This window comes from Ovis canadensis, chromosome 5, assembly GCF_042477335.2.
Source record: "Ovis canadensis isolate MfBH-ARS-UI-01 breed Bighorn chromosome 5, ARS-UI_OviCan_v2, whole genome shotgun sequence".
Taxonomy (NCBI): domain Eukaryota; kingdom Metazoa; phylum Chordata; class Mammalia; order Artiodactyla; family Bovidae; genus Ovis; species Ovis canadensis.
This window is the reverse complement of record NC_091249.1, coordinates 949,006-1,018,577: the sequence shown is the minus strand read 5'-3', so window position 1 is coordinate 1,018,577 and position 69,572 is coordinate 949,006. Positions and strand designations below refer to the sequence as shown.

Genomic DNA, 69,572 nt, shown 5'->3' with positions numbered 1-69,572 from the left:
GCACTCGGCTCCAGCCAAGTAGGGCTTGAGCCAAACGAGGCTGGGCTGCCTCTTCTTCCCTCGAGGAGGCTCGGCTCCCCGCCAGCTGTTCACTCGGCTTCCAGGTGGGGGCGCTCTGCGCCTCCTGCAGGTCTTGGCTCAGGGGCTGCTTGCCCTGAGCTGGGGCTGTGGGCGGGAGCCCAGGCACGCAGGGGCAGGCCCCAACCAGCTGCACACGTTTCTGCTGGGGAGGAGAGCGCTAGGGAAGCTACGTGTGTGAGGCAGCTGCTGGACTCCCAGGGAATCAGCCTCCGGGTGTGCGGGGCTGCAGACCCCAGCCAGGGGCCCTGGGAGCCTGGTGCACTCCGTGCGGCGTTGAGTCTGGGCGGCCAAGCAACCGCTGGAGGAGCCCTGCTCTAGCCCTTCCTTTCCCTGGCACAGAGCTCTTCCTGCTGGAGCCCTTGGCAGTGTGCAAGCCACCGGCCCCTAAGCCTTCCCCAAGGAAGCCTGGGGCCTAGGTGCAAAGGCAAGGCAGGAGCGGAGCTGAGGCCAGGAAGGAGCCAGTGCCGTCTCCCAGCCTCGCTCAGCAGGCTCCTTCCTGGGCAGGAAGCCTAGCAGCGAGGCAAGTCTGGGCAAGGCTTGCCCAGGGTAGAGCAGCCTCGCGCCAGCAACTCTGCCAGATCGGTGCTCTCACCAGAGCTCGAGCTTTGCCGTCCTGGAGGCGCACTCGGCTCCAGCCAAGTAGGGCTTGAGACAAACGACGCTGGGCTGCCTCTTCTTCCCTCGAGGGCGCTCGCCTCCCCGCCAGCTGTTCACTCGGCTTCCAGGTGGGGGCGCTCAGCGACTCGTGCAAGTCTTGGCTCAGGGGCTGCTTGCCCTGAACTGGGGCTGTGGGCGGGAGCCCAGCCACGCAGGGGCAGGCCCCAACCAGCTGCACACGTCTCTGCTGGGGAGGAGAGCGCTAGGGAAGCTACGTGTGTGAGTCAGCTGCTGGGTGCCCACGGAGTCAGCCTCCGGGTGTGCGGGGCTGCAGACCCCTGCCAGGGACCTTGGGAGCCTTTTGCACTCCGTGCGGCGAAGAGTCTGGGCAGCCCAGCAACCGCTGGATGAGCCCTGCACTAGCCCTTCCCTTCCCTCGCACAGAGCTCTTCCTACTGGAGCCCTTGGCGGTGTGCAAGCCACCGGCCCCTAAGCGCTCCCAAAGGACGCCTGGGGCCTAGGAGGCCAGGAAGGCGCCAGTGGCGTCTCCCAGCCTCGAGCAGCCGGCTCCTTCCTGGGCAGGAAGCCTAGCAGCGAGGCAAGTCTGGGCAAGGCTCGCCCAGGGCAGAGCAGCCTCGCGCCAGCAACTCTGCCAGATCGGGCCTCTGAGCAGAGCTGGAGCTCTGCCGTCCTGGAGGCGCACTCGGCTCCAGCCAAGTAGGGCTTGAGCCAAAAGAGGCTGGGCTGCCTCTTCTTCCTTCGAGGGGGCTCGCCTCCCCGCCAGCTGTTCACTCGGCTTCCAGGTGGGGGCGCTCTGCGCCTCCTGCAGGTCTTGGCTCAGGGGCTGCTTGCCCTGAGCTGGGGCTGTGGGCGGGAGCCCAGGCACGCAGGGGCAGGCCCCAACCAGCTGCACACGTTTCTGCTGGGGAGGAGAGCGCTAGGGAAGCTACGTGTGTGAGGCAGCTGCTGGACTCCCAGGGAGTCAGCCTCCGGGTGTGCGGGGCTGCAGACCCCAGCCAGGGGCCCTGGGAGGCTGCTGCACTCCGTTCGGCGCTGAGTCTGGGCGGCCAAGCAACCGCTGGAGGTGCCCTGCACTTGCCTTTCCTTCCCTCTCACAGAGCTCTCCCTGCTGGAACCCTTGGCAGTGTGCAAGCCACCGGCTCCTAAGCCCTCCCTAAGGACGCCTGGGGCCTAGGTGCAAAGGCAAGGTAGGAGCGGAAATGAGGCCAGGAAGGCGCCAGTGGCGCCTCCCAGCCTCGCGCAGCCTGCTTCTTCTGGGCAGGAAGCCTTGCAGCGAGGCAAATCTGGGCAAGGCTCGCCCAGGGCAGTGCAGCCTCGCGCCAGCAACTCTGCCAGATCGGGGCTCTGAGCAGAGCTGGAGCTCTGCCGTTCTGGAGGCGCACTCGGCTCCAGCCAAGTAGGGCTTGAGCCAAACGAGGCTGGGCTGCCTCTTCTTCCCTCAAGGAGGCTCACCTACCCGCCAGCTGTTCACTCGGCTTCCAGGTGGGGGCGCTCTGCGCCTCCTGCAGTTCTTGGCTCAGGGGCTGCTTGCCCTGAGCTGGGGCTGTGGGCGGGAACCCAGCCACGCAGGGGCAGGCCCCAACCAGCTGCACACGTCTCTGCTGGGGAGGAGAGCGCTAGGGAAGCTACGTGTGAGAGGCAGCTGCTGGGCGCCCAGGGAGTCAGCCTCCGGGTGTGCGGGGCTGCAGACCCCAGCCAGGGGCCCTGGGAGCCTGGTGCACTCCGTGCAGCGCTGAGTCTGGGAGGCCAAGCAACCGCTGGAGGAGCCCTGCACTAACCCTTCCCTTCCTTCGCACAGAGCTCTTCCTGCTGGAGCCCTAGCCACGGGCCCCTAAGCTCTCCCCAAGGACGCCTGGGGCCTAGGTGCAAAGGCGAGGCAGGAGCGGAGCTGAGGCGAGGAAGGAGCCGGTGGCGTCTCCCAGCCTCGCGCAGCCGGCTCCTTCCTGGGCAGGAAGCCTAGCAGCGAGGCAAGTCTGGGCAAGGCTCGCCCAGGGCAGAGCAGCCTCGCGCCATCAACTCTGCCAGATCGGGGCTCTGAGCAGACCTGGAGATCTGCCGTCCTGGAGGCGCACTCGGCTCCAGCCAAGTAGGGCTTGAGCCAAAGGAGGCTGGGCTGCCTCTTCTTCCCTCGAGGGGGCTCGCCTCCCCGCCAGCTGTTCACACGGCTTCCAGGTGGGGGCGCTCAGCGACTCGTGCAGGTCTTGGCTCAGGGGCTACTTGCCCTGAGCTGGGGCTGTGGGCGGGATCCCAGGCACGCAGGGGCAGGCCCCAACCAGCTGCACACGTCTCTGCTGGGGAGGAGAACGCTAGGGAATCTACGTGTGAGAGGCAGCTGCTGGGCGCCCAGGGAGTCAGCCTCAGGGTGTGCGGGGCTGCAGACCCCAGCCAGGGACCCTGGGAGCCTTTTGCACTCCGTGCGGCGATGAGTCTGGGCAGCCCAGCAACCGCTGGATGAGCCGTGCACTAGCCCTTCCCTTCCCTCGCACAGAGCTCTTCCTACTGGAGCCCTTGGCAGTGTGCAAGCCACCGGCCCCTAAGCCCTCCCAAAGGACGCCTGGGGCCTAGGAGGCCAGGAAGGCGCCAGTGGCGTCTCCCAGCCTCGCGCAGCCGGCTCCTTCCTGGGCAGGAAGCCTAGCAGCGAGGCAAGTCTGGGCAAGGCTCGCCCAGGGCAGAGCAGTCTCGCGCCAGCAACTCTGCCAGATCGGGCCTCTGAGCAGAGCTGGAGCTCTGCCGTCCTGGAGGCGCACTCGGCTCCAGCCAAGTAGGGCTTGAGCCAAACGAGGCTGGGCTGCCTCTTCTTCCCTCGAGGAGGCTCGGCTCCCCTCCAGCTGTTCACTCGGCTTCCAGGTGGGGGCGCTCTTCCCCCCCTGCAGGTCTTGGCTCAGGGGCTGCTTGCCCTGAGCTGGGGCTGTGGGCGGGAGCCCAGGCACGCAGGGGCAGGCCCCAACCAGCTGCACACGTCTCTGCTGGGGAGGAGAGCGCTAGGGAAGCTACGTGTGTGAGTCAGCTGCTGGGCGCCCAGGGAGTCAGCCTCCATGTGGGCGGGGATGCAGACCCCAGCCAGGGGCCCTGGCAGCCTGGTGCACTCCGTGCGGCGCTGAGTCTGGGCGGCCAAGCAACCGCTGGAGGAGCCCTGCACTAGCCCTTCTCTTCCCTCGCACAGAGCTCTTCTGGCTTGAGCGCTTGGCAGTGTGCAAGCCACTGGCCCCTAAGCCCTCCCAATGGACGCCTGGGGCCTAGGTGCAAGGGCAAGGCAGGAGCGGAGCTGAGGCCAGGAAGGCGCCAGTGGCGTCTCCCAGCCTCGCGCAGCCGGCTCCTTCCTGGGCAGGAAGCCTAGCAGCGAGGCAAGTCTGGGCAATGTTCGGCCAGGGCACAGCAGCCTCGCGCCAGCAACTCTGCCAGATCGGGCCTCTGAGCAGAGCTGGAGCTCTGCCGTCCTGGAGGCGCACTCGGCTCCAGCTAAGTAGGGCTTGAGCCAAAAGAGGCTGTGCTGCCTCTTCTTCCTTCGAGGGGGCTCGCCTCCCCGCCAGCTGTTCACTCGGCTTCCAGGTGGGGGCGTTCTGCGCCTCCTGCAGGTCTTGGCTCAGGGGCTGCTTGTCCTGAGCTGGGGCTGTGGGCGGGAGCCCAGGCACGCAGGGGCAGGCCCCAACCAGCTGCACACGTTTCTGCTGGGGAGGAGAGCGCTAGGGAAGCTACGTGTGTGAGGCAGCTGCTGGGCTCCCAGGGAGTCAGCCTCCGGGTGTGCGGGGCTGCAGACCCCAGCCAGGGGCCCTGCGAGCCTGGTGCACTCCGTGCGGCGCTGAGTCTGGGCGGCCAAGTAACCGCTGGAGGAGCCCGGCACTAGCCCTTCCTTTCCTTCGCACAGAGTTCTTCCTGCTGGAGCCCTTGGCAGTGTGCAAGCCACCGGGCCCTAAGCCCTCCCAAAGGACGCCTGGGGCCTAGGTGCAAAGGCAAGGCAGGAGCGGAGCTGAGGCCAGGAAGGCGCCAGTGGCGTCTCCCAGCCTCGCGCAGCCGGCTCCTTCCTGGGCAGGAAGCCTAGCAGCGAGGCAAGTCTGGGCAAGGCTCGCCTTGGGAAGAGCAGCCTCGCGCCAGCAACTCTGCCAGATCGGGCCTCTGAGCAGAGCTGGAGCTCTGCCGTCCTGGAGGCGCACTCGGCTCCAGCCAAGCAGGGCTTGAGCCAAACGAGGCTGGGCTGCCTCTTCTTCCCTCAAGGAGGCTCACCTCCCCGCCAGCTGTTCACTCGGCTTCCAGGTGGGGGCGCTCTGCGCGTCCTGCAGGTCTTGGCTCAGGGGCTACTTTCCCTGAGCTGGGGCTGTCGGCGTGAGCCCAGGGACGCAGGGGCAGGCCCCAACCAGCTGCACACGTCTCTGCTGGGGAGGAGAGCGCTAGGGAAGCTACGTGTGTGAGGCAGCTGCTGGGCGCCCAGGGAGTCAGCCTCCGGGTGTGCGGGGCTGCAGACAAAAGCCACGGGCCCTGGGAGGCTGGTACACTCCGTTCGGCGCTGAGTCTGTGCGGCCAAGCAACCGCTGGAGGTGCCCTACACTTGCCTTTCTTTCCCTCTCACAGAGCTCTCCCTGCTGGAACCCTTGGCAGTGTGCAAGCCACCGGTCCCTAAGCCCTCCCTAAGGACGCCTGGGGCCTAGGTGCAAAGGCAAGGCAGGACCAGAGCTGAGGCCAGGAAGGGGCAAATGGCGTCTCCCAGCCTCGCGCAGCCTGCTTCTTCCGGGCAGGAAGCCTAGCAGCCGGGCAAGTCTGGGCAAGGCTCGCCGAGGGCAGAGCAGCCTCGCGCGAGCAACTCTGCCAGATTGGGCCTCTGAGCGGAGCTGGAGCTCTGCCGTCCTGGAGGCACACTCGGCTCCAGCCAAGTAGGGCTTGAGCCAAACGAGGCTGGGCTGCCTCTTCTTCCCTCGAGGGGGCTCGCCTCCCCGCCAGCTGTTCACTAGGCTTCCAGGTGGGGGGGCTCAGGGACTCGTGCAGGTCTTCGCTCAGGGGCTGCTTGCCCTGAGCTGGGGCTGTGGGCGGGAGCCCAGGCACGCAGGGGCAGGCCCCAACCAGCTGCACACGTCTCTGCTGGGGAGCAGAGCGCTAGGGAATCTTCGTGTGTGAGGCAGCTGCTGGGCGCCCAGGGAGTCAGCCTCCGGGTGTGCGGGGCTGAAGACCCCAGCCAGCGGCCCAGGGAGCCTGGTGCACTCCGTGCGGCACTGAGTCTGGGCGGCCAAGCAACCGCTGGAGGAGCCCAGCACTAACCCTTCCCTTCCCTCGCACAGAGCTCTTCCTGCTGGAGCCCTTGGCATGTGCAAGCCACCGGCCCCTAAGCCCTCCCAAAGGACGCCTGGGGCCTAGGTCCAAAGGTGAGGCAGGAGCGGAGCTGAGGCCAGGAAGGCGCCAGTGGCGTCTCCCAGCCTCGCGCAGCCTGCTCCTTCCTGGGCAGGAAGCCTAGCAGCCAGGCAAGTCTGGGCAAGGCTCGCCCAGGGCAGAGCAGCCTCGCGCCAGCATCTCTGCCAGATCGGGCCTCTGAGCAGAGCTGGAGCTCTGCCGTTCTGGAGGCGCACTCGGCTCCAGCCAAGTAGGGCTTGAGCCAAACGAGGCTGGGCTGCCTCTTCTTCCCTCGAGGAGGCTCGCCTCCCCGCCAGCTCTTCACTCGGCTTCCAGGTGGGGGCGCTCTTCGCCTCTTGCAGGTCTTGGCTCAGTGGCTGCTTGCCCTGAGCTGGGGCTGTGGGCCGGAGCCCAGGCACGCAGGGGCATTCCCCCAACCAGCTGCACACGTCTCTGCTGGGGAGGAGAGCGCTAGGGAAGCCAAGTGTGTAAGGCAGCTGCTAGGCGCCCAGGGAATCAGCCTCCAGGTGTGCGGGGCTGCAGACCCCAGCCAGGGGCCCTGGGAGCCTGGTGCACTCCGTGCGGCGCTGAGTCTGGGCGGCCAAGCAACTGCTGGAGGAGCCCTGCACTTGCCCTTCCCTTCCCTCTCACAGAGCTCTCCCTGCTGGAGCCCTTGACAGTGTGCAAGCCACCGGCCCTTAAGCCCTTCCCAAGGACGCCTGGGGCCTAGGTGCAAAGGCAAGGCAGGAGTGGAGCTAAGGCCAGAAAGGCGCCAGTAGCGTCTCCCAGCTTCTCGCAGCCTGCTTTTACTGCTGGAGCCCTTGCCTCTGCGGCACTCAGTAGCCCCTAATCGCGACTCCAATCCCGGAACTCCACCCTGACCTCAAAACCCTATATCCCAAACCTGTAAACTGAATGCCTAGCTCGAATCCCCAAACAATGAACCTGAAACCTGATACCTTAACCCTAACCCGACCTCAAACCAAAACACCTACCCCTTAATCCCAAACCCAAACTCCAATCTCCAAACCGCAACCCCAAACCGCAAACCTCTAACCCCGAAGCCGAACCCCAAACCCCAAGCCCCTAATCAGAACAAGAACCCCCAAACTCCGAACCCCAAACCCCTAACTCGAACACCATACCATGAACCCCAACCCATTTCCCGAATCCAAATCTCTAACCCCAAGCACCGAACTCCCAACCTGAACCCGAATCCCCTAACCCAATCCCCTACCTGAACCCTTTACCATAACCCGAAAACGAAACACCAAACCCCTAACCCATAACCTGAACTGCGACCCCCTACCCTAAAACAGAAGCCCCTGTCACTAACCCCTAACCAGAACAGCGAACCCCTTAACCGAACCTCAAAGGCCGAACCCCAAACCCCTAACCCGATCCGTGAACCCCTAACTCGTACCCGAACCCCTAACCCGAGCCCCAAACCCAAACCCCGACCCCCAAACCCCATACCACAAACCCCGAACCATGTAGCCCAAACCCCGAATCCATAACTCAAACCCCGAACCCCAAATCTGGAACCCGAACCCCCAACCCCAAACCGCTAACACGAACCCCACACCCAGACCGCACACCCCTAATGCCTTACCGGAAACGCAAACCCATAAAGTGAACCCCAAACCCTGAACCCAAACCCCTAACCCGTACCCCACACCCCACACCCCCAACCCAAACCCCAAACCCCTAACCCAAACTGCGAACACCTAACCCGAATTCTAAACCCCGAAACCCAAACCCCAAAACCCAACCCTCAAACCCAAACTCCAAACCCCTGATCCGAACCCCAAACCCCAAACCCCTAGCCGGAACCCCAAACCTCAAACCCCAAACCGCACACCCCAAACCCCTAAGCCGAACCCCGAACTCCCAACCCCTAACTCCTAACCTGAACAGCAAAACTCGAAACTGCACCTCACACCCCCATCCCCAAACCCTGAACCCAAACCCCCGAAGCCCAAACCCCAAACCTCAAATCTTGACCCCCGATCCACAAATCTCACTTACTGAACCTCTAATCGGAACCCCCAACCCCAATCCTCGAATCCCAATTCCCGAACCCCAAACCCAAACCCCAAACCCCTAATCCGTAACCCAAACTGCAAACCCAAAAACCGAACCCCAAACCCCCAACCCACAACCCTGAACCCAAACCCATAACTGGAACCCCAAACCACGAACCCCTGACCCAAATCCCAGACTCCAAACCCCAAATCCCTAACCCCTAACCAAATCCGCGAACCCCTATCCCAAACCGCGAACCCCAAACCCCAACCCTCAACCCCTAACCTGAAACGCGAACCCCAAACCTCGAACTCCAAACCCCAAACCCGAACCCCGAACCCCTAACCAGAACCCCAAACCCAAACCCAAACCGCGAACCCCAAAACCCAAACCCATAACCCGAATCCCAAACCCAAAACCCCTAACCCGAATCCCAAACCTCCAACCCAAACCGCGAACCCCAAACCCCAAACCCTTCACCCTAACCTCAAACCCAAACCCGAACTGTGAACCCCTAACCCAATCCGAGAGCCCCTAACCTGATCCCCAAACCCCAAACCCAAACCTCAAACCACAAACCCAAACCGCGAACCCCAAACCCTTTACCTGAACCTCAAACCCCAAACCCGAACTGCGAACCCCGAACCTGAACTGAGAACCCATAACCTGATCCCCAAATCTGAAACGCGAACCCCTAACCCGAACCCCAAACCCCAAACCCAAACCGCGAACCCCTAACCCGAACCCCAAACCCCAAACCCCTAAGCTGAACCTTGAACCCCTAATCGGAACCCCAAACTTCAAACTAGAACCGCGAACCCCTAACCCCAAACGCTGAACCCCAAACCACAAACACGAACCCTGAACCCGAACCCTAAGTAGAGAGGGGATTCCCCGCACCCGAACTCTGAACCTGAACCCTAACAAGTTGGGGGGATGCCAGAACCCTAAACCTAACCCTAACAATAAAACTCTAACATAAACATAAACTTTTCTGGCCTAAGCCCCGCCCCTTGCTGTCCCTCACCCCCTAAAAGCAAACGAGGCAAAACTGGGACTTGAATGCCTGACCTACAGAGCCAAGTTGGATGTTTAACTGGTTGTCAGCCTAACCGCTTCGCTAGAGAGGATTACTGGGTTTTGTTTTGCTCCCAGGCGCTCTTCAAGCCTCACCCCGCCACTGCAGGCTAATAAAGAACTATGGACCCTATTAGCGCTCACTTTAGCTGTAACCCTAGAGTTAATGCCAACCCTAACCGTAACCCGAACCCTGACCCTGACATGAACCCTAACCCAAACCCGAACTCTAAGAAGAGGGGGGTCCCCGAATTCTAACCTGAACCCGAACCCTAACAAGTGGGGGGGGGTTGCCCGAACCCTAACCCTAAGCTTAACAATAAACCTCTAAAATAAAAAAATTTTCTGGTCTAAGCCCTGGCTCTTGCAGTCCCCTGCCCCTGAAAAGCGAAAAGGTCAGACTGGAGACTTGAACTCCTGATTTACAGGCCATAGCCTACCTGCCTAGTGGCCCACCTAACCCCTATGCTACAGAGGCTTGCTGCTTCCAGCAGGGCTCCCGAACCCTCTTCAAGCCTCGGCCCACCAGGGCAGGCTAATAAAGAACTATGGGCCCTATTAGGGCTCACTTTAAGCTGTAACCCCAACACTAATGCTAACCCTAACCGTAACCCGAACCCTGACCCTGACATGAACCCTAACCCAAACCCGAACTCTTAGAAGAGGGGGGATCCCCAAATTCTAACCCTAACCCTGAACCCGAACCTGAACAAGTTGGGGGGTTGCCCGAACCCTAACCCTAAGCTAAACAATAAACCTCTAAAATAAAAATAAACGTTTCTGGTCTAAGTCCCGCCTGTTGCTGTCCCCCGCCCCCTAAGAGCAAAAGAGTTAAGCTGCAGACTTGAACTCCTGACTTACAGACCATCGTCTGCCTGCTCACCAGCGCACCTAACCGCTACGCTACAGAGGCTTGCTGTTCTGACAGAGCTCCCGGACCCTCTTCAAGCCTCTGCCCGCCAGGGTCTGGCTCTATAGACTATCATGGCTGTCCTAGGTCATCTTTGCTTTCTATAGTCATAGTTTTATCCCTAAATCATAGACAGATCAGCTGAGAAAAAGCTTGGATTGTCTCGGTGGGGTGGATTTGCTTGTCCTTGTGTTTCACCTGGAGGCAGTCGCGGTCCCGCGGGCCTGTCCTGGAAGGGGGCGTGGGGGTGGGGCGCACCGTGAGCGCGTCGGGGGCGGGGCGAGCCTGGGCGGCTGGTCAGGAGCGCGGCTCACGTGAGCGGGTCTGGGGCGGGATGAACATGGCGGCGCGTCGGGGGCCAGGGCTCTCAGGGCTCGCCATTGCAGCTGGGAATGCTCGTTTCGTGGGCTCCTGGGTCCCCGTCGATTGGCATCCAGCGAGCAGAGCGCAGGGCTGTGGGCCACAGGTAAGGGAACTCGGACTGGGCGGAGCAGGGAACCATGTATTCTGCCCTCTTTGTTTGCAGTCTCGGAGCCGACTAAAATGGCGGTCGCAGAAAAGCCTCGCCTTTGGGGCCAAGGGTTTTACTGCTTTACCCCTTTGCATAAAGCTCAGACCCGCGCGGTTTTCCCAAGCAGCCTAGTGTATTGCTTCCTACAGGCCTGGAGAGGATAACAGGCAGGAAGGCCAGGGGTCTCCAGACAGAGAAAATAGACTGCAAGTGTCAGACGTTTTTTTCTCTCTCTTAAGAGGCCGGAGGAGACAAAAGAGTGCTGCATTTTTTTTTCTCCATCTTGATACAAATTTAAAAGGTTTCTCAGAAATTTCTGTGTTGCCATGACCACTCCTGGCTCCACCTGAATTTAACTTTCCTCAAACCTTGAACTAAGCAATGCATTTTTCTTATGGAAATGTTTGTCTTAAGGTATGCTAATGTACTATGTATTTACCCAAGGCTCTGTCTTCAGGTCAGTTTCCCCTAAAGGCTCAGAAAAAACTTGACAAACCAGTATGTTTTACTCATACCTTGTTCTCTTAATCTATGTGAATGAAACTATATATTTGCTTGGAAATCTGCCTTTCTTCAAGATTCATGTCCATCATTTTATGGCCTGGGATGACTCATCTGCTGCCAATGTTATCTCAATGCATGCTGTGGGTGAGGGGCCTGGTGCCATTCTCTGACACATTGTCTTTCTTTCATTAGCAGACTGCTAGTGGCTCTATAACATCTGGCTAAAGACTAGCAGGGGGTACTCTTCCCCCTTTTACTGTCTACGTCAGCAGCTCTCTCGATCTCTTTTATATTTTAATAAAACTTTTTAACAGAAAACCTCTGAGCCATCAAGCTTCGTCACTTGCCCTGGATTGAATTCTCCTCTGGAGTCCAAGAATGCTGGCATCTTTTGTGGTTTAGCAACCACCTTTCAGCCTTTTGAAATTCATATTGAATCTTCATTTCAGATTGAAGATGCATTCCATGGTATTGCCAACTGAAGCCTTTTCATCGCTATGGCATATCTGTCCATGTCTTTAGGGTATTTTTCAGCAATCATGTATCATTTCCAGTGTGCCAGTCTTGTTATCCTCATTCTGTCCATAGCAAAGTCTTTTATTAATGTTGACATGACTGAAAGGGAATCGTTTGTTTAAATTCCTTTTCAGATTGTTATTTGCTGGTGTATACAGATAACACTGTGTCATCATTCATTTGTATCAGTTTGGACAGCTTGATAGTTGTCTTTAGTTTCTTTAATTTCTCATAATTTAAGATGACCCTGTCTCATATATTTACAGTCTCACCCCTAGTCTCAGTCATTTCTTCAAAGAACTGTCCTTTTTTTAAACATTACATTATTTTTGACTGTGCTGGGTCTTTATTGCTCGTTTGTCTAGTTGTAGTGAGCAGAGGCTACCCTCTAGTTGCTGTGCCATGGCTTCTCATTGCAGTGCTTTCTCTGTTTGCAGAACTTGGGCTCTGGAGCATGCAAACTTCAAGAGCTGTTCAAGGGCTTCGTTGCCCCTGGGCGTGTGGAATCTCCTACACAGGAATTGAACCCGTGTTCCCTGCATCGGTAGGCAGATTCTTTACCACCGGGCCATTGGAGATGTTTCCTGTTCCCTTTTATTAGAGAATGATATTTAAAACATACATGTAGGAGCTCAATATGCTCAGCTGACAATACATGGATATATATATATATATATCCATGTATTCCAGCTCACCTTTGAACATATTCAGTTAAAGGTAATTTGTGATGTCTCCAACCTGATCCACCACGACATGGACATTGTAACGTTTCCTTTTGTTTATCTGTAACTTTGCATTCCAATGGTAAGATACCTGGCTTCCACCGCTTGTCATACACAGAATTCAGTGCTTGTCCCACGTGGTTACTGAAAAAAAAACTGTCAGATTGTCTTTCAAAGGGGGCTCTGCATGCATTGCACCAGTATCTTGAGTATGTTTTTGTATGATAGTTTACTATCAGTATACCCTCAGTGGCCAGGTGTCTATTTCAGTCGCTACCAATTATGAATGGGCTTGTTTGCTCTAGTGTTCTTGGACAATTCGAATACAGTTTCTTTGTCAGATATGCATTGTTTTAGGAAAACAGTTTTATTGATTGTTGGCTGTGTTGCCTCTTTGTGTGTGGGCTTTTCTCTAGTTTTGGTGAGCATGGGCCATAACTAGTGGTTTGCAGGCTTCTCACTGCAGTGTCTCCTCTTGTTGAGGGGCACAGGCTCACGGGCTTCAGTGGCTGCAGCATGTGAACTCGGCATCGTGGCTTCCAGGATCTAGAGCACAGGCTCGCTCGGCTGTTGTGGCACACGGGCTCCATAGGATGTGGGATCTTCCCATCCTAGGGATCGCACATGCATCTCCAGCACCGGGGGGTGGATTCTTTACTATGGAACCACCAGGGCATATTTTAGACTAGTTTTCCACACATGTATCTAGTGAAAGAGGCCAGGATCAAGAGGCATGGCAGCTGGGAATCCTCAGCCCCAGCTCTGGTGTGCTATCCAAAGCTCTGGGGCCTTTGGTGAGCAGCTCAGCTTCCCTGGGACTGTTTCCTCCCATCAGAAATGCCCTGCTTTTGGACTGTAGCCCACCAAGCTCCTCTGTCCCTGGGATTTCTGAGACCAGAGTACTGCAGGTGGTGCCATTTCCTTCTCTGCTGCTGCTGCTGCTGCTGCTGCTGCTGCTGCTGCTGCTGCTGCTGCTGCTGCTGCTGCGTCGCTTCAGTCGTGCCTGACTCTGCGCGACCCCATAGACAGCAGCCTACCAGGCTCCTCTGTCCCTGGGATTCTCCAGGCAAGAACACTGGAGTGGGTTGCCATGTCCTTCTCCAGTGCATGAAAGTGAAAAGTGAAAGTGAAGCCACTCAGTGAAGTCGTGTCCGTCTCTTAGTGACCCCGGGGTTGCAGCCTACCAGGCTCCTCTGTCCGTGGGATTCTCCAGGCAATGGTACTGGAGTGGGCTGCCATTGCCTTCTCTGATTTCCTTCTCTGCAAGATAGCGTTTTGAAGATATTTTCTCCTGGATATTGCTTTTGATGAAGGAAGGGGGATCCCTTTCAGGGCTTGAGAGTGAGTTCTTGTCTGACACTGGGCAATGAGTTGTCTGAGGAGAGGAGTGCTGTCCAAGCGAGAGGCTTTATTGGGAAGGGCTGCCAGGGTGGAGGGCAGGAGGGTGAGGGAAACGGAGAGAACCACTCTGTCACGTGGCTCACAGTCTCAGGTTTTATGGTCATCGGGCTCATTTCTGGTTTGTCTCTTGCCAGGCATTCTGAATTGGGATCCTTCTTGGGGGCACACGCATCACTCAGCTGAGATGGATTCCAGCGAAGTGGATCCTGGGAGGTTGGTAGGACCTCTGAACTGGAGCCTCCCATCTCCTGACCTCTCCAGAATTCTGGTTGGTGGTAGCTTGTTCGTTCCTTGTTCCTTCCCAGGACCTCCTGTTGTAAGATGATTCCTGCAAGTGTTTTCTTTTCTCTGTTGCCTGGCCAGGGTGGGTGGTCCGTGGTTCATTTAACAGTTTGTTTTTGGTTCTCTCGAGTAAGGTCCTCCACAGGGTAAATGTATGAAATGATAAAAGGCAATGTTTTAAATAATTTATATTCATAATTTGGTAAGTTGGCTTGTTTTGTGTATGTTAGACCTGATCACCAGACCAACGGTCATGTAGAACTTTTGCAGTTTTCTAAAATTCTATAGTTTTTTAAATGGAGTTACCTTGTTGCAAAGTTTGTGTTTATGTTCATATTTTTTTAAAGTTATTTCTTTTAGTTGATTGATCATTGCTTTACAATACTGGTTTGATTTGTCATACATCCACATGAATTAACCATAGGTGTACCTATGTCCTCTTGCTCTTGAATCTCCCTCCCACCTCGCACGCATTCCCACCTCTCCAGGTTACTACTGAGCCCCAGTTTGAGTTCCCTGAATCATACAGCAAATTCCCATTGGTTGTCTATTTACAAATGTAGGTGTACCTGCATCCATGCTGCTCTCTCCATTCATCTCACCCTCTCCCTCTTGTTCCCCACCCTCGTCTGTAAGTCTGTTCTCTATGTCTGCACCTCCATTGCTGCTCTGTGAACAGACTCGTCAGTACCATCCTTCTAGATTCCATGTTTTTCTCTCTTTGACTGACTTCCCTCCCCTTTATTAGAACAAACTCAAATGTGTTCCTTTTTATGGCTGCATTCCATGCAGGCTCTGATTGTTCCTTAGCCATGTTTTGCGGAGGGTCATGGAGCTATTCTGCTCCATTTCAGTTTGGGCTTCCAGTCTGAGTGCTCACAGCAGAGCTGCTTCTGGGTGAGCCCTCTGAGGTCTGTGAGCACCGGGCTGCCCGCTCTTCTCTTGTGGCCCGCAGGGGGCGCCAAAGGCCCCTCTGACCCGCGGGCGCAGGACGCTTTGCCTTTAGACTCTGCTCCGTGAGCAGCTGGCGGGAGCTTTGTCTCCTCAGGACCATCAGGGCTCAGGCTTCTGGATAACAGGGCTGCATCCAGGCTGAGAGGAGCAGGGTTGCCTCAGTGCCCACCAGCAGGGAGGCGCTGCAAGAGCGAAAAATGAGGATGGAGTAGACGTTTCCTGTGTCCAGCTGAGGGCTGACTGGAGGTCCATCTCAGAGGACTCAGGGGGAAAGAGCTCCGTGTGCAAAGCGGTGGGTTTTCAGTTAGATTTGCGTTAGATGATGTAGAGGATGAACACTGATGTTCTTCCGTGTAGGTGGCCATTTTCCTGTCACTGTTTCTTGAGAAGACTGTCCTTTCCTCTTCGCTCGTTCCTGGTTTGATTTTCAGGAACTGACCATGTACAGGTGGGTTCGTTTCTGGGCTCTCTATTCTCTCCTGGAGTCCATGTGTCTGTGTTCCTGCCAGTTCCTCACTGTGGTGGTCACTACAGCTCCGTGATGTAGTTTGAAGAGGGATAGGAAGATGCCTCCAGCTGTGTTCCTCTTTCTCAGAGTCTTTTTGGCCGTTTAAGGTCCTGTTCAACAGTAGCAGCCTAATATTAGGAATATTTCTATTTCTGTGAAAAATGCCATTGAATATTATTTTGTGATTGCAGTCCGTGTATTTGTTGATGACTTTGGTTGGAATGGACCTTTTAATTCCTCATTGTTCCAGTGCATGAGCGTGGAATAATTTTCTGTGTGTTTGTATTTTCTTTGGTTTCTTTATCAGTGCCTTCTAGTTTTCTGACTACTGGTTTTTTATGTTCTTGATTAAGTTTGTTGCTAGATGTTTTATTTAAGTGGAATTTTCTTAATATTTTTTTCCTGATTGTTATTAGTGTATAGAAATGCAAGTGATTTTTGGACTGTAAAGGGTAGTATTTTATGATTGTAAATTAATCCAAAATGATTCAGCTTTACTGAATGTAGTCTAACAACTTTTTGTGAAGTGATGTGGAACATTTTATCTGTAAGATCTGTTTCTCCTGCAGTAGGTCATCCAGAGGACCCAAGACATGGTGGTTACTAATAGACTTCCCACACTACTTCTTCATTCCACGTGGACTCCTTCACGGGCAGTGAGCATCCCAGCTTCCCTTGAACTTCATCTGGGTAAGTCTTGGCCTGTATCAGAAAGTTTCCTGCCTGTCTGCGCTAAATTTCTTTTGTGGTATTGACATGGTTGTTTTGAAACCTAGTATACTTTCCAGTCATTTAAAATGTACAGAAAATGCCTAGCAATGGGAACAAGTGCTAGCATTTGCCACATCATCTAAAATACTCTATGTGTTTTATCCAAAATGGGTACCTTCTGCAGAACCAGCACATAATCTCCAAAATCAGGAAATCATATGGTACCTACATTATAATGTAATCCACTGCCCCACTTCCACTTTTAGCAATTGTTCAAGTGTATGAATATATCTTTTGTTTCCATCTTCATCCTTTTTTCTTTATTTAGAGTGTTACTGAGATTTTCAGTTATTTGGACAAACTTGATGGATTGAAAGCAGACATGGTGAATAAGGGTTCTGGGTGGCCTTTTCGATGTGGATTTCTTTTTCACTGAAGATGGTTTTAATATTTATTCATGTGGTAACATGTATGAATCCTGCATTCTTTCCCCCCCCCCCATAGTAATTAAAAATAAATAATATGCCATTTACCATTTAGATATTTGTAAGCATACAGTGTTGTAGCAGACAACCTTTTCTTGTTTTGCAAACCAGTTTAATAATGTGCACCTTGTGCGTGCTTTGGAGAAACTCAGGAAACTGAGTCAGTGACTGAAATGGCCCAAGATATCACCTTAGATTCCATCTTCATCTGAAAACAAAACAGGCACTTTCTGGTGGTCCAGTGGCTGAGACTGGACACTCCCAAAGAAGGAGGCCCAGGTTCATTCCCTGATCCAAGAGCTAGATCTCCCATGCCACAAAGGAGAATTTGCATGTTGTAGCTAAATATCTGGCTTACCTCAATGAAGGTTGACCTGGCGCAGCCAAATTAAAAAAGAAACAAATATTTTACAGATACAACCAAAGGAAAGGAAGGGTATGGTTGTTGTGCAGATTTACGGCTTAGCTTTCCCTATCGATAGAAAAGAAAAAAGAGTTTCAAAAGACTGTGTCTCATCCTTCTATCTGGCATATAGAGAGGATTCCTTTGAAATGAGATTTCTCTGGTAAATGTGACTCACAGAAGAGCTGTCTTGAACTTGGGTTTCAGAGATGATCATGTGTCCTCTAAAAAAAAAAGTTAATTGGGTCCCACTAATTATCATGCTGAGGTGGTATATTTTGTGGTAGCATTTGCTCCCCTTCACTTTGGATGTATCCCCATTTGTTTACACTGTCATCTACTGAAGACATCCTGATATTTGAAAGTTTTTAGTTATTACAAGTAGAGCTGTTGTATATAATCATGTGATACTTTTTGTCTGGACGTTTTCAAAGCTGTTTAGTAAGTGCTAGCCATATAGTATTCAGGTCACAGGTGAGCTTTGTTTAGCTGTGGAAAAATCCAGCTATGTTTCTCTGTGGCATGTGGGATCTTCTGGGGTAAGGGATCAAACTAGAGTGTCTTGCATTGTCAGGCAGATTCTTTACCACTGAGCCACCGGAGAAGTTGTGCCCTACCCCCGTTTTTTTTTTTTGAGTTTACTGGATCTAATAGGTGTGCAGTGCTACCTCACTGTTATTTTAGTTTGTAATTTCCTAATGATATGTGATTTTGAGTCTTTTTGATAGGCTTATTTACTATCTTTATATTTTTGTAGGACAGGTGTTTAGGTGTATACATTTTTTATGAGATTGTTCTAGATTTTTTGGTATATTTGGAGTACAATCCTTTATCAGATATGTATTTTATAAATATATTTTCCTGTGGCTTGTGTTTAAGTTTTGTGAATAAGGTTTTTCACAGTTTAAATGTCTAATTCTTTAAAGTTAATGTTATATATGTTTTATATCCTTTTTTGGATAGACTTTAGTGTGTTGTTGTTAAATTTTATAAGCAGAAGTGAGGTACTGTAGATACAGTTTTAAGCTAAGCTGAGGTACCATAGATACAGTTTTGCCTTTTGTCTGTTAAGAAGTTTGAGTGAGTTTGGTGTACACTGTATATAACATTATGTCTACATTCATTTGACTGGATATAGCTTCCAATTATTTGTCTAATTGGTTTTGGAGATATCACGGGAAGTCAGTTTTTCCAAGGGAAACTGAGGTCCATGAAACATGAACTCTTTTCGATCGGTCGGAATCACTCTCTGCTATTTCTGACAGATTTGACTTGTTTGGATATCTCATATGAGTGGAATCACAGAACGTTTGTCTTTTCTTGGTCTGGTTTATTTCACATGATCTAATGACCATAAGGTTTGTCCACATTGTCGCATTGTCAGAATTACTGACTTTGAAGGGCCGAATCAGATTCCATTGTGTGTATACCACAGTTTGTTTATGGAATTGGCTGCCATGGACACTTAGATCACTTCTGTTTGTTTGCCAGTGTGAATCATGCTGTTGTGAGTATGACGGAAGAAGTATCCATTTTTTCAGCCCCCTTTCCCAATCCTTTTGGGTACATAGCTTGAATTGGAATCGAACTATGTATTTATTCCATGTGTTTGTTTTGGAGCCATTTCTGTAATGTCTTGCAGAGTGGCAGCACCATTTAATGTACTTTTTCGTATGGTGGAATACCGTTCAAGCTTCTGAATATACCTTGTGTTGCATATTCAGTCTCCCACCAACGGACACTTGAATGAGTTCTACCTTTGAGCTATTGTGAATGTCACTATGAGTATTTGTGTACCAGTTTTTGTTTGAATTATTAACAAGTACATTACTATATATAAAAGAAGCCACAAGGACCTACTGTACAGTTTAGGAAACTATTAAATATCTTATGATAATGTATAATGGAAGAGAATCTCAAAAGGAATATATGAAAAGCACATAGTAACCATGATATTTATTGTGCCAACACTATGAGTTATCATAGCACTACTCAACGTGTATTTATACATGTCAGTAAAATATTCACATCTGTAAGGATATTATAAAAAATTATATAAAAAATCAAGAATTCAAACAGAGATTAAATAAACTTCCTGTCATTGCTCATCATCATTTATACATTCATACTACCTGTAACACTCATTGTATAAGTGCTGGACTAGCAATTGATGTTCTCGTAAACCAAGAGATTGTGAAGGTGTAAGGAAATATAGCTTATTGAATTCCTTAATGAAGGATTATAGAACTCTATGTCCATGAAGTGAATGAAATTCCATTTTTTTGAACCACATTCTTACTAGAGTGATGAGCTTCCACCCCACCCAACGTTAGTTCACAATGAAATCCTGCAGTCCTCTGGCCTCAATGTCTGCTTCCTGCTACCAAGAAAGAAAAGATGAGGAAGTCCTGACAAAACCGATGCTATTTTTCTTTTTCTGATTTGTATTTTATCGCAGGGCTTGGCAAAAAGAGGGCCCAACCTGTTTTTAGAGTTCCATCCCAAGGGTTCCTCTGGCATGTTCCCTATGTTGACAAAGTGCTGATTATTTTCAACAAAGGACAATGATCTGCACTTCACTATCTGTTGCTTGAGCTGGAATAGCGGGCATCCCTTGAAGTGCATTCCTTCATGCTGAAGTAGGCATCCCTGAAGCAATAGTATAAGAGGAACACATTTATCACGTAGACATCGCAGCCCATGCATTTGTAATAATTTTTCAGTTATACCCATCATCATCGGAGGAACTGACTTGTCCCAGTAACAACGAGAGTACCCAGTATAACAGTTCCTTGACTTATGAGTACTTCCTATGAGTACCCTTATGAGTACTTCTTCCAATGTTGTTTCTCCTACTTTGGTCATGAACAGTAGAAGCTGATGGCAGTGGTCCTTGAAATGTATGTCGATTCCTAGGTGGCACAGTTGATAAATAAAAAATCTGCCTACCAGTGCAGGAGGGGGAAGTGATGTGGGTTTGATCCCTGGTTCAGGAAGATAACAATTCATACACATGTTTTATGTGAACCAGTTTGATACTCATGAGTTTTTTCTTCTGTATACAGAAAAACAAATGCTGTTCAAGGACACTGAAAGAACCCTGATGTTGAAAATCAGATCTGTATTGTGAGCAATGCTTAGATATCCATGAGTCGAAGCATAGTATTATGCCTATCATCCTTGTATTTCTCTCAGTGAAATATGTTGAGGAAAACTCTTCATTCGTGGTCTAGATTCACGAAGAAGCTAAATAGCATTCATCCTTTACGTTGACAACTGTGAATTTAAATCTCCTGTGAATCCTATGTGACAACCACACATACCAACATGAGTTATCAGTATTATATCAATATTTTTAGTCCTATTGTATGTCAACTAAAAAAATCAGTATATAATTGTACATGAAGTCAAGACATAAAATCAGTGCAAATACAAAATGTTCCATTCCATCCTTTGAGAAAGGGAGAAAAACATCTCTGTGCTTAGCCTATTGCATTTTTATGTATTAGACCCTTAAGTAGTTTATTCACCACACCCTGTGAATGATTCACAAATCTTCAGAGAAGAAAGGATCATTTCTCTTGAACAATGAGTAGTTCAACTATTCTCAAAGCAAAGCCATAAGTGAGTCTTATTTTGGGTGAGACCATGAAAACTCAGTGTTTTCATTATGCTTGTGCTTATGATGGGAGGAGGTCTGAGAAAGCACTTCTGAAGGTTTATTCATACCAGTCGTTCTCATATGTATCGAGTCTTTAAAGGTCGAATCACCAAGGTGTTGCTTCTACACTTGTACTAGGCTGAGCAGCAACATTCCCTTTCTCCGTAAGTGCAGTAGACGTGTTCCCAACCTGTCTGTCTTCTGTCCTCTGGAGTATGCATTGCTTGAGCTCATCACAGCCTAGTAGATGGAAATCATCAGGATATTCTGGAAACCCTTTTTATTTCAGTCTGTTCAGGAGGTTACCACTGCTGCAAACCTCTGGATTTTACCAAGCGCTTTTAACAACCTCAGATGAAGGATATAAGTCAACACTGGTGACAGCCACGGGCTTCCATGGCCTATCCATGATTGTTGGCTTTGCTTTCATAATCATCCTGTTTCTTATACCAGCTAAACTGTCAGTGTATTTTTTAATTACCATTTTATCTTTGATGGTTTTTAGAGCTATTATGGATTTTCCTATATATCTTCACTTATCGGTGAGGGTCTTATGTTAGTAGTAGTTATGACAACTGACTTTCTGTCTGTTAGCTGTGGCAGAATAAAAAAAGAATGACCCACTGTATATTATTAATATTATGTATCAATATATTGTTAGTTTTATTGTTTGCAGTCATCCAATTCCAAGTTTCTGAAATAAACTTTCAGAAAAATCACATCCTTTTGAATGCCCATTTGACTGAATAGGAGCACGGAAATGTTCTTCCATAAAATTGTTTACAGTTTCCATTCCGTTTCTCCTGTTTGATGTAGATATTGGCCTTTGGTTCTATCAGTAGCTTTGCAAGTAAAAAAAAAATTAATTAGAGCTCGTATGGTAATTTTACTGTTAGCAATAAGTTTAGCATAAAATGAACACAGAAGAGGTTACAGTAGACCAAATATGAAAGTCAGTTTAAAAGAAAACATAGTGTTGAATGTTTACAGTAGGAATATAGTTATGAAGTTCCTTTATTATTATTCTATCCTTTCCTTTTGTTTTGCAGGGGTGTTAATGTACAGATTCCAGTACTATGGCTAGAGCGAATAATAGTATCATTATTCTTGAGAGCAACTCTACTAAGTCTTCACGCTCATGTCACTCAAGGTTTTTTAATACCTATTATGTTAGTCGTGTTTGTAGTTTGTGAAGTCACATAAGTTGCATTCATTCAAGCAATAGTATCAAACAGCTATGGCATCAATTATAGATGTGAATCGATATCGAATGTGAATCCATTTCACTGTGACAAGTTATTATTGTAGATATTCTATTCATGCCAGTAACAAAGCTGTGCAGAAATAATACAATGTTTATTAAGAAAATAAGATTTACTAATTTGTTTTATTATTCTATTTCTTTTAAACAGATTTAATGACAACAGGCTCAACTTTTCATTCACTTGTATGACTATGAGCGGTTTGACCAAGTTGAAGAAGATGACTCGTTTGTAGTCTTCCTCATCAGCTCATTCCATCTACTAGCTTTAAAATCATTTAGTACAGAGCTCACCGTCTAGGTGTTCATCCAGTGTTTTGTTTGCTTATCATGCAGGATCATTTTAAAAGGAAAAGTATGTGTGTATGAGTTAGAGCTCTGATCCCAGGAGTCCATGTAGAAGCTTCCCCTGAGAAATGTATCGTTTTTGCACCAATGCTACTGAAATGTGTGAATGTGGTATACCACGCGTCCCAATAAGTGTAAACAGCGTCATAGGCTACTTATTTGAAATGACCAGTACTCATGACATTCCATTCAACTGAGGACTAAATATAGCCAACGTAGGCTGTGTTTGCCAAATAGACTTTGAAGTATTCTTCACACAGTCCTTCATCGATGCCAGTTTTCAGATCGAAGAAACCCTTGCTCCATGAAGTTTGTGAACACATATACTCATGTTTTGTTTGAGATTTTAAAGTCATTCTTCAGTTTTGTTGGAGGAATGGTTCTGTATATGCCCCGTGGATCCCCAAATCCACTGATGTTCATGTGTCTTGGGGCTTCCCAGGTGGTTCTAGTGGTAAAGAACATGCAGAACATACCCATGCAGGAGACATGGGAGGTATGGATTCCATCCCTGGGGCAGGAAGATCTCCTGAGGGAGAGCATGGCAACCCCCTCCAGTATCTTTGCCTAGAGAATCTCATGGAGAGAGGAGCCTGGTGGGGCCTAGTCCATATGATCCCAAGGAGTTGGACACAATGTAAGTGACTTCGCACAGCACATGATTCGTTGTCATAGCTAATATAATGGAGATGACATAAAAAGAAGCACCAGCGGGCGAAAGTCAATATCCATCACTTTTAAACTTTGGAATGTATTGTGATATTTTACATCCATATTTGTATGACTTGATAGTTGGAGAATCGATGCATGTGAAGGCCTGGTTGTGTTATATGTATGTTGAGGGAAGATATATTTTTATGTGGTTTGACATATAGGTCCCATTTCATTCGTAGACATATGCATACTCATCACTTATCATCATTTTTTTTTTTTGAAAAGACCATTGTTTGGAAAGGTTGTTGTCTAACCATGAAAGATGCTTGAATTCTTGGGCTCCTTAGAGGAAGAATTCAACCCGGGGCCAGTGATGAGGGTTGATCAGTCAGAGCTTTTGTGTCCCAACGTTTTATTAAAGTATAAAAGAGAGAAAGCTTCTGACATAGACATCAGAAGGGGGCAGAAAGAGTGCCCCCCTACTCATCTTTGGCTGGATGTTATCTAGCTACTAGCAGTCTACTCATTAGAGAAAGGAATGGCAGCAGACCCCTCACCCACAAGATATATGGAGATGACCGTGGCACCAGGTGAGTCATCCTGGGCCATAAAACGATTGATATGAGCAAATGGATAGCTTCATTCACATAGATCAGGAGAGCCATGTATGAGTAAAGCATATTGGTTTGTCAAGTCAGTTCTGAGCCTTTAGGCAGAACCTACTTGAAGATAGAGTCTAGGGTAAATACATAGTACATTCACATAGCTTAAGGCAAACCTTTCCATGAGAAAAATGCCTTGGTCAGCTCAAAGTATGAGAAAAGTGAAGTTCAGGCGGAACCAGGTGTCATTATAGCAACACAGAATTGTAAGAGAAAATCTCTGTTTAAATTTGTATCAAGAAGGGGAAAAAAGATAACAGCTTGTTTCCTCCTGCCTCGGAAGTGACAGATAACAACTGTCTGACACTTGCACCCCATTTCCTCCCTTTGGAGACCCCTGGCCTTCCTGGCTGTTACCCTCTCAGTTTCATTCATTGAGCGTTTTCTGCCTTGTGAAACATTGGGCATAGAAGTATGTGTTTATTTAGGGGTATTTCATCCAATTTCATTTAAATGCATATGTGAATTAGAAAGTTTGACATGCTGTTGCTTTGTATACCGATTGGGAAATGTGAGCCTCCAAGCTTAATTTAGTTTTTCATGTTCATTTTTCTTTTTAGGGGTACAAAGAAAAATAATATGACTGTTAAGATCAGCTTTCGTATTTTTTGCCAAATATGAATTGGGATCACATCGATCAGAGATGAGTCTGTGCATGAAAGCCCTAATAACTAATGCTAATTGACTTCACTACCATGGGATGTTTTCATATCTATTGAGGATTTACTTCATGTATTTCGATTTTAACTTTCTGTCTCACAGCCTTGTTTGTAGATCAAAGCTATTTGAAATTGTCATCTGGTTTCAAATGGCTTGTGAGGTTATTCATGAGTGGTTCATAAAACCGAATGGATTGTACGTAGCCATACTTTGTTGTCATTCTATGAATTTGAAGAATGTCTGAAGAATGTCTGCAGTTATGCCTTAAAGATTCATACAATTGATGTCCAATATTTATCTCAATAGACTTGCTTTCAATTTGTAGTTTCCTATGCGTATGTCTTTCTTTATGGATTTGGGTAGAACTTGTATTGGAACACTGAAAAATCTGTGATATCAACCGTGCTGACCTTTCTGGTGGTCATCATTAAGATTTTCACGCTCTATGGATCCTAGTGGAAACAGGTGCTGTTCATCCTACTTTTGTGAAGATTGAACTCATCGTAGAAAGTGGAATTTGTTGAAATATTTATGGTATAAATAAATCTTGTCTCTATAATTACCCAGAGTCCTGGTGCGTATTTGATTGCTAAGTTATAAAATGTATGAGATAGATGTGATCCATCAATGGCGACTGGATAAGTGGTGGAGAGGTATTTTGGTGATGCAAGAGATTTAAATGATGTGATCATAGTATTTATATCCCTTTTATGTGGATAATGGGTCTTGGATCCATGTTTGAAACCTTACAACCTCGTCTTTTGTTATGCATGGGAAGTGTCAAAAATGAAGAAGATGCGGGTAGGTACTTCAAGGGTAAGTATAGGGCTGAGGGCGTGACTATGATGTGGGTTAGGGTTAGGATGTGGATGGGGGTCCGGTTAGGGTAGGGTAAAGGTTAGAGTTCGTGGAACAGCCCTCCAAACTTGTTAGGGTGAGGGGTGAGGTGTGAGGGTTCAGGATGAGGGTGAGGGTAAGGATTCAGGGTGAGGGTTAGGATTCAGGATGAGGGTGAGGATTCAGGGAGAGGGTGAGGGTGAGGGTTCAGGGAGAGGGTGAGGGTGAGGGTTCAGGGAGAGGGTGAGGGTGAGGGTTCAGGGTGAGGGCGTGGGTGAGGGTAAGGGTTCGGGGTGAGGGTTCAGAGTGAGCGTTCAGGGTGAAGGTGTGGGCCTCACATCTGATACAGGATTGTACTCCAAATATACCCATCCCTTCCCTTGAACAGACCTCTCACTATGGGAGCCCTTGGCAGTGTGGAACCCACCGGCCCCTAAGGCCTCCCAAAGGACGCCTGGGGCCTAGGTGCAAAGGCAATACAGGAGTGGAGCTGAGGCCAGGAAGGCGCCAGTGGCGTCTCCCAACTTTGCAAAGGCTGCTCCTTCCTGGGTAGGAAGCCTAGCAGCGAGGCAAGTCTGGGCAAGGTTCGCCCAGGGCAGAGCAGCCTCGCACCAGGAACTCTGCCAGATCGGGCCTCTGAGCAGAGCTGGAGCTCTGCCATCCTGGAGGCGCACTCGACTCCGCCCAAGCAGGGCTTGCAGCCTAAGGCGGCTGGGCTGCTTCGTCTTCCCCCTAGGAAGCTCGATTCCCGCATGCTGTTCACTCGGCTTCCAGGCGCCGGCTCCCTGCCCCTCCTTACGGTCTAGGATCAGGGGCTGCTTCCCCTGAGCTGGGGCTGTGGGCAGGAGCCCAGACACACAGGTGCAGGACCCAACCACCTGCACACGTCTCTGCTGGAGAGGAGAGCGCTAGGGAACCTACGTGTGTGAGGCAGCTACTGGGCGCCCACGGAGTCAGACTCGAGGTGTGCGGGGCTCCAGAGCCCCGCCAGGGGTCCAAGGAGCCTGGTGCTCACCGTGCGGCGCTGAGTCTGGGCTGTCAAGCAACCGCTGGAGGAGACCTGCACTTGCCCTTCCCTTGCCTCTGACAGAGCTCTCCCTGCTGGAGCCCTTGGCAGTGTGCAACCCACCGGCCCCTAAGCCATCCCCAAGGACGCCTGGTGCAAAGGCAAGGCAGGAGCAGAGCTGAGGCCAGGAAGGCGACAGTGGCATCTCCCAGGCTCAAGGAGCCTGCTCCTTCCATGGCAGGAAGCCTAGCAGCCAGGCAAGTCAGGGCAAGGCTCGGCCAGGGCAGAGCAGCCTCAGACCAGGAACTCTGCCAGATCGGGCCTCTGAGCAGAGCTGGAGATCTGCCATACTGGAGGCGCGCTCAGATCCAGCCAAGCAGGGCTTGAGCCGCACGTGGCTGGGCTGCCTCTTCTTACCTCGAGGAGGCTTGCCACCTTGAATGCTCTTCCTTCGGCTTCCAGGCGCGGAAGCTCTGTGCCTCCTGCAGGTCTTGGCTCAGGGGCTGCTTGCCCTGAGCTGGGGCTGTGGGCGGGAGTCAAGACACGCAGGGGCATACCCCAAACTGCTGCACACTTCTCTGCTGGGGAAGAGAGCGCAAGGGAACGACATGTGAGAGGCAGCTGATCGGCACCCACGGAGTCAGCCTCCAGGTATGCCGGGATGGAGACCCCAGCCAGTGGCCCTGGGAGGTGCGTTTCTTCGTGCGGCGCTGAGTCTCGGCGACCAAGCAACCGCTGGAGGATCCCTGCACTTGCCCTTCCCTTCCCTCTCACAGAGCTCGCCCTGCCTGAGCTCTTGGCAGTATGCAAGCCACCGGCCCCTAAGCATTACCCACGGACGCCTGGGGTCTAGGTTCAAAGGCAAGGCAGATGCGGAGCTGAGGTCAGGAAGGCGCCAGTGGCGTCTCCCAGGCTCACGCAGCCGGCTCCTTCCTGGGCAGGAAGCCTAGCAGTGAGGTAAGTCTGGGCAAGGCTCGCCCAGGGCAGAGCAGCCTCGCGCCAGCAACTCTGCCAGATCGGGCCTCTGAGCAGAGCTGGAGCCCTGCCGTCCTGGAGGCACACTCGGCTCCAGCCAAGTAGGGCTTGAATCAAAGGAGGCTGGACGGCCTCTTCTTCCCTCGAGGAGGCTCGCCTCCCCGCCAGCTCTTCACTCAGCTACCAGGTGGCGGCGCTCTGAGCCTCCTGCAGCTCTTGGCTCAGGGGCTGCTTGCCCTGAGCTGGGGCTGTGGGCGGGAGCCCAGGCACGCAGGGGCAGGCCCCAACCAGCTGCACACGTCTCGCCTGGGGAGGAGAGCGCTAGGGAAGCTACGTGTGTGAGGCAGCTGCTGGGGGCCAGGGAGTCAGCGTCGGGGTGTGCGGGGCAGCAGACCCCAGCCAGGGACCCTGGGAGCCTTTTGCACTCCGTGCGGCGCTGAGTCTGGGCAGCCCAGCAACCGCTGGAGGAGCCCTGCACTAGCCCTTCCCTTCCTTCGCACAGAGCTCTTCCTGCTGGAGCCCTTGGCAGTGTGCAAGCCACCGGCCCCTAAGCCCTCCCAATGGACGCCTGGGGCCTAGGTGCAAAGGCAAGGCAGGAGCGGAGCTGAGGCCAGAAAGGCGCCAGTGGCGTCTCCCAGCCTCGCGCAGCCGGCTCCTTCCTGGGCAGGAAGCCTAGCAGCGAGGCAAGTCTGGGCAAGGCTCGCCATGGGAAGCGCAGCCTCGCGCCAGCAACTCTGCCAGATCGGGCCTCTGAGCAGAGCTGGAGCTCTGCCGTCCTGGAGGCGCACTCGGCTCCAGCCAAGTAGGGCTTGAGACAAACGAGGCTGGGCTGCCTCTTCTTCCCTCGAGGAGGCTCGCCTCCCCGCCAGCTGTTCACTCGGCTTCCAGGTGGGGGCGCTCTGCGCCTCCTGCAGGTCTTGGCTCAGGGGCTGCTTGCCCTGAGCTGGGGCTGTGGGCGGGAGCCCAGGCACGCAGGGGCAGGCCCCAACCAGCTGCACACGTCACTGCTGGGGAGGAGAGCGCTAGGGAAGCTACGTGTGTGAGTCAGCTGCTGGGTGCCCAGGGAGTCAGCCTCCGGGTGTGCGGGGCTGCAGACCCCAGCCAGGGGCCCTGGGAGCCTGGTGCACTCCGTGCGGCGCTGAGTCTGGGCGGCCAAGCAACCGCTGGAGGAGCCCTGCACTAGCCCTTCTCTTCCCTCGCACAGAGCTCTTCCGGCTTGAGCCCGTGGCAGTGTGCAAGCCACTGGCCCCTAAGCCCTCCCAATGGACGCCTGGGGCCTAGGTGCAAGGGCAAGGCAGGAGCGGAGCTGAGGCCAGGAAGGCGCCAGTGGCGTCTCCCAGCCTCGCGCAGCCGGCTCCTTCCTGGGCAGGAAGCCTAGCAGCGAGGCAAGTCTGGGCAAGGCTCGCCGAGGGCAGAGCAGCCTCGCGCCAGCAACTCTGCCAGATCGGGCCTCTGAGCAGAGCTGGAGCTCTGCCGTCCTGGAGGCGCACTCGGCTCCAGCCAAGTAGGGCTTGAGCCAAACGAGGCTGGGCTGCCTCTTCTTCCCTCGAGGAGGCTCGGCTCCCCGCCAGCTGTTCACTCGGCTTCCAGGTGGGGGCGCTCTGCGCCTCCTGCAGGTCTTGGCTCAGGGGCTGCTTGCCCTGAGCTGGGGCTGTGGGCGGGAGCCCAGGCACGCAGGGGCAGGCCCCAACCAGCTGCACACGTTTCTGCTGGGGAGGAGAGCGCTAGGGAAGCTACGTGTGTGAGGCAGCTGCTGGACTCCCAGGGAATCAGCCTCCGGGTGTGCGGGGCTGCAGACCCCAGCCAGGGGCCCTGGGAGCCTGGTGCACTCCGTGCGGCGTTGAGTCTGGGCGGCCAAGCAACCGCTGGAGGAGCCCTGCTCTAGCCCTTCCTTTCCCTGGCACAGAGCTCTTCCTGCTGGAGCCCTTGGCAGTGTGCAAGCCACCGGCCCCTAAGCCTTCCCCAAGGAAGCCTGGGGCCTAGGTGCAAAGGCAAGGCAGGAGCGGAGCTGAGGCCAGGAAGGAGCCAGTGCCGTCTCCCAGCCTCGCTCAGCAGGCTCCTTCCTGGGCAGGAAGCCTAGCAGCGAGGCAAGTCTGGGCAAGGCTTGCCCAGGGTAGAGCAGCCTCGCGCCAGCAACTCTGCCAGATCGGTGCTCTCACCAGAGCTCGAGCTTTGCCGTCCTGGAGGCGCACTCGGCTCCAGCCAAGTAGGGCTTGAGACAAACGACGCTGGGCTGCCTCTTCTTCCCTCGAGGGCGCTCGCCTCCCCGCCAGCTGTTCACTCGGCTTCCAGGTGGGGGCGCTCAGCGACTCGTGCAAGTCTTGGCTCAGGGGCTGCTTGCCCTGAACTGGGGCTGTGGGCGGGAGCCCAGCCACGCAGGGGCAGGCCCCAACCAGCTGCACACGTCTCTGCTGGGGAGGAGAGCGCTAGGGAAGCTACGTGTGTGAGTCAGCTGCTGGGTGCCCACGGAGTCAGCCTCCGGGTGTGCGGGGCTGCAGACCCCTGCCAGGGACCTTGGGAGCCTTTTGCACTCCGTGCGGCGAAGAGTCTGGGCAGCCCAGCAACCGCTGGATGAGCCCTGCACTAGCCCTTCCCTTCCCTCGCACAGAGCTCTTCCTACTGGAGCCCTTGGCGGTGTGCAAGCCACCGGCCCCTAAGCGCTCCCAAAGGACGCCTGGGGCCTAGGAGGCCAGGAAGGCGCCAGTGGCGTCTCCCAGCCTCGAGCAGCCGGCTCCTTCCTGGGCAGGAAGCCTAGCAGCGAGGCAAGTCTGGGCAAGGCTCGCCCAGGGCAGAGCAGCCTCGCGCCAGCAACTCTGCCAGATCGGGCCTCTGAGCAGAGCTGGAGCTCTGCCGTCCAGGAGGCGCACTCGGCTCCAGCCAAGTAGGGCTTGAGCCAAAAGAGGCTGGGCTGCCTCTTCTTCCTTCGAGGGGGCTCGCCTCCCCGCCAGCTGTTCACTCGGCTTCCAGGTGGGGGCGCTCTGCGCCTCCTGCAGGTCTTGGCTCAGGGGCTGCTTGCCCTGAGCTGGGGCTGTGGGCGGGAGCCCAGGCACGCAGGGGCAGGCCCCAACCAGCTGCACACGTTTCTGCTGGGGAGGAGAGCGCTAGGGAAGCTACGTGTGTGAGGCAGCTGCTGGACTCCCAGGGAGTCAGCCTCCGGGTGTGCGGGGCTGCAGACCCCAGCCAGGGGCCCTGGGAGGCTGCTGCACTCCGTTCGGCGCTGAGTCTGGGCGGCCAAGCAACCGCTGGAGGTGCCCTGCACTTGCCTTTCCTTCCCTCTCACAGAGCTCTCCCTGCTGGAACCCTTGGCAGTGTGCAAGCCACCGGCTCCTAAGCCCTCCCTAAGGACGCCTGGGGCCTAGGTGCAAAGGCAAGGTAGGAGCGGAAATGAGGCCAGGAAGGCGCCAGTGGCGCCTCCCAGCCTCGCGCAGCCTGCTTCTTCTGGGCAGGAAGCCTTGCAGCGAGGCAAATCTGGGCAAGGCTCGCCCAGGGCAGTGCAGCCTCGCGCCAGCAACTCTGCCAGATCGGGGCTCTGAGCAGAGCTGGAGCTCTGCCGTTCTGGAGGCGCACTCGGCTCCAGCCAAGTAGGGCTTGAGCCAAACGAGGCTGGGCTGCCTCTTCTTCCCTCAAGGAGGCTCACCTACCCGCCAGCTGTTCACTCGGCTTCCAGGTGGGGGCGCTCTGCGCCTCCTGCAGTTCTTGGCTCAGGGGCTGCTTGCCCTGAGCTGGGGCTGTGGGCGGGAACCCAGCCACGCAGGGGCAGGCCCCAACCAGCTGCACACGTCTCTGCTGGGGAGGAGAGCGCTAGGGAAGCTACGTGTGAGAGGCAGCTGCTGGGCGCCCAGGGAGTCAGCCTCCGGGTGTGCGGGGCTGCAGACCCCAGCCAGGGGCCCTGGGAGCCTGGTGCACTCCGTGCAGCGCTGAGTCTGGGAGGCCAAGCAACCGCTGGAGGAGCCCTGCACTAACCCTTCCCTTCCTTCGCACAGAGCTCTTCCTGCTGGAGCCCTAGCCACGGGCCCCTAAGCTCTCCCCAAGGACGCCTGGGGCCTAGGTGCAAAGGCGAGGCAGGAGCGGAGCTGAGGCGAGGAAGGAGCCGGTGGCGTCTCCCAGCCTCGCGCAGCCGGCTCCTTCCTGGGCAGGAAGCCTAGCAGCGAGGCAAGTCTGGGCAAGGCTCGCCCAGGGCAGAGCAGCCTCGCGCCATCAACTCTGCCAGATCGGGGCTCTGAGCAGACCTGGAGATCTGCCGTCCTGGAGGCGCACTCGGCTCCAGCCAAGTAGGGCTTGAGCCAAAGGAGGCTGGGCTGCCTCTTCTTCCCTCGAGGGGGCTCGCCTCCCCGCCAGCTGTTCACACGGCTTCCAGGTGGGGGCGCTCAGCGACTCGTGCAGGTCTTGGCTCAGGGGCTACTTGCCCTGAGCTGGGGCTGTGGGCGGGATCCCAGGCACGCAGGGGCAGGCCCCAACCAGCTGCACACGTCTCTGCTGGGGAGGAGAACGCTAGGGAATCTACGTGTGAGAGGCAGCTGCTGGGCGCCCAGGGAGTCAGCCTCAGGGTGTGCGGGGCTGCAGACCCCAGCCAGGGACCCTGGGAGCCTTTTGCACTCCGTGCGGCGATGAGTCTGGGCAGCCCAGCAACCGCTGGATGAGCCGTGCACTAGCCCTTCCCTTCCCTCGCACAGAGCTCTTCCTACTGGAGCCCTTGGCAGTGTGCAAGCCACCGGCCCCTAAGCCCTCCCAAAGGACGCCTGGGGCCTAGGAGGCCAGGAAGGCGCCAGTGGCGTCTCCCAGCCTCGCGCAGCCGGCTCCTTCCTGGGCAGGAAGCCTAGCAGCGAGGCAAGTCTGGGCAAGGCTCGCCCAGGGCAGAGCAGTCTCGCGCCAGCAACTCTGCCAGATCGGGCCTCTGAGCAGAGCTGGAGCTCTGCCGTCCTGGAGGCGCACTCGGCTCCAGCCAAGTAGGGCTTGAGCCAAACGAGGCTGGGCTGCCTCTTCTTCCCTCGAGGAGGCTCGGCTCCCCTCCAGCTGTTCACTCGGCTTCCAGGTGGGGGCGCTCTTCCCCCCCTGCAGGTCTTGGCTCAGGGGCTGCTTGCCCTGAGCTGGGGCTGTGGGCGGGAGCCCAGGCACGCAGGGGCAGGCCCCAACCAGCTGCACACGTCTCTGCTGGGGAGGAGAGCGCTAGGGAAGCTACGTGTGTGAGTCAGCTGCTGGGCGCCCAGGGAGTCAGCCTCCATGTGGGCGGGGATGCAGACCCCAGCCAGGGGCCCTGGCAGCCTGGTGCACTCCGTGCGGCGCTGAGTCTGGGCGGCCAAGCAACCGCTGGAGGAGCCCTGCACTAGCCCTTCTCTTCCCTCGCACAGAGCTCTTCTGGCTTGAGCGCTTGGCAGTGTGCAAGCCACTGGCCCCTAAGCCCTCCCAATGGACGCCTGGGGCCTAGGTGCAAGGGCAAGGCAGGAGCGGAGCTGAGGCCAGGAAGGCGCCAGTGGCGTCTCCCAGCCTCGCGCAGCCGGCTCCTTCCTGGGCAGGAAGCCTAGCAGCGAGGCAAGTCTGGGCAATGTTCGGCCAGGGCACAGCAGCCTCGCGCCAGCAACTCTGCCAGATCGGGCCTCTGAGCAGAGCTGGAGCTCTGCCGTCCTGGAGGCGCACTCGGCTCCAGCTAAGTAGGGCTTGAGCCAAAAGAGGCTGTGCTGCCTCTTCTTCCTTCGAGGGGGCTCGCCTCCCCGCCAGCTGTTCACTCGGCTTCCAGGTGGGGGCGTTCTGCGCCTCCTGCAGGTCTTGGCTCAGGGGCTGCTTGTCCTGAGCTGGGGCTGTGGGCGGGAGCCCAGGCACGCAGGGGCAGGCCCCAACCAGCTGCACACGTTTCTGCTGGGGAGGAGAGCGCTAGGGAAGCTACGTGTGTGAGGCAGCTGCTGGGCTCCCAGGGAGTCAGCCTCCGGGTGTGCGGGGCTGCAGACCCCAGCCAGGGGCCCTGCGAGCCTGGTGCACTCCGTGCGGCGCTGAGTCTGGGCGGCCAAGTAACCGCTGGAGGAGCCCGGCACTAGCCCTTCCTTTCCTTCGCACAGAGTTCTTCCTGCTGGAGCCCTTGGCAGTGTGCAAGCCACCGGGCCCTAAGCCCTCCCAAAGGACGCCTGGGGCCTAGGTGCAAAGGCAAGGCAGGAGCGGAGCTGAGGCCAGGAAGGCGCCAGTGGCGTCTCCCAGCCTCGCGCAGCCGGCTCCTTCCTGGGCAGGAAGCCTAGCAGCGAGGCAAGTCTGGGCAAGGCTCGCCTTGGGAAGAGCAGCCTCGCGCCAGCAACTCTGCCAGATCGGGCCTCTGAGCAGAGCTGGAGCTCTGCCGTCCTGGAGGCGCACTCGGCTCCAGCCAAGCAGGGCTTGAGCCAAACGAGGCTGGGCTGCCTCTTCTTCCCTCAAGGAGGCTCACCTCCCCGCCAGCTGTTCACTCGGCTTCCAGGTGGGGGCGCTCTGCGCGTCCTGCAGGTCTTGGCTCAGGGGCTACTTTCCCTGAGCTGGGGCTGTCGGCGTGAGCCCAGGGACGCAGGGGCAGGCCCCAACCAGCTGCACACGTCTCTGCTGGGGAGGAGAGCGCTAGGGAAGCTACGTGTGTGAGGCAGCTGCTGGGCGCCCAGGGAGTCAGCCTCCGGGTGTGCGGGGCTGCAGACAAAAGCCACGGGCCCTGGGAGGCTGGTACACTCCGTTCGGCGCTGAGTCTGTGCGGCCAAGCAACCGCTGGAGGTGCCCTACACTTGCCTTTCTTTCCCTCTCACAGAGCTCTCCCTGCTGGAACCCTTGGCAGTGTGCAAGCCACCGGTCCCTAAGCCCTCCCTAAGGACGCCTGGGGCCTAGGTGCAAAGGCAAGGCAGGACCAGAGCTGAGGCCAGGAAGGGGCAAATGGCGTCTCCCAGCCTCGCGCAGCCTGCTTCTTCCGGGCAGGTAGCCTAGCAGCCGGGCAAGTCTGGGCAAGGCTCGCCGAGGGCAGAGCAGCCTCGCGCGAGCAACTCTGCCAGATTGGGCCTCTGAGCGGAGCTGGAGCTCTGCCGTCCTGGAGGCACACTCGGCTCCAGCCAAGTAGGGCTTGAGCCAAACGAGGCTGGGCTGCCTCTTCTTCCCTCGAGGGGGCTCGCCTCCCCGCCAGCTGTTCACTAGGCTTCCAGGTGGGGGGGCTCAGCGACTCGTGCAGGTCTTCGCTCAGGGGCTGCTTGCCCTGAGCTGGGGCTGTGGGCGGGAGCCCAGGCACGCAGGGGCAGGCCCCAACCAGCTGCACACGTCTCTGCTGGGGAGCAGAGCGCTAGGGAATCTTCGTGTGTGAGGCAGCTGCTGGGCGCCCAGGGAGTCAGCCTCCGGGTGTGCGGGGCTGAAGACCCCAGCCAGCGGCCCAGGGAGCCTGGTGCACTCCGTGCGGCACTGAGTCTGGGCGGCCAAGCAACCGCTGGAGGAGCCCAGCACTAACCCTTCCCTTCCCTCGCACAGAGCTCTTCCTGCTGGAGCCCTTGGCATGTGCAAGCCACCGGCCCCTAAGCCCTCCCAAAGGACGCCTGGGGCCTAGGTCCAAAGGTGAGGCAGGAGCGGAGCTGAGGCCAGGAAGGCGCCAGTGGCGTCTCCCAGCCTCGCGCAGCCTGCTCCTTCCTGGGCAGGAAGCCTAGCAGCCAGGCAAGTCTGGGCAAGGCTCGCCCAGGGCAGAGCAGCCTCGCGCCAGCATCTCTGCCAGATCGGGCCTCTGAGCAGAGCTGGAGCTCTGCCGTTCTGGAGGCGCACTCGGCTCCAGCCAAGTAGGGCTTGAGCCAAACGAGGCTGGGCTGCCTCTTCTTCCCTCGAGGAGGCTCGCCTCCCCGCCAGCTCTTCACTCGGCTTCCAGGTGGGGGCGCTCTTCGCCTCTTGCAGGTCTTGGCTCAGTGGCTGCTTGCCCTGAGCTGGGGCTGTGGGCCGGAGCCCAGGCACGCAGGGGCATTCCCCCAACCAGCTGCACACGTCTCTGCTGGGGAGGAGAGCGCTAGGGAAGCCAAGTGTGTAAGGCAGCTGCTAGGCGCCCAGGGAATCAGCCTCCAGGTGTGCGGGGCTGCAGACCCCAGCCAGGGGCCCTGGGAGCCTGGTGCACTCCGTGCGGCGCTGAGTCTGGGCGGCCAAGCAACTGCTGGAGGAGCCCTGCACTTGCCCTTCCCTTCCCTCTCACAGAGCTCTCCCTGCTGGAGCCCTTGACAGTGTGCAAGCCACCGGCCCTTAAGCCCTTCCCAAGGACGCCTGGGGCCTAGGTGCAAAGGCAAGGCAGGAGTGGAGCTAAGGCCAGAAAGGCGCCAGTAGCGTCTCCCAGCTTCTCGCAGCCTGCTTTTACTGCTGGAGCCCTTGCCTCTGCGGCACTCAGTAGCCCCTAATCGCGACTCCAATCCCGGAACTCCACCCTGACCTCAAAACCCTATATCCCAAACCTGTAAACTGAATGCCTAGCTCGAATCCCCAAACAATGAACCTGAAACCTGATACCTTAACCCTAACCCGACCTCAAACCAAAACACCTACCCCTTAATCCCAAACCCAAACTCCAATCTCCAAACCGCAACCCCAAACCGCAAACCTCTAACCCCGAAGCCGAACCCCAAACCCCAAGCCCCTAATCAGAACAAGAACCCCCAAACTCCGAACCCCAAACCCCTAACTCGAACACCATACCATGAACCCCAACCCATTTCCCGAATCCAAATCTCTAACCCCAAGCACCGAACTCCCAACCTGAACCCGAATCCCCTAACCCAATCCCCTACCTGAACCCTTTACCATAACCCGAAAACGAAACACCAAACCCCTAACCCATAACCTGAACTGCGACCCCCTACCCTAAAACAGAAGCCCCTGTCACTAACCCCTAACCAGAACAGCGAACCCCTTAACCGAACCTCAAAGGCCGAACCCCAAACCCCTAACCCGATCCGTGAACCCCTAACTCGTACCCGAACCCCTAACCCGAGCCCCAAACCCAAACCCCGACCCCCAAACCCCATACCACAAACCCCGAACCATGTAGCCCAAACCCCGAATCCATAACTCAAACCCCGAACCCCAAATCTGGAACCCGAACCCCCAACCCCAAACCGCTAACACGAACCCCACACCCAGACCGCACACCCCTAATGCCTTACCGGAAACGCAAACCCATAAAGTGAACCCCAAACCCTGAACCCAAACCCCTAACCCGTACCCCACACCCCACACCCCCAACCCAAACCCCAAACCCCTAACCCAAACTGCGAACACCTAACCCGAATTCTAAACCCCGAAACCCAAACCACAAAACCCAACCCTCAAACCCAAACTCCAAACCCCTGATCCGAACCCCAAACCCCAAACCCCTAGCCGGAACCCCAAACCTCAAACCCCAAACCGCACACCCCAAACCCCTAAGCCGAACCCCGAACTCCCAACCCCTAACTCCTAACCTGAACAGCAAAACTCGAAACTGCACCTCACACCCCCATCCCCAAACCCTGAACCCAAACCCCCGAAGCCCAAACCCCAAACCTCAAATCTTGACCCCCGATCCACAAATCTCACTTACTGAACCTCTAATCGGAACCCCCAACCCCAATCCTCGAATCCCAATTCCCGAACCCCAAACCCAAACCCCAAACCCCTAATCCGTAACCCAAACTGCAAACCCAAAAACCGAACCCCAAACCCCCAACCCACAACCCTGAACCCAAACCCATAACTGGAACCCCAAACCACGAACCCCTGACCCAAATCCCAGACTCCAAACCCCAAATCCCTAACCCCTAACCAAATCCGCGAACCCCTATCCCAAACCGCGAACCCCAAACCCCAACCCTCAACCCCTAACCTGAAACGTGAACCCCAAACCTCGAACTCCAAACCCCAAACCCGAACCCCGAACCCCTAACCAGAACCCCAAACCCAAACCCAAACCGCGAACCCCAAAACCCAAACCCATAACCCGAATCCCAAACCCAAAACCCCTAACCCGAATCCCAAACCTCCAACCCAAACCGCGAACCCCAAACCCCAAACCCTTCACCCTAACCTCAAACCCAAACCCGAACTGTGAACCCCTAACCCAATCCGAGAGCCCCTAACCTGATCCCCAAACCCCAAACCCAAACCTCAAACCACAAACCCAAACCGCGAACCCCAAACCCTTTACCTGAACCTCAAACCCCAAACCCGAACTGCGAACCCCGAACCTGAACTGAGAACCCATAACCTGATCCCCAAATCTGAAACGCGAACCCCTAACCCGAACCCCAAACCCCAAACCCAAACCGCGAACCCCTAACCCGAACCCCAAACCCCAAACCCCTAAGCTGAACCTTGAACCCCTAATCGGAACCCCAAACTTCAAACTAGAACCGCGAACCCCTAACCCCAAACGCTGAACCCCAAACCACAAACACGAACCCTGAACCCGAACCCTAAGTAGAGAGGGGATTCCCCGCACCCGAACTCTGAACCTGAACCCTAACAAGTTGGGGGGATGCCAGAACCCTAAACCTAACCCTAACAATAAAACTCTAACATAAACATAAACTTTTCTGGCCTAAGCCCCGCCCCTTGCTGTCCCTCACCCCCTAAAAGCAAACGAGGCAAAACTGGGACTTGAATGCCTGACCTACAGAGCCAAGTTGGATGTTTAACTGGTTGTCAGCCTAACCGCTTCGCTAGAGAGGATTACTGGGTTTTGTTTTGCTCCCAGGCGCTCTTCAAGCCTCACCCCGCCACTGCAGGCTAATAAAGAACTATGGACCCTATTAGCGCTCACTTTAGCTGTAACCCTAGAGTTAATGCCAACCCTAACCGTAACCCGAACCCTGACCCTGACATGAACCCTAACCCAAACCCGAACTCTAAGAAGAGGGGGGTCCCCGAATTCTAACCTGAACCCGAACCCTAACAAGTGGGGGGGGGTTGCCCGAACCCTAACCCTAAGCTTAACAATAAACCTCTAAAATAAAAAAATTTTCTGGTCTAAGCCCTGGCTCTTGCAGTCCCCTGCCCCTGAAAAGCGAAAAGGTCAGACTGGAGACTTGAACTCCTGATTTACAGGCCATAGCCTACCTGCCTAGTGGCCCACCTAACCCCTATGCTACAGAGGCTTGCTGCTTCCAGCAGGGCTCCCGAACCCTCTTCAAGCCTCGGCCCACCAGGGCAGGCTAATAAAGAACTATGGGCCCTATTAGGGCTCACTTTAAGCTGTAACCCCAACACTAATGCTAACCCTAACCGTAACCCGAACCCTGACCCTGACATGAACCCTAACCCAAACCCGAACTCTTAGAAGAGGGGGGATCCCCAAATTCTAACCCTAACCCTGAACCCGAACCTGAACAAGTTGGGGGGTTGCCCGAACCCTAACCCTAAGCTAAACAATAAACCTCTAAAATAAAAATAAACGTTTCTGGTCTAAGTCCCGCCTGTTGCTGTCCCCCGCCCCCTAAGAGCAAAAGAGTTAAGCTGCAGACTTGAACTCCTGACTTACAGACCATCGTCTGCCTGCTCACCAGCACACCTAACCGCTACGCTACAGAGGCTTGCTGTTCTGACAGAGCTCCCGGACCCTCTTCAAGCCTCTGCCCGCCAGGGTCTGGCTCTATAGACTATCATGGCTGTCCTAGGTCATCTTTGCTTTCTATAGTCATAGTTTTATCCCTAAATCATAGACAGATCAGCTGAGAAAAAGCTTGGATTGTCTCGGTGGGGTGGATTTGCTTGTCCTTGTGTTTCACCTGGAGGCAGTCGCGGTCCCGCGGGCCTGTCCTGGAAGGGGGCGTGGGGGTGGGGCGCACCGTGAGCGCGTCGGGGGCGGGGCGAGCCTGGGCGGCTGGTCAGGAGCGCGGCTCACGTGAGCGGGTCTGGGGCGGGATGAACATGGCGGCGCGTCGGGGGCCAGGGCTCTCAGGGCTCGCCATTGCAGCTGGGAATGCTCGTTTCGTGGGCTCCTGGGTCCCCGTCGATTGGCACCCAGCGAGCAGAGCGCAGGGCTGTGGGCCACAGGTAAGGGAACTCGGACTGGGCGGAGCAGGGAACCATGTATTCTGCCCTCTTTGTTTGCAGTCTCGGAGCCGACTAAAATGGCGGTCGCAGAAAAGCCTCGCCTTTGGGGCCAAGGGTTTTACTGCTTTACCCCTTTGCATAAAGCTCAGACCCGCGCGGTTTTCCCAAGCAGCCTAGTGTATTGCTTCCTACAGGCCTGGAGAGGATAACAGGCAGGAAGGCCAGGGGTCTCCAGACAGAGAAAATAGACTGCAAGTGTCAGACGTTTTTTTCTCTCTCTTAAGAGGCCGGAGGAGACAAAAGAGTGCTGCATTTTTTTTTCTCCATCTTGATACAAATTTAAAAGGTTTCTCAGAAATTTCTGTGTTGCCATGACCACTCCTGGCTCCACCTGAATTTAACTTTCCTCAAACCTTGAACTAAGCAATGCATTTTTCTTATGGAAATGTTTGTCTTAAGGTATGCTAATGTACTATGTATTTACCCAAGGCTCTGTCTTCAGGTCAGTTTCCCCTAAAGGCTCAGAAAAAACTTGACAAACCAGTATGTTTTACTCATACCTTGTTCTCTTAATCTATGTGAATGAAACTATATATTTGCTTGGAAATCTGCCTTTCTTCAAGATTCATGTCCATCATTTTATGGCCTGGGATGACTCATCTGCTGCCAATGTTATCTCAATGCATGCTGTGGGTGAGGGGCCTGGTGCCATTCTCTGACACATTGTCTTTCTTTCATTAGCAGACTGCTAGTGGCTCTATAACATCTGGCTAAAGACTAGCAGGGGGTACTCTTCCCCCTTTTACTGTCTACGTCAGCAGCTCTCTCGATCTCTTTTATATTTTAATAAAACTTTTTAACAGAAAACCTCTGAGCCATCAAGCTTCGTCACTTGCCCTGGATTGAATTCTCCTCTGGAGTCCAAGAATGCTGGCATCTTTTGTGGTTTAGCAACCACCTTTCAGCCTTTTGAAATTCATATTGAATCTTCATTTCAGATTGAAGATGCATTCCATGGTATTGCCAACTGAAGCCTTTTCATCGCTATGGCATATCTGTCCATGTCTTTAGGGTATTTTTCAGCAATCATGTATCATTTCCAGTGTGCCAGTCTTGTTATCCTCATTCTGTCCATAGCAAAGTCTTTTATTAATGTTGACATGACTGAAAGGGAATCGTTTGTTTAAATTCCTTTTCAGATTGTTATTTGCTGGTGTATACAGATAACACTGTGTCATCATTCATTTGTATCAGTTTGGACAGCTTGATAGTTGTCTTTAGTTTCTTTAATTTCTCATAATTTAAGATGACCCTGTCTCATATATTTACAGTCTCACCCCTAGTCTCAGTCATTTCTTCAAAGAACTGTCCTTTTTTTAAACATTACATTATTTTTGACTGTGCTGGGTCTTTATTGCTCGTTTGTCTAGTTGTAGTGAGCAGAGGCTACCCTCTAGTTGCTGTGCCATGGCTTCTCATTGCAGTGCTTTCTCTGTTTGCAGAACTTGGGCTCTGGAGCATGCAAACTTCAAGAGCTGTTCAAGGGCTTCGTTGCCCCTGGGCGTGTGGAATCTCCTACACAGGAATTGAACCCGTGTTCCCTGCATCGGTAGGCAGATTCTTTACCACCGGGCCATTGGAGATGTTTCCTGTTCCCTTTTATTAGAGAATGATATTTAAAACATACATGTAGGAGCTCAATATGCTCAGCTGACAATACATGGATATATATATATATATATCCATGTATTCCAGCTCACCTTTGAACATATTCAGTTAAAGGTAATTTGTGATGTCTCCAACCTGATCCACCACGACATGGACATTGTAACGTTTCCTTTTGTTTATCTGTAACTTTGCATTCCAATGGTAAGATACCTGGCTTCCACCGCTTGTCATACACAGAATTCAGTGCTTGTCCCACGTGGTTACTGAAAAAAAAACTGTCAGATTGTCTTTCAAAGGGGGCTCTGCATGCATTGCACCAGTATCTTGAGTATGTTTTTGTATGATAGTTTACTATCAGTATACCCTCAGTGGCCAGGTGTCTATTTCAGTCGCTACCAATTATGAATGGGCTTGTTTGCTCTAGTGTTCTTGGACAATTCGAATACAGTTTCTTTGTCAGATATGCATTGTTTTAGGAAAACAGTTTTATTGATTGTTGGCTGTGTTGCCTCTTTGTGTGTGGGCTTTTCTCTAGTTTTGGTGAGCATGGGCCATAACTAGTGGTTTGCAGGCTTCTCACTGCAGTGTCTCCTCTTGTTGAGGGGCACAGGCTCACGGGCTTCAGTGGCTGCAGCATGTGAACTCGGCATCGTGGCTTCCAGGATCTAGAGCACAGGCTCGCTCGGCTGTTGTGGCACACGGGCTCCATAGGATGTGGGATCTTCCCATCCTAGGGATCGCACATGCATCTCCAGCACCGGGGGGTGGATTCTTTACTATGGAACCACCAGGGCATATTTTAGACTAGTTTTCCACACATGTATCTAGTGAAAGAGGCCAGGATCAAGAGGCATGGCAGCTGGGAATCCTCAGCCCCAGCTCTGGTGTGCTATCCAAAGCTCTGGGGCCTTTGGTGAGCAGCTCAGCTTCCCTGGGACTGTTTCCTCCCATCAGAAATGCCCTGCTTTTGGACTGTAGCCCACCAAGCTCCTCTGTCCCTGGGATTTCTGAGACCAGAGTACTGCAGGTGGTGCCATTTCCTTCTCTGCTGCTGCTGCTGCTGCTGCTGCTGCTGCTGCTGCTGCTGCTGCTGCTGCTGCGTCGCTTCAGTCGTGCCTGACTCTGCGCGACCCCATAGACAGCAGCCTACCAGGCTCCTCTGTCCCTGGGATTCTCCAGGCAAGAACACTGGAGTGGGTTGCCATGTCCTTCTCCAGTGCATGAAAGTGAAAAGTGAAAGTGAAGCCACTCAGTGAAGTCGTGTCCGTCTCTTAGTGACCCCGGGGTTGCAGCCTACCAGGCTCCTCTGTCCGTGGGATTCTCCAGGCAATGGTACTGGAGTGGGCTGCCATTGCCTTCTCTGATTTCCTTCTCTGCAAGATAGCGTTTTGAAGATATTTTCTCCTGGATATTGCTTTTGATGAAGGAAGGGGGATCCCTTTCAGGGCTTGAGAGTGAGTTCTTGTCTGACACTGGGCAATGAGTTGTCTGAGGAGAGGAGTGCTGTCCAAGCGAGAGGCTTTATTGGGAAGGGCTGCCAGGGTGGAGGGCAGGAGGGTGAGGGAAACGGAGAGAACCACTCTGTCACGTGGCTCACAGTCTCAGGTTTTATGGTCATCGGGCTCATTTCTGGTTTGTCTCTTGCCAGGCATTCTGAATTGGGATCCTTCTTGGGGGCACACGCATCACTCAGCTGAGATGGATTCCAGCGAAGTGGATCCTGGGAGGTTGGTAGGACCTCTGAACTGGAGCCTCCCATCTCCTGACCTCTCCAGAATTCTGGTTGGTGGTAGCTTGTTCGTTCCTTGTTCCTTCCCAGGACCTCCTGTTGTAAGATGATTCCTGCAAGTGTTTTCTTTTCTCTGTTGCCTGGCCAGGGTGGGTGGTCCGTGGTTCATTTAACAGTTTGTTTTTGGTTCTCTCGAGTAAGGTCCTCCACAGGGTAAATGTATGAAATGATAAAAGGCAATGTTTTAAATAATTTATATTCATAATTTGGTAAGTTGGCTTGTTTTGTGTATGTTAGACCTGATCACCAGACCAACGGTCATGTAGAACTTTTGCAGTTTTCTAAAATTCTATAGTTTTTTAAATGGAGTTACCTTGTTGCAAAGTTTGTGTTTATGTTCATATTTTTTTAAAGTTATTTCTTTTAGTTGATTGATCATTGCTTTACAATACTGGTTTGATTTGTCATACATCCACATGAATTAACCATAGGTGTACCTATGTCCTCTTGCTCTTGAATCTCCCTCCCACCTCGCACGCATTCCCACCTCTCCAGGTTACTACTGAGCCCCAGTTTGAGTTCCCTGAATCATACAGCAAATTCCCATTGGTTGTCTATTTACAAATGTAGGTGTACCTGCATCCATGCTGCTCTCTCCATTCATCTCACCCTCTCCCTCTTGTTCCCCACCCTCGTCTGTAAGTCTGTTCTCTATGTCTGCACCTCCATTGCTGCTCTGTGAACAGACTCGTCAGTACCATCCTTCTAGATTCCATGTTTTTCTCTCTTTGACTGACTTCCCTCCCCTTTATTAGAACAAACTCAAATGTGTTCCTTTTTATGGCTGCATTCCATGCAGGCTCTGATTGTTCCTTAGCCATGTTTTGCGGAGGGTCATGGAGCTATTCTGCTCCATTTCAGTTTGGGCTTCCAGTCTGAGTGCTCACAGCAGAGCTGCTTCTGGGTGAGCCCTCTGAGGTCTGTGAGCACCGGGCTGCCCGCTCTTCTCTTGTGGCCCGCAGGGGGCGCCAAAGGCCCCTCTGACCCGCGGGCGCAGGACGCTTTGCCTTTAGACTCTGCTCCGTGAGCAGCTGGCGGGAGCTTTGTCTCCTCAGGACCATCAGGGCTCAGGCTTCTGGATAACAGGGCTGCATCCAGGCTGAGAGGAGCAGGGTTGCCTCAGTGCCCACCAGCAGGGAGGCGCTGCAAGAGCGAAAAATGAGGATGGAGTAGACGTTTCCTGTGTCCAGCTGAGGGCTGACTGGAGGTCCATCTCAGAGGACTCAGGGGGAAAGAGCTCCGTGTGCAAAGCGGTGGGTTTTCAGTTAGATTTGCGTTAGATGATGTAGAGGATGAACACTGATGTTCTTCCGTGTAGGTGGCCATTTTCCTGTCACTGTTTCTTGAGAAGACTGTCCTTTCCTCTTCGCTCGTTCCTGGTTTGATTTTCAGGAACTGACCATGTACAGGTGGGTTCGTTTCTGGGCTCTCTATTCTCTCCTGGAGTCCATGTGTCTGTGTTCCTGCCAGTTCCTCACTGTGGTGGTCACTACAGCTCCGTGATGTAGTTTGAAGAGGGATAGGAAGATGCCTCCAGCTGTGTTCCTCTTTCTCAGAGTCTTTTTGGCCGTTTAAGGTCCTGTTCAACAGTAGCAGCCTAATATTAGGAATATTTCTATTTCTGTGAAAAATGCCATTGAATATTATTTTGTGATTGCAGTCCGTGTATTTGTTGATGACTTTGGTTGGAATGGACCTTTTAATTCCTCATTGTTCCAGTGCATGAGCGTGGAATAATTTTCTGTGTGTTTGTATTTTCTTTGGTTTCTTTATCAGTGCCTTCTAGTTTTCTGACTACTGGTTTTTTATGTTCTTGATTAAGTTTGTTGCTAGATGTTTTATTTAAGTGGAATTTTCTTAATATTTTTTTCCTGATTGTTATTAGTGTATAGAAATGCAAGTGATTTTTGGACTGTAAAGGGTAGTATTTTATGATTGTAAATTAATCCAAAATGATTCAGCTTTACTGAATGTAGTCTAACAACTTTTTGTGAAGTGATGTGGAACATTTTATCTGTAAGATCTGTTTCTCCTGCAGTAGGTCATCCAGAGGACCCAAGACATGGTGGTTACTAATAGACTTCCCACACTACTTCTTCATTCCACGTGGACTCCTTCACGGGCAGTGAGCATCCCAGCTTCCCTTGAACTTCATCTGGGTAAGTCTTGGCCTGTATCAGAAAGTTTCCTGCCTGTCTGCGCTAAATTTCTTTTGTGGTATTGACATGGTTGTTTTGAAACCTAGTATACTTTCCAGTCATTTAAAATGTACAGAAAATGCCTAGCAATGGGAACAAGTGCTAGCATTTGCCACATCATCTAAAATACTCTATGTGTTTTATCCAAAATGGGTACCTTCTGCAGAACCAGCACATAATCTCCAAAATCAGGAAATCATATGGTACCTACATTATAATGTAATCCACTGCCCCACTTCCACTTTTAGCAATTGTTCAAGTGTATGAATATATCTTTTGTTTCCATCTTCATCCTTTTTTCTTTATTTAGAGTGTTACTGAGATTTTCAGTTATTTGGACAAACTTGATGGATTGAAAGCAGACATGGTGAATAAGGGTTCTGGGTGGCCTTTTCGATGTGGATTTCTTTTTCACTGAAGATGGTTTTAATATTTATTCATGTGGTAACATGTATGAATCCTGCATTCTTTCCCCCCCCCCCCCATAGTAATTAAAAATAAATAATATGCCATTTACCATTTAGATATTTGTAAGCATACAGTGTTGTAGCAGACAACCTTTTCTTGTTTTGCAAACCAGTTTAATAATGTGCACCTTGTGCGTGCTTTGGAGAAACTCAGGAAACTGAGTCAGTGACTGAAATGGCCCAAGATATCACCTTAGATTCCATCTTCATCTGAAAACAAAACAGGCACTTTCTGGTGGTCCAGTGGCTGAGACTGGACACTCCCAAAGAAGGAGGCCCAGGTTCATTCCCTGATCCAAGAGCTAGATCTCCCATGCCACAAAGGAGAATTTGCATGTTGTAGCTAAATATCTGGCTTACCTCAATGAAGGTTGACCTGGCGCAGCCAAATTAAAAAAGAAACAAATATTTTACAGATACAACCAAAGGAAAGGAAGGGTATGGTTGTTGTGCAGATTTACGGCTTAGCTTTCCCTATCGATAGAAAAGAAAAAAGAGTTTCAAAAGACTGTGTCTCATCCTTCTATCTGGCATATAGAGAGGATTCCTTTGAAATGAGATTTCTCTGGTAAATGTGACTCACAGAAGAGCTGTCTTGAACTTGGGTTTCAGAGATGATCATGTGTCCTCTAAAAAAAAAAGTTAATTGGGTCCCACTAATTATCATGCTGAGGTGGTATATTTTGTGGTAGCATTTGCTCCCCTTCACTTTGGATGTATCCCCATTTGTTTACACTGTCATCTACTGAAGACATCCTGATATTTGAAAGTTTTTAGTTATTACAAGTAGAGCTGTTGTATATAATCATGTGATACTTTTTGTCTGGACGTTTTCAAAGCTGTTTAGTAAGTGCTAGCCATATAGTATTCAGGTCACAGGTGAGCTTTGTTTAGCTGTGGAAAAATCCAGCTATGTTTCTCTGTGGCATGTGGGATCTTCTGGGGTAAGGGATCAAACTAGAGTGTCTTGCATTGTCAGGCAGATTCTTTACCACTGAGCCACCGGAGAAGTTGTGCCCTACCCCCGTTTTTTTTTTTGAGTTTACTGGATCTAATAGGTGTGCAGTGCTACCTCACTGTTATTTTAGTTTGTAATTTCCTAATGATATGTGATTTTGAGTCTTTTTGATAGGCTTATTTACTATCTTTATATTTTTGTAGGACAGGTGTTTAGGTGTATACATTTTTTATGAGATTGTTCTAGATTTTTTGGTATATTTGGAGTACAATCCTTTATCAGATATGTATTTTATAAATATATTTTCCTGTGGCTTGTGTTTAAGTTTTGTGAATAAGGTTTTTCACAGTTTAAATGTCTAATTCTTTAAAGTTAATGTTATATATGTTTTATATCCTTTTTTGGATAGACTTTAGTGTGTTGTTGTTGTTGTTGTTAAATTTTATAAGCAGAAGTGAGGTACTGTAGATACAGTTTTAAGCTAAGCTGAGGTACCATAGATACAGTTTTGCCTTTTGTCTGTTAAGAAGTTTGAGTGAGTTTGGTGTACACTGTATATAACATTATGTCTACATTCATTTGACTGGATATAGCTTCCAATTATTTGTCTAATTGGTTTTGGAGATATCACGGGAAGTCAGTTTTTCCAAGGGAAACTGAGGTCCATGAAACATGAACTCTTTTCGATCGGTCGGAATCACTCTCTGCTATTTCTGACAGATTTGACTTGTTTGGATATCTCATATGAGTGGAATCACAGAACGTTTGTCTTTTCTTGGTCTGGTTTATTTCACATGATCTAATGACCATAAGGTTTGTCCACATTGTCGCATTGTCAGAATTACTGACTTTGAAGGGCCGAATCAGATTCCATTGTGTGTATACCACAGTTTGTTTATGGAATTGGCTGCCATGGACACTTAGATCACTTCTGTTTGTTTGCCAGTGTGAATCATGCTGTTGTGAGTATGACGGAAGAAGTATCCATTTTTTCAGCCCCCTTTCCCAATCCTTTTGGGTACATAGCTTGAATTGGAATCGAACTATGTATTTATTCCATGTGTTTGTTTTGGAGTCATTTCTGTAATGTCTTGCAGAGTGGCAGCACCATTTAATGTACTTTTTCGTATGGTGGAATACCGTTCAAGCTTCTGAATATACCTTGTGTTGCATATTCAGTCTCCCACCAACGGACACTTGAATGAGTTCTACCTTTGAGCTATTGTGAATGTCACTATGAGTATTTGTGTACCAGTTTTTGTTTGAATTATTAACAAGTACATTACTATATATAAAAGAAGCCACAAGGACCTACTGTACAGTTTAGGAAACTATTAAATATCTTATGATAATGTATAATGGAAGAGAATCTCAAAAGGAATATATGAAAAGCACATAGTAACCATGATATTTATTGTGCCAACACTATGAGTTATCATAGCACTACTCAACGTGTATTTATACATGTCAGTAAAATATTCACATCTGTAAGGATATTATAAAAAATTATATAAAAAATCAAGAATTCAAACAGAGATTAAATAAACTTCCTGTCATTGCTCATCATCATTTATACATTCATACTACCTGTAACACTCATTGTATAAGTGCTGGACTAGCAATTGATGTTCTCGTAAACCAAGAGATTGTGAAGGTGTAAGGAAATATAGCTTATTGAATTCCTTAATGAAGGATTATAGAACTCTATGTCCATGAAGTGAATGAAATTCCATTTTTTTGAACCACATTCTTACTAGAGTGATGAGCTTCCACCCCACCCAACGTTAGTTCACAATGAAATCCTGCAGTCCTCTGGCCTCAATGTCTGCTTCCTGCTACCAAGAAAGAAAAGATGAGGAAGTCCTGACAAAACCGATGCTATTTTTCTTTTTCTGATTTGTATTTTATCGCAGGGCTTGGCAAAAAGAGGGCCCAACCTGTTTTTAGAGTTCCATCCCAAGGGTTCCTCTGGCATGTTCCCTATGTTGACAAAGTGCTGATTATTTTCAACAAAGGACAATGATCTGCACTTCACTATCTGTTGCTTGAGCTGGAATAGCGGGCATCCCTTGAAGTGCATTCCTTCATGCTGAAGTAGGCATCCCTGAAGCAATAGTATAAGAGGAACACATTTATCACGTAGACATCGCAGCCCATGCATTTGTAATAATTTTTCAGTTATACCCATCATCATCGGAGGAACTGACTTGTCCCAGTAACAACGAGAGTACCCAGTATAACAGTTCCTTGACTTATGAGTACTTCCTATGAGTACCCTTATGAGTACTTCTTCCAATGTTGTTTCTCCTACTTTGGTCATGAACAGTAGAAGCTGATGGCAGTGGTCCTTGAAATGTATGTCGATTCCTAGGTGGCACAGTTGATAAATAAAAAATCTGCCTACCAGTGCAGGAGGGGGAAGTGATGTGGGTTTGATCCCTGGTTCAGGAAGATAACAATTCATACACATGTTTTATGTGAACCAGTTTGATACTCATGAGTTTTTTCTTCTGTATACAGAAAAACAAATGCTGTTCAAGGACACTGAAAGAACCCTGATGTTGAAAATCAGATCTGTATTGTGAGCAATGCTTAGATATCCATGAGTCGAAGCATAGTATTATGCCTATCATCCTTGTATTTCTCTCAGTGAAATATGTTGAGGAAAACTCTTCATTCGTGGTCTAGATTCACGAAGAAGCTAAATAGCATTCATCCTTTACGTTGACAACTGTGAATTTAAATCTCCTGTGAATCCTATGTGACAACCACACATACCAACATGAGTTATCAGTATTATATCAATATTTTTAGTCCTATTGTATGTCAACTAAAAAAATCAGTATATAATTGTACATGAAGTCAAGACATAAAATCAGTGCAAATACAAAATGTTCCATTCCATCCTTTGAGAAAGGGAGAAAAACATCTCTGTGCTTAGCCTATTGCATTTTTATGTATTAGACCCTTAAGTAGTTTATTCACCACACCCTGTGAATGATTCACAAATCTTCAGAGAAGAAAGGATCATTTCTCTTGAACAATGAGTAGTTCAACTATTCTCAAAGCAAAGCCATAAGTGAGTCTTATTTTGGGTGAGACCATGAAAACTCAGTGTTTTCATTATGCTTGTGCTTATGATGGGAGGAGGTCTGAGAAAGCACTTCTGAAGGTTTATTCATACCAGTCGTTCTCATATGTATCGAGTCTTTAAAGGTCGAATCACCAAGGTGTTGCTTCTACACTTGTACTAGGCTGAGCAGCAACATTCCCTTTCTCCGTAAGTGCAGTAGACGTGTTCCCAACCTGTCTGTCTTCTGTCCTCTGGAGTATGCATTGCTTGAGCTCATCACAGCCTAGTAGATGGAAATCATCAGGATATTCTGGAAACCCTTTTTATTTCAGTCTGTTCAGGAGGTTACCACTGCTGCAAACCTCTGGATTTTACCAAGCGCTTTTAACAACCTCAGATGAAGGATATAAGTCAACACTGGTGACAGCCACGGGCTTCCATGGCCTATCCATGATTGTTGGCTTTGCTTTCATAATCATCCTGTTTCTTATACCAGCTAAACTGTCAGTGTATTTTTTAATTACCATTTTATCTTTGATGGTTTTTAGAGCTATTATGGATTTTCCTATATATCTTCACTTATCGGTGAGGGTCTTATGTTAGTAGTAGTTATGACAACTGACTTTCTGTCTGTTAGCTGTGGCAGAATAAAAAAAGAATGACCCACTGTATATTATTAATATTATGTATCAATATATTGTTAGTTTTATTGTTTGCAGTCATCCAATTCCAAGTTTCTGAAATAAACTTTCAGAAAAATCACATCCTTTTGAATGCCCATTTGACTGAATAGGAGCACGGAAATGTTCTTCCATAAAATTGTTTACAGTTTCCATTCCGTTTCTCCTGTTTGATGTAGATATTGGCCTTTGGTTCTATCAGTAGCTTTGCAAGTAAAAAAAAAAATTAATTAGAGCTCGTATGGTAATTTTACTGTTAGCAATAAGTTTAGCATAAAATGAACACAGAAGAGGTTACAGTAGACCAAATATGAAAGTCAGTTTAAAAGAAAACATAGTGTTGAATGTTTACAGTAGGAATATAGTTATGAAGTTCCTTTATTATTATTCTATCCTTTCCTTTTGTTTTGCAGGGGTGTTAATGTACAGATTCCAGTACTATGGCTAGAGCGAATAATAGTATCATTATTCTTGAGAGCAACTCTACTAAGTCTTCACGCTCATGTCACTCAAGGTTTTTTAATACCTATTATGTTAGTCGTGTTTGTAGTTTGTGAAGTCACATAAGTTGCATTCATTCAAGCAATAGTATCAAACAGCTATGGCATCAATTATAGATGTGAATCGATATCGAATGTGAATCCATTTCACTGTGACAAGTTATTATTGTAGATATTCTATTCATGCCAGTAACAAAGCTGTGCAGAAATAATACAATGTTTATTAAGAAAATAAGATTTACTAATTTGTTTTATTATTCTATTTCTTTTAAACAGATTTAATGACAACAGGCTCAACTTTTCATTCACTTGTATGACTATGAGCGGTTTGACCAAGTTGAAGAAGATGACTCGTTTGTAGTCTTCCTCATCAGCTCATTCCATCTACTAGCTTTAAAATCATTTAGTACAGAGCTCACCGTCTAGGTGTTCATCCAGTGTTTTGTTTGCTTATCATGCAGGATCATTTTAAAAGGAAAAGTATGTGTGTATGAGTTAGAGCTCTGATCCCAGGAGTCCATGTAGAAGCTTCCCCTGAGAAATGTATCGTTTTTGCACCAATGCTACTGAAATGTGTGAATGTGGTATACCACGCGTCCCAATAAGTGTAAACAGCGTCATAGGCTACTTATTTGAAATGACCAGTACTCATGACATTCCATTCAACTGAGGACTAAATATAGCCAACGTAGGCTGTGTTTGCCAAATAGACTTTGAAGTATTCTTCACACAGTCCTTCATCGATGCCAGTTTTCAGATCGAAGAAACCCTTGCTCCATGAAGTTTGTGAACACATATACTCATGTTTTGTTTGAGATTTTAAAGTCATTCTTCAGTTTTGTTGGAGGAATGGTTCTGTATATGCCCCGTGGATCCCCAAATCCACTGATGTTCATGTGTCTTGGGGCTTCCCAGGTGGTTCTAGTGGTAAAGAACATGCAGAACATACCCATGCAGGAGACATGGGAGGTATGGATTCCATCCCTGGGGCAGGAAGATCTCCTGAGGGAGAGCATGGCAACCCCCTCCAGTATCTTTGCCTAGAGAATCTCATGGAGAGAGGAGCCTGGTGGGGCCTAGTCCATATGATCCCAAGGAGTTGGACACAATGTAAGTGACTTCGCACAGCACATGATTCGTTGTCATAGCTAATATAATGGAGATGACATAAAAAGAAGCACCAGCGGGCGAAAGTCAATATCCATCACTTTTAAACTTTGGAATGTATTGTGATATTTTACATCCATATTTGTATGACTTGATAGTTGGAGAATCGATGCATGTGAAGGCCTGGTTGTGTTATATGTATGTTGAGGGAAGATATATTTTTATGTGGTTTGACATATAGGTCCCATTTCATTCGTAGACATATGCATACTCATCACTTATCATCATTTTTTTTTTTTGAAAAGACCATTGTTTGGAAAGGTTGTTGTCTAACCATGAAAGATGCTTGAATTCTTGGGCTCCTTAGAGGAAGAATTCAACCCGGGGCCAGTGATGAGGGTTGATCAGTCAGAGCTTTTGTGTCCCAACGTTTTATTAAAGTATAAAAGAGAGAAAGCTTCTGACATAGACATCAGAAGGGGGCAGAAAGAGTGCCCCCCTACTCATCTTTGGCTGGATGTTATCTAGCTACTAGCAGTCTACTCATTAGAGAAAGGAATGGCAGCAGACCCCTCACCCACAAGATATATGGAGATGACCGTGGCACCAGGTGAGTCATCCTGGGCCATAAAACGATTGATATGAGCAAATGGATAGCTTCATTCACATAGATCAGGAGAGCCATGTATGAGTAAAGCATATTGGTTTGTCAAGTCAGTTCTGAGCCTTTAGGCAGAACCTACTTGAAGATAGAGTCTAGGGTAAATACATAGTACATTCACATAGCTTAAGGCAAACCTTTCCATGAGAAAAATGCCTTGGTCAGCTCAAAGTATGAGAAAAGTGAAGTTCAGGCGGAACCAGGTGTCATTATAGCAACACAGAATTGTAAGAGAAAATCTCTGTTTAAATTTGTATCAAGAAGGGGAAAAAAGATAACAGCTTGTTTCCTCCTGCCTCGGAAGTGACAGATAACAACTGTCTGACACTTGCACCCCATTTCCTCCCTTTGGAGACCCCTGGCCTTCCTGGCTGTTACCCTCTCAGTTTCATTCATTGAGCGTTTTCTGCCTTGTGAAACATTGGGCATAGAAGTATGTGTTTATTTAGGGGTATTTCATCCAATTTCATTTAAATGCATATGTGAATTAGAAAGTTTGACATGCTGTTGCTTTGTATACCGATTGGGAAATGTGAGCCTCCAAGCTTAATTTAGTTTTTCATGTTCATTTTTCTTTTTAGGGGTACAAAGAAAAATAATATGACTGTTAAGATCAGCTTTCGTATTTTTTGCCAAATATGAATTGGGATCACATCGATCAGAGATGAGTCTGTGCATGAAAGCCCTAATAACTAATGCTAATTGACTTCACTACCATGGGATGTTTTCATATCTATTGAGGATTTACTTCATGTATTTCGATTTTAACTTTCTGTCTCACAGCCTTGTTTGTAGATCAAAGCTATTTGAAATTGTCATCTGGTTTCAAATGGCTTGTGAGGTTATTCATGAGTGGTTCATAAAACCGAATGGATTGTACGTAGCCATACTTTGTTGTCATTCTATGAATTTGAAGAATGTCTGAAGAATGTCTGCAGTTATGCCTTAAAGATTCATACAATTGATGTCCAATATTTATCTCAATAGACTTGCTTTCAATTTGTAGTTTCCTATGCGTATGTCTTTCTTTATGGATTTGGGTAGAACTTGTACTGGAACACTGAAAAATCTGTGATATCAACCGTGCTGACCTTTCTGGTGGTCATCATTAAGATTTTCACGCTCTATGGATCCTAGTGGAAACAGGTGCTGTTCATCCTACTTTTGTGAAGATTGAACTCATCGTAGAAAGTGGAATTTGTTGAAATATTTATGGTATAAATAAATCTTGTCTCTATAATTACCCAGAGTCCTGGTGCGTATTTGATTGCTAAGTTATAAAATGTATGAGATAGATGTGATCCATCAATGGCGACTGGATAAGTGGTGGAGAGGTATTTTGGTGATGCAAGAGATTTAAATGATGTGATCATAGTATTTATATCCCTTTTATGTGGATAATGGGTCTTGGATCCATGTTTGAAACCTTACAACCTCGTCTTTTGTTATGCATGGGAAGTGTCAAAAATGAAGAAGATGCGGGTAGGTACTTCAAGGGTAAGTATAGGGCTGAGGGCGTGACTATGATGTGGGTTAGGGTTAGGATGTGGATGGGGGTCCGGTTAGGGTAGGGTAAAGGTTAGAGTTCGTGGAACAGCCCTCCAAACTTGTTAGGGTGAGGGGTGAGGTGTGAGGGTTCAGGATGAGGGTGAGGGTAAGGATTCAGGGTGAGGGTTAGGATTCAGGATGAGGGTGAGGATTCAGGGAGAGGGTGAGGGTGAGGGTTCAGGGAGAGGGTGAGGGTGAGGGTTCAGGGAGAGGGTGAGGGTGAGGGTTCAGGGTGAGGGCGTGGGTGAGGGTAAGGGTTCGGGGTGAGGGTTCAGAGTGAGCGTTCAGGGTGAAGGTGTGGGCCTCACATCTGATACAGGATTGTACTCCAAATATACCCATCCCTTCCCTTGAACAGACCTCTCACTATGGGAGCCCTTGGCAGTGTGGAACCCACCGGCCCCTAAGGCCTCCCAAAGGACGCCTGGGGCCTAGGTGCAAAGGCAATACAGGAGTGGAGCTGAGGCCAGGAAGGCGCCAGTGGCGTCTCCCAACTTTGCAAAGGCTGCTCCTTCCTGGGTAGGAAGCCTAGCAGCGAGGCAAGTCTGGGCAAGGTTCGCCCAGGGCAGAGCAGCCTCGCACCAGGAACTCTGCCAGATCGGGCCTCTGAGCAGAGCTGGAGCTCTGCCATCCTGGAGGCGCACTCGACTCCGCCCAAGCAGGGCTTGCAGCCTAAGGCGGCTGGGCTGCTTCGTCTTCCCCCTAGGAAGCTCGATTCCCGCATGCTGTTCACTCGGCTTCCAGGCGCCGGCTCCCTGCCCCTCCTTACGGTCTAGGATCAGGGGCTGCTTCCCCTGAGCTGGGGCTGTGGGCAGGAGCCCAGACACACAGGTGCAGGACCCAACCACCTGCACACGTCTCTGCTGGAGAGGAGAGCGCTAGGGAACCTACGTGTGTGAGGCAGCTACTGGGCGCCCACGGAGTCAGACTCGAGGTGTGCGGGGCTCCAGAGCCCCGCCAGGGGTCCAAGGAGCCTGGTGCTCACCGTGCGGCGCTGAGTCTGGGCTGTCAAGCAACCGCTGGAGGAGACCTGCACTTGCCCTTCCCTTGCCTCTGACAGAGCTCTCCCTGCTGGAGCCCTTGGCAGTGTGCAACCCACCGGCCCCTAAGCCATCCCCAAGGACGCCTGGTGCAAAGGCAAGGCAGGAGCAGAGCTGAGGCCAGGAAGGCGACAGTGGCATCTCCCAGGCTCAAGGAGCCTGCTCCTTCCATGGCAGGAAGCCTAGCAGCCAGGCAAGTCAGGGCAAGGCTCGGCCAGGGCAGAGCAGCCTCAGACCAGGAACTCTGCCAGATCGGGCCTCTGAGCAGAGCTGGAGATCTGCCATACTGGAGGCGCGCTCAGATCCAGCCAAGCAGGGCTTGAGCCGCACGTGGCTGGGCTGCCTCTTCTTACCTCGAGGAGGCTTGCCACCTTGAATGCTCTTCCTTCGGCTTCCAGGCGCGGAAGCTCTGTGCCTCCTGCAGGTCTTGGCTCAGGGGCTGCTTGCCCTGAGCTGGGGCTGTGGGCGGGAGTCAAGACACGCAGGGGCATACCCCAAACTGCTGCACACTTCTCTGCTGGGGAAGAGAGCGCAAGGGAACGACATGTGAGAGGCAGCTGATCGGCACCCACGGAGTCAGCCTCCAGGTATGCCGGGATGGAGACCCCAGCCAGTGGCCCTGGGAGGTGCGTTTCTTCGTGCGGCGCTGAGTCTCGGCGACCAAGCAACCGCTGGAGGATCCCTGCACTTGCCCTTCCCTTCCCTCTCACAGAGCTCGCCCTGCCTGAGCTCTTGGCAGTATGCAAGCCACCGGCCCCTAAGCATTACCCACGGACGCCTGGGGTCTAGGTTCAAAGGCAAGGCAGATGCGGAGCTGAGGTCAGGAAGGCGCCAGTGGCGTCTCCCAGGCTCACGCAGCCGGCTCCTTCCTGGGCAGGAAGCCTAGCAGTGAGGTAAGTCTGGGCAAGGCTCGCCCAGGGCAGAGCAGCCTCGCGCCAGCAACTCTGCCAGATCGGGCCTCTGAGCAGAGCTGGAGCCCTGCCGTCCTGGAGGCACACTCGGCTCCAGCCAAGTAGGGCTTGAATCAAAGGAGGCTGGACGGCCTCTTCTTCCCTCGAGGAGGCTCGCCTCCCCGCCAGCTCTTCACTCAGCTACCAGGTGGCGGCGCTCTGAGCCTCCTGCAGCTCTTGGCTCAGGGGCTGCTTGCCCTGAGCTGGGGCTGTGGGCGGGAGCCCAGGCACGCAGGGGCAGGCCCCAACCAGCTGCACACGTCTCGCCTGGGGAGGAGAGCGCTAGGGAAGCTACGTGTGTGAGGCAGCTGCTGGGGGCCAGGGAGTCAGCGTCGGGGTGTGCGGGGCAGCAGACCCCAGCCAGGGACCCTGGGAGCCTTTTGCACTCCGTGCGGCGCTGAGTCTGGGCAGCCCAGCAACCGCTGGAGGAGCCCTGCACTAGCCCTTCCCTTCCTTCGCACAGAGCTCTTCCTGCTGGAGCCCTTGGCAGTGTGCAAGCCACCGGCCCCTAAGCCCTCCCAATGGACGCCTGGGGCCTAGGTGCAAAGGCAAGGCAGGAGCGGAGCTGAGGCCAGAAAGGCGCCAGTGGCGTCTCCCAGCCTCGCGCAGCCGGCTCCTTCCTGGGCAGGAAGCCTAGCAGCGAGGCAAGTCTGGGCAAGGCTCGCCATGGGAAGCGCAGCCTCGCGCCAGCAACTCTGCCAGATCGGGCCTCTGAGCAGAGCTGGAGCTCTGCCGTCCTGGAGGCGCAATCGGCTCCAGCCAAGTAGGGCTTGAGACAAACGAGGCTGGGCTGCCTCTTCTTCCCTCGAGGAGGCTCGCCTCCCCGCCAGCTGTTCACTCGGCTTCCAGGTGGGGGCGCTCTGCGCCTCCTGCAGGTCTTGGCTCAGGGGCTGCTTGCCCTGAGCTGGGGCTGTGGGCGGGAGCCCAGGCACGCAGGGGCAGGCCCCAACCAGCTGCACACGTCTCTGCTGGGGAGGAGAGCGCTAGGGAAGCTACGTGTGTGAGTCAGCTGCTGGGTGCCCAGGGAGTCAGCCTCCGGGTGTGCGGGGCTGCAGACCCCAGCCAGGGGCCCTGGGAGCCTGGTGCACTCCGTGCGGCGCTGAGTCTGGGCGGCCAAGCAACCGCTGGAGGAGCCATGCACTAGCCCTTCTCTTCCCTCGCACAGAGCTCTTCCGGCTTGAGCCCGTGGCAGTGTGCAAGCCACTGGCCCCTAAGCCCTCCCAATGGACGCCTGGGGCCTAGGTGTAAGGGCAAGGCAAGAGCGGAGCTGAGGCCAGGAAGGCGCCAGTGGCGTCTCCCAGCCTCGCGCAGCCGGCTCCTTCCTGGGCAGGAAGCCTAGCAGCGAGGCAAGTCTGGGCAAGGCTCGCCCTGGGAAGAGCAGCCTCGCGCCAGCAACTCTGCCAGATCGGGCCTCTGAGCAGAGCTGGAGCTCTGCCGTCCTGGAGGCGCACTCGGCTCCAGCCAAGTAGGGCTTGAGCCAAACGAGGCTGGGCTGCCTCTTCTTCCCTCGAGGAGGCTCGGCTCCCCGCCAGCTGTTCACTCGGCTTCCAGGTGGGGGCGCTCTGCGCCTCCTGCAGGTCTTGGCTCAGGGGCTGCTTGCCCTGAGCTGGGGCTGTGGGCGGGAGCCCAGGCACGCAGGGGCAGGCCCCAACCAGCTGCACACGTTTCTGCTGGGGAGGAGAGCGCTAGGGAAGCTACGTGTGTGAGGCAGCTGCTGGACTCCCAGGGAATCAGCCTCCGGGTGTGCGGGGCTGCAGACCCCAGCCAGGGGCCCTGGGAGCCTGGTGCACTCCGTGCGGCGTTGAGTCTGGGCGGCCAAGCAACCGCTGGAGGAGCCCTGCTCTAGCCCTTCCTTTCCCTGGCACAGAGCTCTTCCTGCTGGAGCCCTTGGCAGTGTGCAAGCCACCGGCCCCTAAGCCTTCCCCAAGGAAGCCTGGGGCCTAGGTGCAAAGGCAAGGCTGGAGCGGAGCTGAGGCCAGGAAGGAGCCAGTGCCGTCTCCCAGCCTCGCTCAGCAGGCTCCTTCCTGGGCAGGAAGCCTAGCAGCGAGGCAAGTCTGGGCAAGGCTTGCCCAGGGTAGAGCAGCCTCGCGCCAGCAACTCTGCCAGATCGGTGCTCTCAGCAGAGCTCGAGCTTTGCCGTCCTGGAGGCGCACTCGGCTCCAGCCAAGTAGGGCTTGAGACAAACGACGCTGGGCTGCCTCTTCTTCCCTCGAGGGCGCTCGCCTCCCCGCCAGCTGTTCACTCGGCTTCCAGGTGGGGGCGCTCAGCGACTCGTGCAAGTCTTGGCTCAGGGGATGCTTGCCTGAACTGGGGCTGTGGGCGGGAGCCCAGCCACGCAGGGGCAGGCCCCAACCAGCTGCACACGTCTCTGCTGGGGAGGAGAGCGCTAGGGAAGCTACGTGTGTGAGTCAGCTGCTGGGTGCCCACGGAGTCAGCCTCCGGGTGTGCGGGGCTGCAGACCCCTGCCAGGGACCTTGGGAGCCTTTTGCACTCCGTGCGGCGAAGAGTCTGGGCAGCCCAGCAACCGCTGGATGAGACCTGCTCTAGCCCTTCCTTTCCCTGGCACAGAGCTCTTCCTACTGGAGCCCTTGGCGGTGTGCAAGCCACCGGCCCCTAAGCGCTCCCAAAGGACGCCTGGGGCCTAGGAGGCCAGGAAGGCGCCAGTGGCGTCTCCCAGCCTCGAGCAGCCGGCTCCTTCTTGGGCAGGAAGCCTAGCAGCGAGGCAAGTCTGGGCAAGGCTCGCCCAATGCAGAGCAGCCTCGCGCCAGCAACTCTGCCAGATCGGGCCTCTGAGCAGAGCTGGAGCTCTGCCGTCCTGGAGGCGCACTCGGCTCCAGCCAAGTAGTGATTGAGGCAAACGAGGCTGGGCTGCCTCTTCTTCCCTCGAGGAGGCTCGCCTCCCCGCCAGCTGTTCACTCGGCTTCCAGGTGGGGGCGCTCTGCGCCTCCTGCAGGTCTTGGCTCAGGGGCTGCTTGCCCTAAGCTGGGGCTGTGGGCGGGTGCCCAGGCACGCAGGTGCAGGCCCCAACCAGCTGCACACGTCTCTGCTGGGGAGCAGAGCGCTAGGGAAGCTACGTGTGTGAGGCAGCTGCTGGGCGCCCAGGGAGTCAGCGTCCGGGTGTGCGGGGCTGCAGACCCCAGCCAGGGGCCCTGGGAGCCTGGTGCACTCCGTGTGGCGCTGAGTCTGGGCGGCCAAGTAACCGCTGGAGGAGCCCGGCACTAGCCCTTCCTTTCCTTCGCACAGAGTTTTTCCTGCTGGAGCCCTTGGCAGTGTGCAAGCCACCGGCCCCTAAGCCCTCCCAAAGGACGCCTGGGGCCTAGGTGCAAAGGCAAGGAAGGAGGGGAGCTGAGGCCAGGAAGACGCCAGTGGCGTCTCCAGGCCTCGCGCAGCCGGCTCCTTCCTGGGCAGGAAGCCTAGCAGCGAGGCAAGTCTGGGCAAGGCTCCCCATGGGAAGCGCAGCCTCGCGCCAGCAACTCTGCCAGATCGGGCCTCTGAGCAGAGCTGGAGCTCTGCCGTCCTGGAGGCGCACTCGGCTCCAGCCAAGTAGGGCTTGAGCCAAACGAGGCTGGGCTGCCTCTTCTTCCCTCGAGGAGGCTCGCCTCCCCGCCAGCTGTTCACTCGAATTCCAGGTGGGGGCGCTCTGCGCCTCCTGCAGGTCTTGGCTCAGGGGCTGCTTGCCCTGAGCTGGGGCTGTGGGCGGGAGCCCAGGCACGCAGGGGCAGGCCCCAACCAGCTGCACACGTCTCTGCTGGGGAGGAGAGCGCTAGGGAAGCTACGTGTGTGAGTCAGCTGCTGGGCGCCCAGGGAGTCAGCCTCCATGTGGCCGGGGATGCAGACCCCAGCCAGGGGCCCTGGGAGCCTGGTGCACTCCGTGCGGCGCTGAGTCTGGGCGGCCAAGCAACCGCTGGAGGAGCCCTGCACTAGCCCTTCTCTTCCCTCGCACAGAGCTCTTCCGGCTTGAGCCCGTGGCAGTGTGCAAGCCACTGGCCCCTAAGCCCTCCCAATGGACGCCTGGGGCCTAGGTGCAAGGGCAAGGCAAGAGCGGAGCTGAGGCCAGGAAGGCGCCAGTGGCGTCTCCCAGCCTCGCGCAGCCGGCTCTTTCCTGGGCAGGAAGCCTAGCAGCGAGGCAATTCTGGGCAAGGCTCGCCCAGGGCAGAGCAGCCTCACGCCAGCAACTCTGCCAGATCGGGCCTCTGAGCAGAGCTGGAGCTCTGCCGTCCTGGAGGCGCACTCGGCTCCAGCCAAGTAGGGCTTGAGCCAAAAGAGGCTGGGCTGCCTCTTCTTCCTTCGAGGGGGCTCGCCTCCCCGCCAGCTGTTCACTCGGCTTCCAGGTGGGGGCGCTCTGCGCCTCCTGCAGGTCTTGGCTCAGGGGCTGCTTGCCCTGAGCTGGGGCTGTGGGCGGGAGCCCAGGCACGCAGGGGCAGGCCCCAACCAGCTGCACACGTTTCTGCTGGGGAGGAGAGCGCTAGGGAATCTACGTGTGTGAGGGAGCTGCTGGACTCCCAGGGAGTCAGCCTCCGGGTGTGCGGGGCTGCAGACCCCAGCCAGGGGCCCTGGGAGCCTGGTGCACTCCGTGCGGCGTTGAGTCTGGGCGGCCAAGCAACCGCTGGAGGAGCCCTGCTCTAGCCCTTCCTTTCCCTGGCACAGAGCTCTTCCTGCTGGAGCCCTTGGCAGTGTGCAAGCCACCGGCCCCTAAGCCCTCCCCAAGGACGCCTGGGGCCTAGGTGCAAAGGCAAGGCAGGAGCGGAGCTGAGGCCAGGAAGGAGCCAGTGGCGTCTCCCAGCCTCGCTCAGCCGGCTCCTTCCTGGGCAGGAAGCCTAGCAGCGAGGCAAGTCTGGGCAAGGCTTGCCCAGGGTAGAGCAGCCTCGCGCCAGCAACTCTGCCAGATCGGTGCTCTCAGCAGAGCTCGAGCTTTGCCGTCCTGGAGGCGCACTCGGCTCCAGCCAAGCAGGGCTTGAGCCAAACGAGGCTGGGCTGCCTCTTCTTCCCTCAAGGAGGCTCACCTCCCCGCCAGCTGTTCACTCGGCTTCCAGGTGGGGGCGCTCTGCGCCTCCTGCAGGTCTTGGCTCAGGGGCTACTTGCCCTGAGCTGGGGCTGTCGGCGTGAGCCCAGGGACGCAGGGGCAGGCCCCAACCAGCTGCACACGTCTCTGCTGGGGAGGAGAGCGCTAGGGAAGCTACGTGTGTGAGGCAGCTGCTGGGCGCCCAGGGAGTCAGCCTCCGGGTGTGCGGGGCTGCAGACAAAAGCCACGGGCCCTGGGAGGCTGGTACACTCCGTTCGGCGCTGAGTCTGTGCGGCCAAGCAACCGCTGGAGGTGCCCTACACTTGCCTTTCTTTCCCTCTCACAGAGCTCTCCCTGCTGGAACCTTTGGCAGTGTGCAAGCCACCGGTCCCTAAGCCCTCCCTAAGGACGCCTGGGGCCTAGGTGCAAAGGCAAGGCAGGACCAGAGCTGAGGCCAGGAAGGGGCAAATGGCGTCTCCCAGCCTCGCGCAGCCTGCTTCTTCCGGGCAGGAAGCCTAGCAGCCGGGCAAGTCTGGGCAAGGCTCGCCGAGGGCAGAGCAGCCTCGCGCGAGCAACTCTGCCAGATTGGGCCTCTGAGCAGAGCTGGAGCTCTGCCGTCCTGGAGGCACACTCGGCTCCAGCCAAGTAGGGCTTGAGCCAAACGAGGCTGGGCTGCCTCTTCTTCCCTCGAGGAGGCTCGCCTCCCCGCCAGCTGTTCACTAGGCTTCCAGGTGGGGGGGCTCAGCGACTCGTGCAGGTCTTCGCTCAGGGGCTGCTTGCCCTGAGCTGGGGCTGTGGGCGGGAGCCGAGGCACGCAGGGGCAGGCCCCAACCAGCTGCACACGTCTCTGCTGGGGAGCAGAGCGCTAGGGAATCTTCGTGTGTGAGGCAGCTGCTGGGCGCCCAGGGAGTCAGCCTCCGGGTGTGCGGGGCTGAAGACCCCAGCCAGCTGCCCAGGGAGCCTGGTGCACTCCGTGCGGCACTGAGTCTGGGCGGCCAAGCAACCGCTGGAGGAGCCCAGCACTAACCCTTCCCTTCCCTCGCACAGAGCTCTTCCTGCTGGAGCCCTTGGCATGTGCAAGCAACCGGCCCCTAAGCCCTCCCAAAGGACGCCTGGGGCCTAGGTCCAAAGGTGAGGCAGAAGCGGAGCTGAGGCCAGGAAGGCGCCAGTGGCGTCTCCCAGCCTCGAGCAGCCTGCTCCTTCCTGCGCAGGAAGCCTAGCAGCCAGGCAAGTCTGGGCAAGGCTCGCCCAGGGCAGAGCAGCCTCGCGCCAGCATCTCTGCCAGATCGGGCCTCTGAGCAGAGCTGGAGCTCTGCCGTTCTGGAGGCGCACTCGGCTCCAGCCAAGTAGGGGTTGAGCCAAACGAGGCTGGGCTGCCTCTTCTTCGCTCGAGGAGGCTCGCCTCCCCGCCAGCTCTTCACTCGGGTTCCAGGTGGGGGCGCTCTTCGCCTCTTGCAGGTCTTGGCTCAGTGGCTGCTTGCCCTGAGCTGGGGCTGTGGGCGGGAGCCCAGGCACGCAGGGCCAGGCCCCAACCAGCTGCACACGTCTCTGCTGGGGAGGAGAGCGCTAGGGAAGCTACGTGTGTGAGGCAGCGGCTGGGATCCCAGCGAGTCAGCCTCCGGGTGTGTGGGGCTGCAGACCACAGCCAGGGGCCCTGGGAGCCTGGTGCACTCCGTGCGGTGCTGAGTCGGGGCGGCCAAGAAACCGCTGGAGGAGCCCTGCACTAACCCTTCCCTTCCTTCGCACAGAGTTCTTCCTGCTGGAGCCCTTGGCAGTGTGCAAGCCACCGGCCCCTAAGCCCTCCCAATGGACGCCTGGGGACAAGGTGCAAGGGCAAGGCAGGAGCGGAGCTGAGGGCAGGAAGGCGCCAGTGGCGTCTCCCAGCCTCGCGCAGCCGGCTCCTTCCTGGGCAGGAAGCCTAGCAGCGAGGCAAGTCTGGGCAAGGCTCGCCCAGGGCAGAGCAGCCTCGCGCCAGCAACTCTGCCAGATCGGGCCTCTGAGCAGAGCTGGAGCTCTGCCGTCCTGGAGGCGCACTCGGCTCCAGCCAAGTAGGGCTTGAGCCAAACGAGGCTGGGCTGCCTCTTCTTCCCTCGAGGAGGCCGCCTCCCCGCCAGCTGTTCACTCGGCTTCCAGGTGGGGGCGCTCTGGGCCTCCTACAATTCTTGGCTCAGGGGCTCCTTACCCTGAGCTGGGGCTGTGGGCGGGAGCCAAGCACGCAGGGGCAGGCCCCAACAAGCTGCACACATCTCTGCTGGGGAGGAGAGCGCTAGGGAAGCTACGTGTGTGAGTCAGCTGCTGGGCGCCCACGGAGTCAGCCTCCGGGTGTGTGGGGCTGCAGACCCCAGCCAGAGGCCCTGGGAGCCTGGTGCACTCCGTGCATCGCTGAGCCTGTGCGTCCAAGCAACCTCTGGTGGAGCCCTGCACTAGCCCTTCCTTTCCCTGGAACAGAGCTCTTCCTGCTGGAGCCCTTGGCAGTGTGCAAGCCACCGGCCCCTAAGCCCTCCCATAGGACGCCTGGGGCCTAGGTGCAAAGGCAAGGCAGGAGCGGAGCTGAGGCCAGGAAGGCGCCAGTGCCACCTCCCAGCCTCGACCAGCCGGCTCCTTCCTGGGCAGGAAGCCTAGCAGCGAGGCAAGTCTGGGCAAGGCTCGCCCAGGGCAGAGCAGCCTCGCGCCAGCAACTCTGCCAGATCGGGCCTCTGAGCAGAGCTGAAGCTCTGCCGACCTGGAGGCGCACTTGGCTCCAGCCAAGTAGGGCTTGAGCCAAACGAGGCTGGGCTGCCTCTTCTTCCCTCGAGTTGGATCACCACCCCGCCAGCTGTTCACTCGGCTTCCAGGTGGGGGCGCTCTGCGCATCCTGCAGGTCTTGGCTCAGGAGCTGCTTGCCCCGAGCTGGGGCTGTGGGCGGGAGCCCAGGCACTCAGGGGCAGGCCCCAACCAGCTGCACACGTCTCTGCTGGGGAGGAGAGCGCTAGGGAAGCTACGTGTGTGAGGCAGCTGCTGGGCGCCCAGGGAATCAGCCTCTGGGTGTGCTGGGCTGCAGACCCCAGCCAGGGGCCCTGGGAGCCTGGTGCACTCCGTTTGGCGCTGAGTCTGTTCGGCCAAGCAACCGCTGAAGGAGCCCTGCACTAGCCCATCCTTTCCCTGGCACAGAGCTCTTCCTCCTGGAGCCCTTGGCAGTGTGCAAGACACCGGCCCCTAAGCCCTTCCAAAGGAAGCCAGGGGCCTAGGTTCAAAGGCGAGGCAGGAGCGCAGCTGCGGCCAGGAAGCCGCCAGTGGCGAATCCCAGCCTAGCGCAGCCTGCTCCTTCCTGGGCAGGAAGCCTAGCAGCGAGGCAAGTCTGGGCAAGGCTTGCCCAGGGCAGAGCAACCTCGCGCCAGCAACTCTGCCAGATCGGGCCTCTGAGCAGAGCTGGAGCTCTGCCGACCTGGAGGCGCATTCGGCTCCAGCCAAGTAGGGCTTCAGCCAAACGAGGCTGGGCTGCCTCTTCTTCCCTCGAGGGGTCTCGCCTCCCCGCGAGCTGTTCACTCGGCTTCCAGGTGGGGCGCTCAGCGACTCGTGCAGGTCTTGGCTCAGGGGCTGCTTGTCCTGATCTGGGGCTGTGGGCGGGTGCCCAGGCACGATAGGCCAGGCCCCAACCAGCTGCACACGTCTCTGCTTGGGAGGAGAGCGCTAGGGAATCTACGTGTGTGAGGCAGCTGCTGGGGGCCCAGGGAGTCAGCCTCCGGGTGTGCGGGGCTGCAGACCCCAGCCAGGGGCCCTGGGAGCCTGGTGCACTCCAAGCGGCGCGGAGTCTGGGCGGCCAAGCAACCGCTGGAGGGGCCCTGCACTGGCCCTTCCCTTCCCTCGCACAGAGCTCTTCCTGCTGGAGCCCTTGGCAGTGTGCAAGCCACCGGCCCCTAAGCCCTCCAAAGGACGCCTGGGGCCTAGGTGCAAAGGCAAGTAGGAGCGGAGCTGAGGCCAGAAAGGCGCCAGTGGCGTCCCACAGCCTCGCTCAGCCTGCTTCTTCCGGTCAGGAAGCCTAGCAGCGAGGCTAGTCTGGGAAAGGCTCGCCCAGGGCAGAGCAGCCTCGCGCCAGCAACTCTGCCTTATCGGGCCTCTGAGCAGAGCTGGAGCTCTGCCATCCTGGAGGCGCACTCGGCTCCAGCCAAGTAGGGCTTGAGCCAAACGAGGCTGGGCTGCCTCTTCTTCCCTCGAGGGGGCTCGCCTCCCCGCCAGATGTTCATTCGGCTTCCAGGTGGGGAGGCTCAGCGACTCGTGCAGGTCTTCGCTCAGGGGCTGCTTCCCCTGAGCTGGGGCTGTGGGCGGGAGCCCAGGCACTCAGGGGCAGGCCCCAACCAGCTGCACACGTGTCTGCTGGGGAGGAGAGCGCTAGGGAAGCTACGTGTGTGAGCAGCTGCTGGGCGCCCAGGGAGTCAGCCTCCGCGTGTGCTGGGTTGCAGACCCCAGCCAGGGGCCCTGCGAGCCTTGTGCACTCCGTGGGGCGCTGAGTCTGGGCGGCCAAGCAGCCTCTGGCTGAGCCCTGCACTAGCCCTTCCTTTCCCTGGCACAGAGTTCTTCCTGCTGAAGCCCTTGGCAGTTTGCAAGACACCGGCCCGTAAGCCCTCCCAAAGGACGCCTGGGGCCTAGGTGCAAAGGCAAGGAGCGAGGGGAGCTGAGGCCCGGAAGGCACCAGTGGCTTCTCCCAGCCTCGCGCAGCCTGCTTCTTCCAGGCAAGAAGTCTAGCAGCGAGGAAAGTCTGGGCAAGGCTCGCCCAGGGCAGAGCAGCCTCGCGCCAGCAACTCTGCCAGATCGGGCCTCTGAGCAGAGCTGGAGCTCTGCCGTCCTGGAGGCGCACTCGGCTCCAGCCAAGTAGGGCTTGAGCCAAACGAGGCTGGGCTGCATCTTCTTCCCTCGAGGAGGCTCGCCTCCCCGCCAGCTGTTCACTCGGCTTCCAGGTGGAGGCGCTCTGCGCGTCCTGCAGGTCCTGGCTCAGGGGCTGCTTGCCCTGAGCTGGGGCTGTGGGCGGGAGCCCAGACACGCAGGGCCAGGCCCCAACCAGCTGCACACGTCTCTGCTAGGGAGGAGTGCGCTAGGGAAGCTACGTGTGTGAGGCAGCTGCTGGGCGCCCAGGGAGTCAGCCTCCGGGTGTGCGGGGCTACAGACCCCAGCCAGGGGCCCTGGGAGGCTGGTGCACTCCGTGCGGCGTTGAGTCTGGGCGGCCAAGCAACCGCTGGAGGAGCCCTGCACTGCCCTTCTCTTCCCTCGCACAGAGCTCTTCCTGCTTGAGCCCTTGGCAGTGTGCAAGCCACCGGCCCCTAAGCCCTCCAAAGGACGCCTGGGGCCTAGGTGCAAAGGCAAGGCAGGAGCGGAGCTGAGGCCAGAATGGCGCCAGTGGCGTCTCCCAGCCTCGCGCAGCCTGCTTCTTCCGGGCAGGAAGCCTAGCAGCGAGGCTAGTCTGGGAAAGGCTCGCCCAGGGCAGAGCAGCCTCGCGCCAGCAACTCTGCCTTATCGGGCCTCTGAGCAGAGCTGGAGCTCTGCCATCCTGGAGGCGCACTCGGCTCCAGCCAAGTAGGGCTTGAGCCAAACGTGGCTGGGCTGCCTCTTCTTCCCTCGAGTGGGCTCGCCTCCCCGCCAGCTGTTCATTCGGCTTCCAGGTGGGGAGGCTCAGCGACTCGTGCAGGTCTTAGCTCAGGGGCTGCTTGCCCTGAGCTGGGGCTGTGGGCAGGAGCCCAGGCACGCAGGGCCAGGCCCCAACCAGCTGCACACGTCTCTGCTGGGGAGGAGAGCGCTAGGGAAGCTACGTGTGTGAGGCAACTGCTGGGCGCCCAGGGAGTCAGCCTCCGGGTGTGTGGGGCTGCAGACCCCAGCCAGGGACCCTGGGAGCCTGGTGCACTCCGTTTGGTGCTGAGTCTGTGCGGCCATGCAACCGCTGGAGGTGCCCTGCACTAGCCCTTCCTTTCCCTGGCACAGAGCTCTTCCTCCTGGAGCCCTTGGCAGTGTGCAAGACACCGGCCCCTAAGCCCTTCCAAAGGAAGCCAGGGGCCTAGGTTCAAAGGCAAGGCAGGAGCGGAGCTGCGGCCAGGAAGGCGCCAGTGGCGTTTCCCAGCCTCGCGCAGCCGGCTCCTTCCTGGGCAGGAAGCCTAGACGCGAGGCAAGTCTGGGCAAGGCTCGCCCAGGGTAGAGCAGCCTCGCGCCAGCAACTCTGCCAATCGGGCCTCTGAGCAGAGCTGGAGCTCTGCCGACCTGGAGGCGCACTCGGCTCCAGCCAAGTAGGGCTTGAGCGAAACGAGGCTGGGCTGCCTCTTCTTCCCTCGAGGAGGCCGCCTCCCCACCAGCTGTTCACTCGGCTTCCAGGTGGGGGCGCTCTGGGCCTCCTACAATTCTTGGCTCAGGGGCTCCTTACCCTGAGCTGGGGCTGTGGGCGGGAGCCAAGCACGCAGGGGCAGGCCCCAACCACCTGCACACATCTCTGCTGGGGGGAGAGCGCGAGGGAAGCTACGTGTGTGAGTCAGCTGCTGGGCGCCCACGGAGTCAGCCTCCGGGTGTGTGGGGCTGCAGACCCCAGCCAGAGGCCCTGGGAGCCTGGTGCACTCCGTGCATCGCTGAGCCTGTGCGGCCAAGCAACCTCTGGCGGAGCCCTGCACTAGCCCTTCATTTCCCTGGAACAGAGCTCTTCCTGCTGGAGCCCTTGGCAGTGTGCAAGCCACCGGCCCCTAAGCCCTCCCAAAGGACGACTGGGGCCTAGGTGCAAAGGCAAGGCAGGAGCGGAGCTGAGGCCTGGAAGGCGTCAGTGCCACCTCCCAGCCTCGAGCAGCCGGCTCCTTCCTGGGCAGGAAGCCTAGCAGCGAGGCAAGTCTGGGCAAGGCTCGCCCAGGGCAGAGCAGCCTCGCGCCAGCAACTCTGCCAGATCGGGACTCTGAGCAGAGCTGGAGCTCTGCCGTCCTGGAGTCGCACTCGGCTCCAGCCAAGTAGGGATTGAGCCAAACGAGGCTGGGCTGCCTCTTCTTCCCTCGAGGAGGCTCGCCTCCCCGCCAGCTGTTCACTCGGCTTCCAGGTGGGGGCGCTCTGCGCCTCCTGCAGGTCTTGGCTCAGTGGCTGCTTGTCCTGAGCTGGGGCTGTTGGAGGGAGCCCAGGCACGCAGGGGCAGGCCCCAACCTGCTGCACAAGTCTCTGCTGGGGAGGAGAGCGCTAGAGAAGCTACGTGTGTGATGCAGCTGCTGGGCGCCCAGGGAGTCAGCCTCCGGGTGTGGGGGGCTGCAGACAAGAGCCACGGGCCCTGGGAGGCTGGTGCACTCCGTTCGGCGCTGAGTCTGGGCGGCCAAGCAACCGCGGGTGGTGCCCTGCACTTGCCTTTCCTTCCCTCTCACAGAGCTCTCCCTGCTGGAACCCTTTGCAGTGTGCAAGCCACTGGCCCCTAAGCCCTCCAAAGGACACCTGGGGCCTAGGTGCAAAGGCAAGGCAGGAGCGGAGCTGAGGCCAGGAAGGCGCCAGTGGCGTCCCACAGCCTCGCGCAGCCTGCTTCTTCCGGGCAGGAAGCCTAGCAGCGAGGCTAGTCTGGGAAAGGCTCGCCCAGGGCAGAGCAGCCTCGCGCCAGCAACTCTGCCTTATCGGGCCTCTGAGCAGAGCTGGAGCTCTGCCATCCTGGAGGCGCACTCGGCTCCAGCCACGTAGGGCTTGAGCCAAACGAGGCTGGGCTGCCTCTTCTTCCCTCGAGGGGGCTCGCCTCCCCGCCAGCTGTTCATTCGGCTTCCAGGGGGGGAGGCTCAGTGACTCGTGCAGGTCTTCGCTCAGGGGCTGCTTGCCCTGAGCTGGGGCTGTGGGCGGGAGCCCAGGCACTCAGGGGCAGGCCCCAATCAGCTGCACTGGTCTCTGCTGGGGAGGAGAGCGCTAGGGAAGCTACGTGTGTGAGGCAGCTGCTGGGCGCCCAGGGAGTCAGCCTCCGCGTGTGCTGGGTTGCAGACCCCAGCCAGGGGCCCTGCGAGCCTGGTGCACTCCGTGGGGCGCTGAGTCTCGGCGGCCAAGCAACCGCTGGTGGAGCCCTACTCTAGCCCTTCCTTTCCCTGGCACAGAGCTCTTCCTGCTGAGGCCCTTGGCAGTGTGCAAGCCACCGGCCCCTAAGCCCTCCCAAAGGACGCCCGGGGCCTAGGTGCAAAGGCAAGGCAGGAGCAGAGCTGAGGCCAGGACGGGGCCAATGGCGTCTCCCAGCCTCGCGCAGCCTGCTTCTTCCGGGCAGGAAGCCTAGCAGCGAGGAAAGTCTGGGCAAGGCTCGCCCAGGGCAGAGCAGCCTCGCGCCAGCAACTCTGCCAGATCGGGCCTCTGAGCAGAGCTGGAGCTCTGCCGTCCTGGAGGCGCATTCGGCTCCAGCCAAGTAGGGCTTGAGCCAAAAGAGGCTGGGCTGCCTCTTCTTCCCTCGAGGAGGCTGGCCTCCCCGCCAGCTCTTCACTCGGCTTCCAGGTCGGGGCGCACTGCGCCTCCAGCAGGTCTTGGATCAGGGGCTCCTTGCCCTGAACTGGGGCTGTGGGCGATAGCCCAGGCACTCAGGGGCAGGCCCCAACCAGCTGCACACGTCTCTGCTGGGGAGGAGAGCGCTAGTGAAGCTCCGTGTGTGAGGCAGTTGCTGGGCGCCCAGGGAGTCAGCTTCCGGGTGGGCGATGCTGCAGACCCCAGCCAGGGGCCTGGGAGCCTGGTGCACTCCTTGCGGGGCTGAGTCTGGGCGGCCAAGCAACCGCTGAAGGAGCCCTGCACTAGCCCTTCCTTTCCCTGGCACAGAGCTCTTCCTCCTGGAGCCCTTGGCAGTGTGCAAGACACCGGCCCCTAAGCCCTTCCAAAGGCAGCCAGGGGCCTAGGTTCAAAGGCAAGGCAGGAGTGGAGCTGCGGCCAGGAAG

At 54.4% G+C, this 69,572-nt stretch overlaps 2 long non-coding RNA genes across 2 annotated transcripts; both read left to right on the top strand.

The window, feature by feature from the left end:
* Positions 1-10,341: 10,341 nt before the first annotated feature.
* On the top strand, positions 10,342-24,833 carry LOC138440067 (uncharacterized). The gene is made up of 6 exons (XR_011256907.1): positions 10,342-10,493; positions 11,996-12,102; positions 13,816-13,949; positions 15,995-16,115; positions 22,098-22,931; positions 24,171-24,833. It is a non-coding gene; the product is annotated as an uncharacterized lncRNA (long non-coding RNA).
* Positions 24,834-38,913: 14,080 nt separating this feature from the next.
* Positions 38,914-45,830, top strand: LOC138440066 (uncharacterized). The gene is made up of 4 exons (XR_011256906.1): positions 38,914-39,067; positions 40,570-40,676; positions 42,384-42,517; positions 44,563-45,830. It is a non-coding gene; the product is annotated as an uncharacterized lncRNA (long non-coding RNA).
* Positions 45,831-69,572: the final 23,742 nt, after the last annotated feature.